A 72,089-nucleotide genomic window follows, 5' to 3' on the forward strand; every position below is an offset into this window, starting at 1 on the left:
CTTAGTGCCCTGCCCTCTCAGTTGTATGGTGTAGACTCTAGCTTAGGTTTGAGAAGAGTTAATTTTGAGTATGTCAATGAATGCAGTAGAAAACTTAGGTAACTATTTGATTTTTGAGATATACTCTAAAGAACTAAAATTTCCTATTTGGGGGAAAAAGTCTCCAGTTCTCTAGGGCATATCAAAATCCAGTCTGATTATCCTAAGGTATTTCTTGTGGTCTTCCTCAGCAGTCATGTTTAGAGTGTGCCTTTGAAGATGGGTAGATATTAAGAGAAAATGAAAAGATGCTTATCTTGAGGATGGTATCCTGTATCCCTTGGAAATATCTTCATGGTTGGTGACCACATAATATTTCTGGATTATCCCTTGACTCATAGATAGAACCAGATTAGAGAATTAGGAGCCATAGCCAGGATATTGGACCAGGTTTGGTGGTGCCTGTCTGTCCTGCTTGTGAAATTCAATCTGGAGTATGGAGTTTCCACGGCTGAGCCTTCTATCCTGCTTGGGTCTCTTTGGCTTTCTCTGGCTTTTGAGGGTATTTTCCTCATTAGCCGTATGTAGATGAGCTGCTTGTTAAGCTAAATGCAGTGGAACTCAAAGAAGGAATCAATGGAAAATGTCTTCTGGTGTTATGTTTATTTGGGTTTCAATGTCAAGTTTAAGCCTATAATTTGAGGATACAATCAGTTGGAACTCGTAGTTTCTTACCAGCTTGGGCAGAGCTAAATTCCTCCCTGAAAATGGAATCCAGGTTTTGTTACCTTATCTTTAACTGCTGTTGTTGATGGCAGTAAGGATAGTCTAAGGGAAAGCTCTCACATAAAGGGTTATGCAGAATTTGTGAGCTCTCCTTGACAATCCACCTGTGTATCCTACAGAGGACAGCGTATTTTCATTAGAGAAGATCAAGAGAAATTAACTTCGTTGGTGATTATCTGCTTGGCATGGAATCTGGCAAAGAGGGCAATTTAATAGTCAAAAAAAATCTCTTTCCAGCTGTTTTTCCCTGTCCTTTCTTATCCATCTTACTCCCTTTATCCAGTGATGGGCAGTGAAGCAAGGTAAATGTCACATCTTCATTAAAAGGTGAGGCTTCTCTAACGTGGGGGAGGTCAGGGTGGGAAAAGACATCCAACACCTACTCATCTTCTTGAACAATCGCTACAGGAACTGTCTGGTTCTTCCTCCACCTGCCTAGTTCATAGGTACCCCCATCCCACATGTGAAGCTCAAAGATAAAGAAGATCTGGGTGCCAGCTCTGTTAGCTTGCACATCACTTTGTGTTTTTATCCTCCCCCTTCTCATGTCCCCTTTCACTCAATCTGGCTTATTCAAACTGACACCTTCTCACATGGAACCTAAAGGAATTACTTTGGAATCATTTTCACTGGAAATTAGTGGATCCACATGTGCTCATAATTTTTTCATTTCCTATTTCAGAGGGAATAGATTTCTTATCTTTATGTAAGTACTCCTATGGCTTTTACTTAATTCTTTATTTCTTTGGTCTTGGGTTTCTAAACTCTTTTCCTTTATTAAAAACTTTTTTTTAATTAATTTTTTATTGGAATATAGTTGATTTACAATGTTCTGGTAGTTTCTGCTGTACAGCAAAGTGAATCAGTTATACACAGATACATGTCCACTCTTTTTTAGATTCTATTCCTATATAGGCCAGCACAGAGTATGACTAGAGTTCCCTGTGCTATACAGTGGGTTCTAATTAATTTCTATTTAGTAGCGTGTATATATCAGTCCCCGTCCCCCAGTTTACACCCCCATGTTCAGTTCTAATTTAACAGCCTGTATTTGATGTCTTTGTCTGCTGTTCATTAAAAACTGGGAGTGGGGGGATTTTTGACTTCTGCAATTAATTAAAAATTATGGGAATCTCTTTCAAAAAGAGGATCAGATCAAATCTTTTGTGCCATAGGGCTTGCTGAGGTTCAGAAATTTCATGTGGAGTCTGGGGCTGAGAATAAAGAATTCAGATTTCAAACTGATAGTCTAAAGATTCTGGATTCCATTTTATGGAGTACACCAAAGCAGGCTGGAAGAATCACGTGACTCACAACACAGGCAAAGATAACTAAAATTTTAAGATTCTAGCTGAGATTGTGAAGAGTGACCAACTTGGAAAACAGACCACTTTATATCTCTTAAGTATGTATTTAAACCTTCTATAAGGGTTGAGAATGATACATATATAATATCCAAACCCATGTAAGAAATAGTAAAGCCAGTAAGACTGGGAATCATGTTCATAGAGCACTTTCTGGTTTACTTGTTATTCCTTATGATAAAATATGTTTTCTCATTGAATCAGCACCACATCCTTGTGAAGAAGCCATCACCATTGTCTTACTTTATAGATGTAGTGGTGGAGGTCAGAAAGTTAGGTTAATTGCTCCAAAGTTACACACAGTGATTGAGACTATCCATGTTATCTGGTTTGGGATATCAGTTTCCTTCTGTACATATATTTAAGACTACATTTTGGCAGGCAAATGGAATAGGGACCAAAAAAATAAACATATCACATTTAGAACCTTTCCTTTCCCCTGCCTTCTGAAAGTAAGACATCTCAGGTGGGCAGGTACTTTTGCTCTGTGGAATCACATAAGAGGGGAGCAGAATTGGTAAGGGCAGGGAAGCGCTGGAGGGGAAGGGGTATTGTAAGGGACGGAAGTATCAAGGGGGATGAGAGCAAATGCAAGCTGAAATTTGAGAGGTAGTTTTTGGGCATTTGGGGAGTATGGACCATGAACTTGGTAGAACATCAGTTCTCTTTGAGAGAGTAGGAAGGGAATGAGGAGAGTCTTGAGAAGTTCTATTATTACTATGAACAGACTGCTTCCTTGGTGCCTTTAAGACATTTCAGCATAGATGGCAATTGCTTTTCAGATTTCTTTGAAAGGTGGCTTGTTCTTTTGGATTTAATGTCTCACTACAGATCAGCATTACGGGTGTTAGGTGAGCTAGAAAGTCAGGATGTTAGTCTAGGTTTTCACTCTCACGTTCAGTTAGGTAAGGAAAGAGAGGTCATCGGTGTGTTATGTCCAAGCTTGATGGTGCCAAAAGGAACTCAGTGATGCCAAAGAGAAAGCAGCAAAGGAAAGGTTTCTCCCTCAGCTTTGTTGGTAGAGGTCACAGCTAGACCTGAGCCAAAGAGTCTCAGATTAGAATTCTGAGTATCTGTACTTCTGAAGTCTCTCATTTCTCCTTAAAGCCAGGAAATTCTTCTTGGTGCTAATGTTATCTGTCTACAGTTGCACAAGGACCAATGATATTCTTTTATTTACAGGAAGAGAAATAGCACAGCTCTAAAGGGAGACTTTTTGGCAATTTCCCCTCATTTCATAGCTTGTGGCGAGCATGGTCTTGTGACTCGATTCCCCTGGTGCAATCGTCTGGGCAGCCATGTCCGTCATGGGTCAGGAACCAGGCACGGAGACTTGCTTCCTTAGCTGAAGGACCGACCTTGTCCCAGGAGAGAATCCAGTGAGCCTCAGCCCAGTCAGGGCTGGGAATAGGAGAATCTGAGGCCAAAGACAGACTCTGGCATACCTGGCATTGTCTGGCTGTTTCAGGTCTGATTTTGCTGAGAATCGGTATTTGACCTGCGGTTTCGAGGCTGTCAGTTCAGGGTGGGAAGCTGCTTACTCCTAGTGCACAGTGGGCTTCCCTGGAGCTGTGACAGTGCAGCAGTGTGTCTGACGGTCTGACTAGGAGTAGAAGCAAATACTTTCCTTTCCTGTCCCTTGGGGTACTTCCTTCTACAACATGGAACAACTATGCTTGCAAAATGATGTGCATTGTTCATTCCAAAATATTAGTCTGCTCTTGATTAATACTGTAATTTGGGAGATATTGTTTCATAGCCCCCTACCCCCACCCTTTGGTTGCAACTTTATTTCATTTACGATGACTATTTTAAAAGAAACTGCCCTCATTTGATGAATCAATTTTACCTGTAAGTTCATAAAAATTACCCACCATACTTCATTGTCTCACCTTGTGGGGTTCATTTTTGTATCAGATAAGACTCTCTGGGTTGCAAACAACATTTAAAAAGCCAAGTCAATCTAATTAAAGTTGGAATGTAATGCCTTATGTGACAAGAAAGACCATAGATTTGTTAGCAAGGCTTGGTTGTGTCTCCCAGGCCCACCTCTTTCCACCTGTCAGCTCCATCCTCCTCCTGGTTGGCTGCAATTTTGTCTATGCTGGTAAGACAGCTGCCAGTATAGACCTAAAGAGACACGAGTAACTGGAGTGGCTTAAGTAATTTGGAATCAGTCTGAGAAGTCTTATATCTGAGCCTTGGTTTCTTCGTCTGTAAAATGGGACTAATAATACTTCATCTACAGAGAATTAAGTAAATGAGCTTATGAAGGCGTGTGCCTCTATGTCTAAGAACATGGAGTTTAGAGTCACATCTGGCCTCTTCACTTATTAAGCTATTAATACTTGGATGCTATGAGAAGACTTATAGTACCTGAACTATAGGGTTGTTAAAATTTAAAATGATAGACAGTATATAAAATCTCTAAGAGGGTGCCTGGCACATGGAGCCACTCAATACATGGTAGCTATTATTTGAGCAGAATTTTGAAGTGACCATCAGTGGCTTGAAATGAAAAAACAAACTCAGGCATGGGAAATGGCCGGGAAAGGGCACGGATAGTGATTTATACAGGAGGCATTTGGGGTGGGGACCCTAGGGTAAGGTTGGATAGTGTCCCTGTATAGAGTGTGGCTCTTGCACTTTGTATTAGAATCATGATAGAAAGACAGATACGAAGGGATGGTCTTGGCTTCCCAGGTGGCGCTAGTGGTAAAGAGCCTGCCTGCCAATGCAGGAGACGTAAGAGACGCAGGTTCGATCCCTGGGTTGGGAAGATCCCCTGGAGGAGGGCATGGCAACCCATTCCAGTATCCTTGCGTGGAGAACCCCCCTGGACAGAGGAGCCTGGTGGGCTACAGTCCATGGGGTCACACACAGTCGGACATGACTAAAGTGCCTTAGCATGCAGCATGCAAGGGATGGTCTAGGGAAGAGCCTGGCAGTCAGCCAGGAGGGCAGCGCTCTGGCCATTTCTATCAGGGATGCTGTGGAGCTAGAGTGCTCTTCTGTAGAGTTACCACTGCCTGGCTTGGTGCCAGTGTTTGTTTCACTGACTGGAATTGCCTTCAGTTAGACACAGTTTCCTTAAACCCTCAATGGTGGCAAATCTTCCTTCTATAAGGGAGTAGATTTTAAATTTAGAGCCAAATCTAATGACTAGGGTTAAGGATCAAGCTGAGTAATTCTGATTCAGATTAAAAAATATCAAGTTAAACTAGTGTGATTCCCCCTGCTACCCCCTGGTTTTTAAAAACAACAGGATGAGTAAGTGTAGCATTCTAAAAAATCAATTTCATAATTTCATATTTTACATATAGAATATAATAACTCAAATTACGGAGTACTTGCCACATATTACGCATGATACTGGGGCTTCCCAGGTGGATCAATGGGTAAAGAATCTGCCTGCAATGCAGGAGACCCAGGTTCAATCCCTGGGTCGGGAAGATCCCCTGGAGGAGGGCATGGCAACCCACTCCAGTATTCTTGCCTAGAGAATCCCATGGACAGAGGAGCCTGGCAGGCTACAGTCCACAGGGTTGCAAAGAGTTGGACCCGATTGAAGTGAGTGAGCATGCACGCAGGCCTGATATTAAGCGTTGGAGTTTTAAAGATTAATAGTATTTCTTCTTTGAGAACCCAAAGAAGAAAGAGAACAGAAGATTAGTCATCATAATGGGGTGAGATCATGCTTGTGGAGTTTGTTTGGATTCTGTGAGCAGGCCTAGGGCAAGGGTGTGGGATTTGGGGAAGTTTCAATGGCACCCCACTCCAGTACTCTTGCCTGGAGAATCCCATGGACAGAGGAGCCTGGTAGGCTGCAGTCCATGGGGTCGCTAAGAGTCGGACACGACTGAGCGACTTCACTTTCACTTTCACTTTAATGTAGAGGTGATGTTTGAGAAGGATGTTGAAGGAAAAGTATGAATATACAAGAATAGAGTATGGGTGTGTGTGTCCGTGTGTGTGTGTGTGTGTGTGTGTGTGTGTGTGTGTATGTATCTCAGAGAGAAGTTTTATATGTGAAGGTTTTGGTGACCATGCATGTCAGGAGAATGTCCTGAGGAACTAGTAACCTGAAACAGATGAAACAATTAAGAGTAATTTCTCCCCCCCGCCCCACCTTAGTAGTGGCCAGGAAAGGCATTCAGTTTTTGATATCTAACTAAGGTTAGCATTTGAAGAATCCTTCTAGGATGTCCTATCTTAAAAGTCAGCAGGTAAAAGGCAGCCAAGAGAAGTATGTGAGTTTTGCAATTATCCCTCCCAACAATCTTGTGAGGATTTTACAGATGAGGAACCTGAAGCTCAGTGGGTTTAAGTAATTTGCCTAAAATCTGGAAGGCTAGGAAGAAGTGGAACTGGGATTTGAAATGGAATATACCTCCGAAGTCCATGCTCTACTCTGAATATACTTTCATCTCAATCTGATGACTCAGGACTTCGTCTCACCTCAGGACCACCATTCTGAAACAAGAGATTGTTCTGTGTGCTTTGGTAGCTGGAGCTGTAGCAGCGGGTGCAGGGGGCTGAGTGTGTGGACCAATCAGAGGCGAGGCCCAGACCAGTGGCTCTCAGATTTCAGAGTGTGTAAGGTTCCTCTGGGAGACCCGTGAGGGTTCTGATTCCCAGATACCACTTGTGAGGATCTGTCTGCTTGTGAAGCACATTGGGTGATTCTGACACAGATGGTATGCGATCCACACTTTGACGAACATCACCCCAAGTGAATTTCCCGTGTGAATGTCTTTGCTCTTCTTCCTTCCCTCCCTTCTTTCTTTCCTCCCTCTTTCTCCTCTGCCTTTTTCTCCTCCACTTCCTTTCTTTTTCCTATCCTCTTTGTCTTCAGTTTCCTTCTGCTTCTCTCCTCTCTCCCTTTCTCCCTCTCTCCTTCTTTCTTTTTTTTCTTTTCAGGTTTCTGTTGATTGGGTTCAGATGATTTGACGAGATTATATATAAGTACTATTCCTCGACTCTCCAACAAGACTGTGCATTCCTTGCAGGCAGGGATTGGGGACTTTGTGTCCCTTTCACTGACACTTACATAGGTATCTTCCCCTAATTAAAACATACTGGGTACCTATTACCTTTTGATTACAATCAGGCATTTTGAAAACTTTAATTCAGTCAAGGCAGGCATGCTCAGCCATTTGCTTTAACTTTTCATGTTGTCTGTGTGTTCTTTTTCCTCCTAGTCTATGTATGCCTCTCTGCTCTTCTGCCTTTCACATGATCCTGCAGGGTCCTAGATGGGTAGAACATAGACTAATGCTTAGCGATTCCTTTCCAATTTCGGTTCTCGGCATTTCTCCCAGCCTCTGGTGAAACATCACCCCTTAGAAATCTCCAGACCTGTGCTTCCCTAGTCATGCTCACCTATTCAGATGCTTTTCTCATCTTGGGCTCCTAAAGGAAGGAAATCCCATTTTTTCAAAAATTTATTTTTTAATTGAAGGATAATTGCTTTACAGAATTTTGTTGTTTTCTGTCAAACATTAACATGAATCAGCCGTAGGTATACATATGTCCCTTCCCTCTTGAACCTCCTGTTTTTGTTTGCTTTTTGTTCAATTCTCCTCATTGTAGCTGGCTTAGTGTCTGGGTTTCCCTCTTTTCGTTCATTGGATGCAAGGGCTGTGTGGGTGACCTGGACTCCTTGTGGTTAAGTTGTTTTCTCTTCTCAGCTTAGTGGGTTCCTTGCATAATATGACACGAGGTGGGATTCCTTTCTGTCTCCATCCCTTGGCGCAGGCACCTGGATTCTGAAGTTAAGTTGCATGGGTTCAAATCCTGCTTGCTGACTGAGCTTGGGAAAATGTTTTAACCTCTAATCCCCCATTTCCTCACCTGTAAAATGAGAACCATAAGGCAGTTGTGAGGTTTATATAAAATGATGCATGAATGAGAGTGCTGATTTATGATAAATGCTGTTGCCGTTATTGTTATTGGTAATTATTTTTACTTTTTTTCACTTCCCCAATTCAAATTCTGTCCATCTCCCAAGGCCAGCTGGAGCTCTTCTTCATCCACAAAGCTTTTTTTTTTTTTGTCTGCTCAAACCAGCAGGGAACTCTGTCCTAAATTCTCATGATCACTCATGTCTGAGGTGAATGCTTGATTGCCTTTAATATTTAATATTGTGTTAGTATTGCACTAGGTCCTAATTGGCTTTATTCTTGGTCCCTGGTGTCAAGAAAAGTCCTTGAATACTGATAATAAAGACTCTTTTTCTTTTAGCCTCTCTCCACCAGTTACATTAGTAGCATTAGCCCTTTTTTCAAGTGTCATGGTTAAGGATGTATAGATCAATACACTCAACATGAGCTCATTTGGGATAAACAGAGATGAACTGGCAACATCTGTACCACAAGTGACAGCATCCTGGGGCCCATTATTTAGCTGGCTCAATCCAGTTGCTGCTCTTACTAGATGTGAAGAAGGTGCTTATTCAGAGAGAAATGTATTTTAAGGTTTGAAAGAGTAACTAATGGAAAACCTTGTTTTGACACCCATCTCCTTCTGAACCTGGTGACTCTCAGCCCTGGATGAACAGCAGAATCGCTGGAGAGCTTTAAAAATACTAATGTTCAGGTCATATTCTTGGCCAGTTAAATACAAATCTCTTTGAGAGGCACACAGGTACAGTATTTTTAAAAAGCTTACCAGGTGGGGTTCTTTCTTTTGAGATTTTATGAGTTTATTCTGTTACCAATTCATATTACTTTGATAAAACAAAATATATTTTAATTGGCAGTTATAATACATTTAGGAACTTTCTTCTCCACTAATACATTTGAAAAGCTTACCAGGTGTTTTATGGTTTTATTATGCAGCCCAGGTTGAAAAGGTTACATGGCTCTAAAACCAGGTCCACAACCCCATGTGTGTGTGCTAACTTGCTTTAGTTGTGTTCGACTTTTTGGGACTCTGTGGACTGTACCCTGCCAGACTCCTCCGTCCATGGGATTCTCCAGACAGGAATACTGGTGTGGGTTGTCATGCTGTCCTCCAGGGATCTTCTGGATCCAGGGATTGAACCCACCTCTCTTAAGTCTCCTGCACCAGCAAGTAGATACTTTACCACTAGCCCCACCTGGAAGCCCTCCACAGCCCCTTATTTGGTAAATGGGCTTTCATTTAAATTTCATGCATTCATCCTGTCTTTCTGGAGTGGGCTGCAATTGGCTTGGGGGAATCGGCTTTTAAGAGAGCATGTGTCTTAAGGGTCCAAACCATGCCCTGAAAGAGACAGTTTATTATCTTGAGGCTGCCCACAGACAGTATGCCTAGAAATAGAATTTTCCTTGCCCTACGTCACTGATGCCATAGTGGAGAACTGACAGGGCTCCCTGAGGACCTAAAGTATTTATAACTCTTACAGTATTTCTGCAAGGTGAGCTTTGCTGCCAGAGGCCTGAATTGGGGAAGTTAAGAGTTACTGAGGTAGAGGAGTTGGGCACAGCTGCTCTGGGCTTCTGGGGAAACAACTCTTAGCACTTAGGCAGAGGGGCTCAGGTGTATTTCCTAGAGAAGAGAAAGGAGCAAGGCCAGGGAGCAGACTCCCCAAGGGTTCCTCCTTCACCTTGTCAGAGATATTTTGCAGAGGAAGCAATTAAGACTTTAAAAAACCCCAGATTTGTTCAAGTATAATTTACATAACATAAACGTCATCTGTTCAACGAGTTTTAGTAAGTTTACAGGGCTATGCAACATTACCACAATTCAGCTTTAGAATATTTTTATTACCCCTAAAAGATCTTTTGTGCCTGTTTACAGTCAGTTTCTACACCCATCCCAGAGGCAGGGAACCACAAATCTGCATCCATCTCTGTAGTTTTGCCTTTTCCGGACATTTCATGTAAATGGAGTCTACAACGTGTAGTTCTTTTGTGTCTTGCTTTTTTCACTTAGCAAATATCTCTGAGCTTCATCCACGTTGCAGCATGTATCATTGGTTCCTTTTTAATTGCTAAATAGTACTGCATTGAATGGATGTGCCACATTTTATTTACCCATTCATCTACTGATGGCCATTGGGCTTGTTTCCACTTCCTGTGATGGCTCATGCTACTGTGATCATTAGTCCATTTGTGTGGACATGCTGTCGTTGCTCTTGGGTAAACAGCTTGGAGTGGACTTCATAGATTACATGGCAAATTTATGTTTAGCTTTTTAAGAAACTGCAAACTGTGTTCCAAAGTGGTTGTACCATTTTATATTTCCACCCAAAATTCATGAAGGTTACAGTTTCTCCTCATCTTTACTAACGCTTGTTGGTATCAGTGTTTTTGATTTTAGTGTGCTGTGGTATCTCATTATGGTTTAGTTTGCATTTACCTAATGATTAAAGATGTTGAGCATCTTTTCAAGTACTTATTTGTCATTCATATATCTTCTTTGGCTACATGTCTCTTCAAATATTTTGCCCATTTTTAAGTTGGTTTGTTTGACTTAGTATTTAGTTGTAAGAGTTCTTTATATATTCTAGATACAAGTTCCTGATTGGAAATATGATTTATAAACATTTTCTCCAATTCTGTAGCTTGTCTTCTTACTTTCTTGATGGTGTGAAGCTCAGAAGTGTTTAATTTTGCTAAAATCCACTTTATCATTTTTTTTGTATTGTGCTTTTGGTGTCTTATCTAAGAAATTTTTGCATACTCAAGATCATGAAGTATTTCTCCTAGATTTTAGGAGATTTTAGGTTTTCTTCTAAAACTTTTATAGTTTTAGCTCTTTTTTGATTAATTTTGATTTAATTTGAGTTAAATCATTTGGCATTTGATTAATTTTGAATTAATTTCTAGGTATGGTGTGAGTAGGAATCTAAGCTAATCTTTTAGCATGAAAGTGTCCAATTACTCCATTACCATTTTAAAGAAGTTATTTTTTCCCCATTGAATTGCCTTGGTGCCTCTGTTGAAAATCAATTGACCATAAATATAAGGGGTTATTTCTGGACTTTCAGTTTCATTCCATTTATTTATGTTTATCTTTATGGTCAGTACCACACTGCCTTGATTATGGTAGCTTAAGGATAAAATTTGCGATTAGAAAGTGTAAGCCACCCAACTGTGTTCTTCTTTTTTCCAAGTTGTTTTGGCTATGCTGGGCTCTTTGTATTTCTGTGTAAATATTAGGGGTCAATTTCTGCAAAAAGCCTGTTGGGATTTCTGTGTGTGTGTGTGTTGTGGAACTTATTGATCAATTTGGAAGACAGTTGCCAATTGAACAATATTAAGTTTTCTAATCCATGAATACAGAATGTCTCACTGATTTAGATCTTTAACTTCTCTCAGTAATAATTTACAGCTTTTAGTGTGCAAGTCTTACAATCAATACTTTTTGACAGCAGTCCTGCTAGGCAAATTTGTTTGTGTTTTTTCCTCCCCAGAGATCTTGTAGAGAACAATGGAGAGAGGTGCATAGCTTAGCAGCCAAGAGCAGGAGGGTGATCAGTGGGAAAGAGACTAGCCTGGGAATCAGGAGGACCAACCCTCCTTTTAACCTCTCGGCTTATTGCTCTCTAAGATGAGTTATAATATAATTTATTTTGCTTCAAGGTTGTGAGGATTAGAGACAATGTGTGGAAAGGACTTGGAAAAACGCTGGAGTTAGTGGGTGTTCACTATTTGGTGCTTGACATCATTGGTGCCTGTGATAATGGTGATGGATATACAGCACTGTGTAACCCCTGTGCTTTTAAAGCGTTCTCATCCTGGCCACTGAGTCTGTTTGCAGTTCAAGGCAGAGGCCAGTGAATCACAGTGAAGAAGGGAACATTCCACCTCATTTGACCCTCAAACAACTTAAAAATTTTATTTAAAAAATTCTAAGGTTTTATACAATTTAAAAGGATATTTTCCATTTACAATTTTTTTTTTTTTTTTAAAAACTGGCTGTTTTGCCCATTTTGTACAATAGATCCTTGAGCCTATCTTACACCCAATAGTTTGTGCCTCCCATCCTCCCATCCCTATACTGGCCCCCTCCACCCTCCACTGGCAACCACAGTTTGTTCTCTGTATCTGTGAGTCTGCTTCTTTTTTGTTATATTCAATAGTTTGTGGTATTCTTTTAGATTCCACATGTAAGTGATATCAATTGGTGTTTGTCTTTCTCTGTTCAGACAACTTACTGAGTTAGTATTTTCATCCACACTTTGCACCTAGGAGACCGATGTTCAGGGAGATAAAGTCAAGTTCCCAAGGTTACAAGTGAGGAAGAGGTAGAGCAGGATGTAAACCCTGAAACTTAAACCCAGGCTTGTCTAACTTCAAACCCTCTGCCTTCCCTCTACACGTACCACCCCGTCTGCCCCCACCAAGTCTCATCAGGGGATCTACAAGGCAATGATAAATCCTGGGTGAGGCACATACCTCTTCAATGGAAAAATGGATACTGATAAGTGATTACTATATCTTGCTTGTCTTACTTAATATGTTAAAGATTTAATTCTGCCTCGAGATTCAGCAAGGATTAGATGAGAAAACCAAGATGAATTCATAAGGGGTGATCACAGGGAGATATTAAGAAACTCACCTGTTTTACATGGCTGTAGAGATGGAGATAAAAGGCAACTTTTATTTCCAATTTTCAGTGCAACCTGACTTGAGCACTAAATTCCACCTTACAGCTTTGATTTTCTCAACTACGATTGAGAAAGGTGAGAACTGGTGAGAGAAAGGTGGAGGTTGTGGCAATGTGATATTTCATATTTCAGATCCAGAGCTGCAAATGTCCTCTTGCTGCTTGCTCTGGGCTTATTCAACAGCAGTACAACTACCCATGTATATGAATGTAGCCTAAAGTTGACTCTGATCTGATGGTTCACCGGTTTTTTTCTTGTTTCCCATGTAGGAGATCTACATTTGATTTCTAGCAAAGCCTTTAATAGGAGAGTGCATAGGTTTTGGAATCAGTTAAATGAATTTTTGTTACATTTATACCATTTGCTAGTTTTGTGGTCCTGAGAAATATAATTGACTTACCTGAGTCTCAGTTTGCTCGCATAAAATGATGCAAATAATTGTCTCAAGGAGTAAAATGAGAGAATGTCTCTAAATGGTTTATTAGTGCCAGGAGTATAATTTGTTTTAGACAGAGTACCTTTGCTTCCTTCTACGGTAGGAAATAACCAGATTTAGTTTTGAAGAAATCTCTCTGTGGGCAGGTATATATTAGTCAGATTTTGCTGGAGTAACAAATAGCATGCAAAGCTCCGTGGTTAAAAATCACATACATTATTTCTTGCTCATGTCCCCTGAGGGCTGAATTAACTGTTGCTTTGCTGGGCTACACTGGTTTACATTGGAGGTTCTGCTCATTGTTTCTTTTCATTTCCGGATCCTGTTGAGGAAGCATGCTCTTATCATGGCAGGGGGCAGGAATTTAAAAAAGCTGGAGCCAAGTGATACAAGTGTATTTAAAGTTTCTGCTTAGACATTTATATCACATCTGCTCACATCCATTGTCATATGGCCAAACCCCAAATCAATTGGTGAGGAAGTATACTTTACCTAAAAGGAAACATGGTATGGGCTTTGTAAAAGAATAAAAAGCTACCTTAGCAAGTAAGAATTTTGATGGAAGCAATTCTTGGTAATTCAAGGAATAATGACTATGTAAATGGAATATTGGAGCTTCTTTGTTTTTATCTTTCCCTTTGGCTGTGGCAATTTGCCTGCTTTTACAGTTTTTCTTTTTAAAAGCAGAGCTGATAAAAGATAATTTGTCAGAAAATATTTTCCAAATTTTCTTCCCACCTCATTCTTTTCAGCCACTATACTTGTTCAAATGTTGGCTTTCTTAGACTCCATTGTCTTCTTCTCTGCTCTTTTCTCTGGGTGATCTTATACAGCACCAAGGCTTTAGTTGATTACTCTCTGAGGAATCTTTTTTCAACATTTCCAGCTCAGATGCCTTGGGGCCTCAGACCCATATTGCCAGCTGCCCACATGACATCCCTATTATAATGACATATAAATCTCAGTGTAACAGAGCCCAACCCTTGTGAGTCTATGTTATCCTCTAGGAGCAGCCCATCTAGCCATGTGTATACACGGAGCCCTAGAATGCATCCTTGCTACTTCCTCTTCCCTCCCTTGCTTATCCAATCCATTTGCAAGTTCCCTTGCCTTCACCTCTTAAGGGCCTCTCTGATTAGCCGCTTCCCTCCATCCCCCCCTTACCCCATCCCTGTCCCCACCAAACCATGATCTTCTGTCACATGGACTCTTGCAATAAACCCAACTGTCTTCCTGTATTGCTTCTTTCCCCTTCTATTAATAATTTGTTTTCAGCACTACAACTACAGCCAGAGTCATTAAAAAAAAAATTGAACTTGGCCATTTCTTTCACTTAAAACTCTTTAAGGACTTGCTATAGCTTTAAGGATAAAGCTATTCCCTTTCACGGCCCTTGGGGGCCTGCGTGATCTGGCTTTTTCTGTCTCTCCCATTCTATTTAGCCTTACTCGTCTCTTTGTCTATATTGAACACTGTAGTGTTCTCCACTTCCACAACCTTGAACGTGTCATGCCCTCCATACCTTGAGGACTTTGCACATGCTTCTCTCTGTGTGCAATGTTCTGGCCGTGACCCCTGTCCTTGAAATCCCAGCTGAGATGTCCTGTCGTTGCTGAAGCACTCCGCGGCCTCTCCAGGCCGAGAGTTGTTTTCTCTTTTATGATATAAAAATACTTGCTCATATTTTAATGTGCGTAGAATGCATCTTATGATGTTATTGTTTGCTTATGTGACTCTCTGTCTGGGATTCAAGGTCTGAGGGCATAGTTTTGTTTTATTCTCCAAACAATGGTTTAAAAAGTTCTTCTGAGCTTAAATAAAACTGTTCCAAAGAGAAACCAAAATTTTCTGCTTCTGGAATTCTTCTGGACTAAACCCCATTCATTTTTTCTCCTGGCACAATGTAGGCCTTAGAAAAATGGGAACGTCAGGGACAGAATGAACCACCGTGGCACCCATGTATGGGAACTTTCAGATGGGACTTGACGCCATCAAATGGGGTTAATGTTACTTGATGCTGATAGTACTTCTGAGAGGTAAGGGAGGAACCACCTGGAATACGACCTTAAATTAGTCCTTTCATCTCTTTAGGCTTCAATTTCTTCATTAATAAAAATAAAGGATGCGGACAAGAGCTCTAATATCTCTTCTACTGCTGTTTTTGTGTTTGTGATTTGGGATTTTAGGTCTCTTATGTAAAGAATCTCTGAGTTTTAGAGCCACAAATGGAGTTTAATGCCCATTTTAACTTGAGAGAAAATGAGAATGACAGGGATTATAATGGGTTCAAGGTTCATGTAGCTCATGAAGAAATATCCCTCTATGCAGGGATCATTATGGTGAATTTCTTTTTACTTGTTTGCTGGGTGCGGATGAGGGACTGCCAAGATCTGCCTGAATAGATTTTTACTGGAAACTGGTAATCCCCAAGGGGCTTCTTAGGAGGAGACTTGCAGGGTTCCAGTGCTTCAGTGTAAAGTCGTTGCACTGTGAGCTTCAGTGAGACCACGTCTCAGGGGCTTTATGGTGCTCCTGCCACGTGCATGTGCCCTGAGTCAGGAAGATCCCCTGCAGGAGGGCACGGCAGCCCACTCCAGTGTTCTCACCTGGAGAATCCCATGGACGGAGGAACCTGGTGGGCTACAGTCCATAGCGTTGCAAAGAGTCAGACAGGACTGAAGTGACTGAGAATGCACACGTGCATACCATGTGTTAAGTTCACTGAAGATAAAGGACTGTAAGCCATGGACTACTTCTGAGGGAGACCAGATCAAAGGATTAAACTGGTTTTTATCCACTTTTCTCTTTGGGAATGAGCTCAGTGCCACTTAAATGAGTCCATGGATACCAAAAAGACCCCAAGTCATGTATCAGACTGTATTGTTCTTAGACATTAATCTCTTGTCCTGAATAATTGGCCTGGTTAAGAAACCAATCAGCCCGCACCCTTTCCTAGTCCAACTGCACTTAGCGTTGCCTTCCCATAGATTGTCCCGTATTCTCAGTGGGTCCTTCCTTACCCCTCAGAAGTATCAGAACTATTATTGCCAGAGCTGGTGGCCTGTATACCATATCTGCCATCTGGCTGCTTGCAAGGAATGGATAATCCTTTTAAAGTCTTAGTAGTAATAGATGATCCATTTGGCCCTATTTTCTAACATTAGCTTTTAGATGGCCTGTATCCAATCCACAGGTTTTGTAATTTGAATCCTAGAGATGAAGAGTGGTTAGCAACAGGGAGAAGATGACAGTAAAATCATGAAAAATCAAACTGGAAAAATTAATTTTGTTAATTTCCCTGACATAGGAGTCTTCTTTGTACAGAGAAGGAGGCTAAGTTGGTAGAGAAAACACAACGCATGGCATTAGGAAGACAGACTGGCTGAAATCCCAGTGCTGCCAGGTGTTAAGCAGGTGAAATAGTACCAGAGGACCATGTTAACATTTTACATCTGATTTAATTAATTAAATTTTTGCCATTAACTCTTTTTTTTTACTTGCAGTATAGTTGATTTACAGTGTCATGTTAGTTTCAGGTGTATAGTACAGTGATTTAGTTATGTGTATATATAAATAATATGTATATGTATTCTTTTTCAGATTCTTTTCCCTTATAGGTTATTACAAAGTACTGAGTAGAGTTCCTTGTGCTATACTGTAGGTCTTTGTTGGATATCTGTTTTATATGCATGCATGCTCAGGCACTTTGGTCATGTCCAACTCTTTGCACCCTTATGGACTGTAGCCCCACCAGGCTCCTCTGTCCATGGGGTTCTCCATACAAAAATATAGGAGAGAATTGCTGTGCCCTTCCAGGGGATCTTCTCAACCCAGGGATCAAACCTGTGTCTCCTTCACTACAGGCAGATTCTTTACCACTGAGCCACTGGGGAAGCCCCATATAGAGTGGTGAGTGAGTGAGCGAGTGAAGTCACTCAGTTGTGTTTGACTCTTTGCGACCCCATGGACTGTAGCCTACCAGGCTCCTCCCTCCATGTGTTAATCCTAGACTCCTAATTTATCCCCGGCCCCCACACCTTTCCCCTTTGGTAACCATCAGTTTATTTTCTAAGTCTGTGAGTGTATTTCTCTTTTGTATAAAAGTTCATTTGTATCTTTTTTTTTTCAGATTCTTCATATAAGTGATATCATATGATATGTCTTTATCTGGCTTGCTTCACTTAGTGTGATAACCTCTAGGTATATCCATGTTGATACAAATGGCATTATTTCATTCTTTTTCTTTTTTTTTTAACTGAGACAACATATTAAAAAGCAAAGACATCACTTTACTGACAAAGATCTGTATAGTCAAAGCTATACAGTAGTCATGCATGGATGTGAGAGTTGGACCATAAAGAAGGTTGAGCACCAAAGAATTGATGTTTTCAAATTGTGGTCCTGGGAGAAGACTCTTGAGAGTCCCGTGGACTCCAAGGAGATCAAACCAGTCAATCTTCAGGAAATCAACCCTGAATATTCATTGGAAGCACTGATGCTGAAGCTGAAGCTCCAATCCTTTGGCCACCTGATGCGAAGAGCTGACTCATTAGAAAAGACACTGATGCTGGGAAAGACTGAGGCAAAAGGACAAGGGGGAGACAGATGATAAGAAGGTTAGATAGCATCACCGACTCAATGGACATGAGTCTGAGCAAACTCTGGGAGACAATGGAGGTCAGAGGAGAGAGTTGAGTCCTGGTGACCTACCATCCATGGGGTTGCAAAGAGTTGGAGACGACTGAATGACTGAGCAACAACATCAAGTATTCCATTGTATATATGTACTACATCTTCTTTATCCGTTTCTTTCAATGGACATTTGGGTTGCTTCCATGTTTTGGCTGCTGTAAAACATGGCTGTGAACATTGGGGTGCGTGTATCTTTCCGAACTACAGTTTTCTCCAGGCACATGCTCAGGAGTGGCATTGCTGGATCACATGGTAGCTCTATTTTTAATTTTTTGAGGAGCCTCCACACTGCTCTCCATAGCGGCTGCACCAATTTACATTCCCACCGACAGCATAGGAGGGTTCCTTTTTCTCCACACCCTCTTCAGCATTTATAATTTGTAGACTTTTTGTTGACCTTTTGGACCAAGTGCTAACCTCTTTCAATGTTAGTTTTCTTATTCATCCAACAGGGGACTAATTTCCTTCAAAGTTGTGGCAAGGCTTTGTGAGTTGGTTATTAGATGCTGCTCTGTGTCCAGACGTCTCCTGCTCAGGTGGGCCCTGTGTTTGAGGAAGTGTGAGGTGCTGGGTGGAGTCGTGTACACTGTTCCCAGAACGTGCCCTCAGCCCTGTTGTGGTCTTGACATCTCAGAGACAGCCGCTCTTGTAGATGAAGCAGAGGGTTCTTCCCACAGCTAGGGTTTGGTCTGCTCATTCTCAAAGACCTGGCAGGAAGAGGAACTCCAACAGGAGTGGGTGGGCACTGGGAGGGTGATGAGACACTGATCCACAGTTTTACCCCTTTGTAAATCTCAGGCACACAGGTTAAATCACTCATATCTCTCAATAAATTGAACCTCACCATCATTTTCCTGTTCTCAGCCCTTCTCCTTTTTTTTTTTTTTATTAAACATACTTTTTACCCTCAGTCTCAGGCTTCCCAGCAGTGCTAGTGGTAAAGAACCTTCTTGCCAATGCAGGAGACATAAGAGACTCAGGTTCAATCCCTGGGTTGGGAAGATTCCTTGGAGGAGAGTATGGCAACCCACTCCAGTATTCTTGCCTGGAAAATTCCATGGACAGAGGAGCCTGGCAGGCTACAGTTGCAAAGAGTTGGACATGAATGAAGTTACTTAGCATGCACACACCCTCATTCCCACTCACCTTTCATTTACTTATTCAAGAAAAGTTTAGAAGTGCCTCTTTTATGATAGGGTTTGTTCTAGGTCTTAAGAGATATCAGGAAAAGAAAGAAAAACAGGCAAGAGTTCCTGCCCTCACAGAACTCATGTTCTAGTGGTAAATAGAGGGGTGGAGTGACAGCATTTACTACCTTTAAGGTGACTATAAAGTTTACTTATCATTACATTTCAATAGAGTTGGGCAAGGGGGACCGTGTGTGTGTCTGTTGAGGATTCTGAAGGCTTGCAATTCTAGGCAAAAGAACAGCCATTGCAAAGGCTCTGCTGCAGCCTCAGTGCCTGGCATGTATTTATAGCAGGCAGCCAGTGAGGCTGGGGCAGAGTGAGTAGTGGGACAGTGGTAGAAGATGATGTCAGTGAGGAGAACAGAGAGATGGAGACAGGGAGCCAGATCATGTGGGGCTTTGTAGGACAGTGTAAGGACTTTAGAGAAGGCAATGGCACCCCACTCCAGTACTCTTGCCTGGAAAATCCCATGGATGGAGAAGCCTGGTAGGCTGCAGTCCATGGGGTTGCTAAGAGTCGGACACGACTGAGTGACTTCACTTTCACTTTTCACTTTCATGCATTGGAGAAGGAAATGGTAACCCACACCAGTGTTCTTTTTTTTTTTTTTTTCCACATTTTTAAAAAAATTTTATTTTATTTTTAAAGTTTACATAATTGTATTAGTTTTGCCAAATATCAAAATGAATCTGCCACAGGTATACATGTGTTCCCCATCCTGAACCCTCCTCCCTCCTCCCTCCCCATACCATCCCTCTGGGTCGTCCCAGTGCACTAGCCCCAAGCATCCAGTATCGTGCATCAAACCTGGACTGGCATCTCGTTTCATACATGATATTTTACATGTTTCAATGCCATTCTCCCAAATCTTCCCACCCTCTCCCTCTCCCATAGAGTCCATAAACCTGTTCTATATATCAGTGTCTCTTTTGCTGTCTCGTACACAGGGTTATTGTTACCATCTTTCTAAATTCCATATATATGCGTTATTATACTGTATTGGTGTTTTTCCTTCTGGCTTACTTCACTCTGTATAATAGGCTCCAGTTTCACCCACCTCATTAGAACTGATTCAAATGTTTTCTTTTTAATGGCTGAGTAATACTCCATTGTGTACACTCCAGTGTTCTTGCCTGGAGAATCCCAGGGACGGGGGAGCCTGGTGGGCTGCTGTCTGTGGGGTCGCAGAGTCGGACACAACTGAAGCGACTTAGCAACAGCAGTAAGGACTTTAGATTTTACTAGGGGGTTTCAGAATTTTGGGGAATCAGAAAAATTTCTCATTGTGTTTCTCCCGTTGTTCACTCAGCTTGTGTTTTTGAGATCTACTCATGTTGCCATATGTACACCTAGTTAGTTGCTTACAACCGTTCTATAGCGCTCTGTACATTTTACCTAGTCACTCTTCCAACTCTAAGATGTCTTCATGCGTGTTCTCTTGTAGGCTGAGTAATCATTTCTGCAGGAGATCTACCCAGGACTGAGTGGACCTGTTGGGTGGTAGGGTAAGCACACACTCAATTTGACTTAAGTGGTGCCGGATTGCTCTCCTGGCTGACTGTACCCATCTCTACTTCCTTCAGCAGTACACATCCCTGCCAACATGTGACAAGATCCAGCTTTCAATTTTTTTTTTTTTTACCCATCTAACAAGTATAAAGTAACATCTATTGTTTTAATTTGCATTTCTTTGAATACTAATGAATGTGAGCACTTCTTTGTATGCTGGTTAGCTTTCTTTTCCTCCTTTTATAAGTTGCCCATTCATATTCTCAGCCAGTATTTTTATTGGGGTTCTTTCTATTTTCCTTGTTGATTTGCAGGAGGTCCTTGAATATTCTGGATATTATCTTTAGTTGTTTTCAGATGTTTATATTTGAGATGGCCTTTGAGGTAATCTAGTCTAACCACCTCATTTTACATTTGGGGAAAATGAGACCCAAGCGAAGAAGCAGCTTTTTTTTTTTTTTTTGGTAAGCAACTTCTTAAGATCACACATGCAATGGAAAAGCTGAGCCTGGAAATTAGTACTTCTCCCAACATATCACTACAAGGATCCCTTTCAGTGAGGCAGGAATGGCAGTAAGTGGTGGGCAGGAGGAGCTGTTGAGTACTGCCTCCTGCTGCCAGCATCTGCATTTCTTTGTAGCCCAAAGAACCACTTACCCTGACATGATGACTGAGACCAGTTCGAGATCCAAGAGGCCCTTGCAGTCTATGAGGTCCTGGGTCTAGTGACCATTTCCTCCTTCCCATTCAAACAGTCACTACTTCAGGACTTTATTTCCTTGTGCTTGACTGATGTTTCTCAAATTTTAGGATGTATAGGATTCACGGAGAGAATATATTATCGTGTAGATTACTGCCTCACCCCTCCTGAGGATTTAGAAGCACTGAAGGATCCTTAGTCCCTGTTACAGGAGGTCCGTGGGCCTGATTTTGCGAAACAGTGCGCGAATTTCATTAGCTACCTGATTGATCCTGACTGACCTTCTGTTTCCATACTAGCACGCTTAGTTACTCAGTGGTGACCAACTCTTTGTGACCCCATGGACTGTAGTCCGCTAGGCTCCTTTGTCCATGAGATTTCCCAGGCAAGAATACTGGAGTGGGTTGCCATTTCCTTCTCCAGGGGATCTTCCCAACCCGGGATTGAACCCAGGTCTCCTGCATTGTGGGCAGATTCTTTACCATCTAAGCCAGCAGGGAAGCCCATCCTAGAGTTATTTCAACGTCGTCCAGGCTGCCAAAAAGAATTAAAATCATTCCCTGAACACATCTCTCTTTGTCATACCTCCATGCTTTCACCCATACCATTATCTGAAATGCCCCTTCCTCCATGAAATCCCATGACTTTTAAAGATCTAGGCTAAACAGGGCCTCCTGTAGAAAGCCCTCTCTGATTTTTCTGGGACTCAGTCTCAGGCGCACGTTGTGAATGGAGAAATCTGGCATGGAGTAGGGACATTCCCTTTGCAGGCACATTGCCCTTTTAAATCACATGGATACCACATGGATAGAAAAGGGGGCTAAGAGCCTCTTGAGATAGCAACACTTAGATGAGCTAGTATCTAAAGAAAAAACAACCATTTTAATCAAATATAGAAGCACATAGTTTATTTACAGTTGTAGCTCTACAAAATTTATGAAAAACAGCCATCTTCCATGATTTCTCCCATGCTCTCCCCCTCCCCAGACAGTTGAAACTCTTTTGACTGATTTTTTTGATATCTCTAAAGATTATGCTTAGATGGCTTCTATTTCATTTTTCAGTTTTAAGCACTATTGACTTTCCACTGAAGAGCCTAAGGACTTCACCTTCGATCTCCCTCCCTGCACCCCACCATGCCTTCACACGTGCCCTGTCCCATGCCCATGTCTTATTGCTTGGCCAGTTTTTACATCCAGGTCACCACCATGGTTCTTTCTGTCTCACTGACTGGTGCTACCAACCCCCTGGCTGTCTAGATCAGAAGTTTGGGCACCCTCCTTAACTCCTTCCACCCTCTCGGAATCCTCTGCCCACCCATTCTTTCCCTATATTCCCTGTCCAGTCATTCACAGAATTCTGTCAACTCTGTCTCTTATATAACTGAAATTCATCTACTTCTCTCTGTTTCCACTGTCGAAGCCCTTGCTTCCTCACCCTTGGGTCTCCCCTGGAGTTCTGCAGTATGCTATACTGTGTGTTCTTGTGCCTCCCTCTGGGCTGTTTCACCTTATAGCCAGAGTGAGCTTTCTAAAACACGGATTAGACTATGTGATTCTCATGCCAAAAACTCTTGAGTGGACCTTGGGGTCTCCAGGGAACAGTTCAAGCTCCTTATTGTGGTGAGCTAGACATAAACCTTTGGAGAAGGCAATGGCACCCCACTCCAGTACTCTTGCCTGGAAAATCCCATGGATGGAAGAGCCTGGTGGGCTGCAGTCCATGGGGTCACGAAGAGTCAGGTACGACTGAGTGACTTCACTTTCACTTTTCACTTTCATGCATTGGAGAAGGAAATGACAACCGACTCCAGTGTTCTTGCCTGGAGAATCCCAGGGATGGGGGAGCCTGGTGGGCTGCCATCTATGGGGTCGCACAGAGTCAGACACGACTGAAGCGACTTAGCTGCAGCAGCAGCAGACACAAACCTTTGTCTACCATCAGATTTTGCGTTCCTGGCACACAGACTGTATTTGCTTGTCATGAGGTTGGGGCCATAAGAGATGTGAGTTGAAAATGATCTGTCGTTTCCAGGTGTGGGCAGTTAAGAGCTACGTGCCTGTTTCATTTCTTCTCTTGAAGAGATGCTGTGGTGTGTACTCCAGGCCTGTGTTCTAGATGCTGGAGCTGAAGGGTGGAGGAGGGCTGCCCTTCCCATAGCAGACCTTACAGGAGTGAGAAGGGTCTTTGTTGTCCTAAGCTAAGGAAACTTTGGGTTTTATCTGATACTGCAGCAGAACCTACCATAACCCTGGGTAACAAAAGGTGGCATAAGGACTCCAGAGCCTGGCCTTGCATCTCTCTCTCCTGTGATCTCTCCTGTCTTCCTCCCCTCTTCTACTCTATATTCTAGCTACAATGATGTGCCAGGTTCTTTCCCATTTCTAGGTGTTTGCACACACAGTTCTTGTTACTTAGAATGTCCCCCTCGCCCACTTTGCATTCAGCCAAGTCTCACCTTAGATGTCTCTTCCTCAGGGAAGACTTTCAAGACTCCCTGGTGAGAGGTGCCCTTCCTCTGGGTCCCTTGGCCAGATTAAGAGTTAGTCACTAAGTCGTGCCTGACTCTTTGTGACCCAATGAACTGCAGCCCACCAGCCTCCTCCATCCTCAGTCCATGAGATTTTCCAGGCAAGGATACTGGAGTGGGTTGCCATTTCCTTCTCCAGGGGATCTTCCCAACCCAGGGATCGAACCCGGGTTTCCTGCACTGCAGGCAGACTCTTTACTGACTGAGCTACCCCGTGCTTACACTTCACTTACCACTCTGGCTGGAAATCACTTGCTTACTTGTGTTTCTGCCAAACTAGACTATAAGCTCCCTGAGAGTCTTGATTCTGTCTGTTCCCTGTGGAGTCCTCAGGGCCAGTCAGAGTAGATGCTGGGCCCATTTGTGTGTATGTGTGTGTGTCTGTGTAAAGATCCAGGGTCTCTTAGGGGAAGAACTACTGTGCAAATCTGCAATTCAGATTTCTTTTGCCAAGACATTCCTGGTAGTTTAAATTCTTGAGAGCTAGTGTTGATCAGTGGTTTGGAGAAAGCAGTCTATAGTCACACAGAGCTGGTTTGACTTCTGGTTTTACTTCATAATTTTGAGATAGTTAAGCCCCAATTTCCTTATCTAATGGGGATACAAATAATGATAATATCCACATCACAATGGTTATGTTGACAGTTAAATGAGTTGATATATTTAGTGTTTAATTAGAAACATGCAGATGAATTCTTGACATGTAGAAATGCCCAATAAATGTTAGATAAATTTTTGTTTTTAAGAATATCCTCAATGTAAATGTAGTGTCCTTGATTGGATCCTGGAACATTAAAAGGACACTGGGGAATACAAATAAGCTCTGAAGTTTAGTTAATAGCAGTATTACAATGTTGGTTTCTTGGAAGAGGAGAGTGGAAAAAGTTGGCTTAAAACTCAACATTCAGAAAACTAAGATCATGGCATCTGGTCCCAACACTTCATGGCAAATAGGTGGGAAAACAATGGAAACAGTGAGAGACTTTATTTTCTTGGGCTCCAAAATCACTGCAGATGGTGACTGCAGCCATGAAATTAAAAGACACTTGCTCCTTGGAAGAAAAGCTGTGACCAATCTAGACAGCATATTAAAATGTAGAGACATTACTTTGCTGACAAAGGTCCGTCTAGTCAAAGCTATGGTTTTTCCAGTAGTCATGTATGGATGTGAGAGTTGGACTATATAGAAGGCTGAGAGCCAAAGAATTGATGATTTTGAGCTATGGTGTTGGAGAAGGCTCTTGAAGATTCCCTTGAATGGCAAGGAGATCCAACCAGTCCATCCTGAAGGAGATCAGTCCTGAATATTCATTGGAAGGACTGATGCTGAAGCTGAAGCTCCAATACTTTGGCCAGTTGATGCGAAGGGACAACTCATTGGAAAAGACTCTGATCTTGGGAAAGATTGAGGGAAGGAGGAAAAGGAAGTGACAGAGGATGAGATGGTTGGATGGCATCATTGATGCAATGGATGTGAGTTTGAGCAAACTCAGGGAGTTAGTGAAGGACAGGGAAGCCTTGCACGCTTCAGTTCATGGGGTTGCAAAGAGTCGGACACAGCTTAGAAACTGAACAACAACAACAACAGTTTGGGGGGCATGACACCAAGAAAAGTCAAGGGAATCACATGAATTTGCAGAGTAAGTGTAGAGGTAAAGGTGAGTCTTGTTGGGGGCTTAGGGACAGGTAGCTCCATGGGTGGGGCTTTGATCTGAGTCTTAATTCGGTCTGGGAAGGGAGAAAGGGAAATCATGAGTGTTTGGGTTGAGCCACCCCCGACTTCTGCGCTTTTCTAAGCAGCGCCTAGAGCAGGGCCAGGTGGGTGCACACTTGGCTGTTTTGTCACTTCATCAGGGTCAGGTGGCCACAGTGCACAGAGCACGGGCTTTGGGCCAGGCGGTCTGGGCTCAGCAGCTGTGCTGTTTCTTGTCATCTTGTGAGCTGGTTACTTAGCCTCTCTGAGCATCACGAAAATGAGGTACCAATGGCCAACCGACTGAGTTGCTATGAGGATTCCTCCCATTAGATGTGTCATGATGCTCGGCACACGGTAAGGCCTCAGGAGCGGTGGCTGCCTCTGTGCCTCTCTCCTTCACTGTGACAATGCTGCTAAACATTTCTTGGAAAGGCAGCTTCTCTTAAAGGAAAAAATGTAGCTTTGGGAGTCTGTGCTGCTGACCATTTGGGTAAACTGGTGTCACTGTAAAGTGTAGGACTGTAGTGATATTACAAGGTGAAGTGTGAGCGTAGCCCATAGACATATCCCATTCCTGTTAGTTCTTGTCATTTTGTCTTGCATTTCTCTCCATTTGATTCACTTTAATGTTGACTACTCCTCTGAACCAGCTTGTCGCTCTTCCAGGACAAATCTTTTAAATCTTCTATTTCCCAGATGCCTCCCCCCAGCACTTAATTTAGGGGCAGAGTAGGTGCTCATCAAACACATATGGCCCCCTTTCAGGGTGGGCTTCCTCAACCTTTAGATCCTACAGCAGCTGCACTAGCCTTGGTTGTACCCCATTCTTCTGAGCTTGAGAAATCGTGCTTGGGTTGGTTGAGCAGAAGAAGACCAACCTATGAAATGACCACCAAACATTTTATTTATTTTACCTTAATAGTACTTTACCATAATAGTAGGCTTTCATTTCTAAGACAGCTCTGAGGAATGAGAAGCGGAAGGCAAGACGGAAGGCGGGAGCCTGGGAAAGTTGCATCAGACAGCAGCTTCAGCCTCTGCAACTAAATCAGCTGAGGGAACCCATCATGGCCCGAGTCCACCCTGCTATGAAAAATCCGCCTGCTGACTTCCACCCTCTGCTCGTCCTCGTTCTCCGCCTCCTCCTCCTCCACCTCGTCCTCGCTCGACTTGCGGCAGGCGTTCTGGTAGAGCACGGCACACACGCCGGTCAGCCAGGCGGCCACGGTGCCCGCGCAGAAGATGCAGAAGCTGATGAGCAGCAGGAAGATGTAGTCCTGGAGATCTAGGTTCGTGATGCACATATACCGGAGAGGGTTCCCCACCTTCGTGATGGGCCATCCTGCCAGCTCTGTGGGCTCCACGCAAGTGGCATTTTGTTCATCTAAGAGGAAACACACAGCAGGCAGAGTGCTGAAACAGAACTCCTAGGCTTGTGAGGCCAACGGGGACCTGGAGTGATGGCATGGACACCGGCTACTCAAAGTGTGGTCTGAGGGCCAGCAGTACCGGCATGACAGGGACCCCATGAGAAATGTGGAATCTCAGGCAGCACGCCCAGGCCTCCTTGACTCAGAATCTGCATCTTAACAAGATCTCCAGGTGATCTCTGGGCATAGTAAGGTTTGAGACTGCACATGGACTGCTTTTTGCCCCAGGCTTAGCTGCATTCAGGCAACTCACTCCAGTACTCTTGCCTGGAAAATTCCATGGACGGAGGAGCCTGGTAGGCTACAGTCCATGGGATCGCAAAGAGTCGGACATGACTGAGCAACTTCACTTCTAGCTGTGTTCACATCACGTCCTAAAAATGACGTTTGCTTTTTAAGGCTCTTCAAGGAATGGGAGAGCACAGAAGGAGCTGGGATTTTGGAAACTTAAGCAAGATGGTCATGGAGTATTGACACTCCACAGAGCTCCATCAGTGTTTGGCATCTCTTACTCCCCTTCCTCGTCTTACCCCCACCTTCCCCTCCACCTTGTCCCTTTCCCTTCTCCTGTGCCTGAGCCCAGCCAGGGATCACTAAGGCCACTCAAGGTCATCACAGCCCACTTAGGAGGGACAGGATTCTCTGGAAATGCCTACTGTGTGTTCTCTACACCCTCAACCTGGAGAAATCAGGGACAAGCTCAGGGCAAAGGGACAGCCAATACGGGAAGCAGTTCTGCTTCTGTGATGCTGTTGGCATCACTCATGATTTACATGAGTCTCAGTCCTTTATAGCGGCTGACTCAGCTGCCTGGATCCTTCTCTGAGCACCTCCCCACACCAAGCACTGTGGACTTCAGTATATAATAGAAGGAAAAGTGGGTCATGGAGCCAGACAGACTAGAATTCAAACCCGCTGTCACTAATTTTGGAAACTTCAGCAGGATGTCTGATACTGTCTTGGAATCCCATTGCCTCATCCTATAAAGAATAACTGTATCCATGAAATTAAAAGACGCTTGCTCCTTGGAAGAAAAGTTATGACCAACCTAGACAGCACATTGAAAAGCAGAAACATTACTTTGCATACAAAGGTCCTTCTAGTCAAAGCTATGGTTTTTCCAGTAGTCGTGTATGGATGTGAGAGTTGGACTCTAAAGAAAGCTGAGCGCTGAAGAACTGATGCTTTTGAGCTATGGTGTTGGAGAAGACTCTTGAAGATTCCCTTGGACGGCAGGGAGATCCAACCAGTCAATCCTAAAGGAGATCAGTCCTGAATATTCATTGGAAGGACTGATGCTAAAGCTGAAACTCCAATCCTTTGACCACCTGATGTGAAGAGCTGACTCATTAGAAAAGACCCTGATGCTGGGAAAGATTGAAGGCTGGAGGAGACAGAGAATGAGATGGTTGGATGGGATCACTGACACAATGGACATGAGTTTGAGTAAGCTCCAGGAGTTGGTAATGAACAGGGAAGCCTGGAGTGCTGCAGTCCATGGGGTCACAAAGAGTTGGACACGACTGAGCAACTGAACTGAACTGATAAAGAAGAACATCTATTCTCAGGGTAATAAAGAGGATTTAACCGGCACAGGTGAGCAGGTGAGCTACTGTACACAGCAGTGCACACAGTACACTGTACACAAGAGCTGCACAGACTGCTCAGAGCTCTGTTGTCAGCCCTGCATTTCTCTAGCTCCATATATTTTGCCATGCTGATGCTGAGGTGCCTGTGTGCAGTGTCCAGGTGAAAATATCCAGCAAGCATTAGATAAATGAGTTTCCACTCAGGGCTGAGATTAGGGCTTAAGACAATTATGATCAGAGTCATAGTAGCAGCTGATATTTACCAAGTTCTGTCTACATGCTAAGTGATATGTAAATGCTATCTCATTTAATTCTTGCAAGAATGTTGACACATTTTCATCCTTGTTTTTCACATCAGGAAACTGAGACTCAGAAAAGTTTCCTAACCTGAAGGTTCTGGATAAACTGCAGGATCTCAGCAGGGGACAGGAGACAGAAAACCTGGACTGAGCCATCTGAGCTTGTTTTGCAGAAGTAGGAGTCAGAGAGAGACTAATGCGGGGAGAAGCTTCCCCTACAACAGGGTAGGAACTCCAGGCTATGTAGTGGTAGTAGTGAAAGTTGCTCAGTTGTACCCGACTTTTTGGGACCCCATGGACTATATAGTCCATGGAATTCTCCAGGCCAGAATACTGGAGTGGGTAGCCTTTCTCTTCTCCAGGGGATCTTCCCAACTCAGGGATCAAACCCAGGTCTCCTGCATTGCAGGCAGATTCTTTACCAGCTGAGCCACAAGGGAAGCCCAGGCTATGTAAAGGCACTGATTTCTTTGGTGACCAAGAAAATGAGGGAAATCAGTTTGGACTAGAGCTAGAAGCAGGAGAAATAGGGAAAGGAATACAGAGGTGAGCTTACTGGGAGGCAGCTGGTTCTGGGTGACTGGAATGAGCTGTCCAGGCTGACCATTAAGTCCTCTCCAAACTGGACACCATTGCCTGCACCCTGGTTCCTGGTCAGTGCACCTACAGTGAACTTGTTGGTTACTTTCAGGAAGATGGCCTGATGTTTGTAATGCTACTGAGGACTCGCTCTTGGTTGAGGTTTTAGTCACAGGAGGAGGAAGCCAGCATGGGGCTGCCACATTGACTGTTTGCAAAGATTACAGAGGAAAGGAGAGGAAGAAGCCCCTCTCTAGAACGAGTGTGAGACAGAGGCCCTGTGGGTGACCCAGGCCAACTGGAGAGGAAAGGGCCCTTGGGCTTCCATCTCAGTATGTCTCAAGACCTCTCTCTAGTCAGCCTGGTTCAAGGACCTCTGGTGCTTTTCCAGGAGGCCCAAGCAGAGGCTGGTGAGGTGAGGGAAGACTCCGGCAATCTTCAGGAATTCTAGCAAGACAGGGCTTAGATCACCTGCCTAAGCTGCCAGAGACACCATGTGGGAATATACAAAGAAAGATGTATATGAGAAAGGAGAACATGGGACTCTGAGGGTCTGGAGTGTGCCCAATGGTGGGTGCAGAGGGGTTTATCTCATTCTATTTTTAAAAAGATTAGGCTTTCAAATCAGGGCTTGGGCGGCAGATATGAGACTAAACATTAAATGCGTTATTTCCCCATTTTGGAGCATTACCTTGAAAGGAGCAATTAGGCAGCGATTTTAATGCATTGTTAGGCTGCTTTTAAGTGAGGGATGTGGGTGGCTCTGTGGAGAGGGTTTTTCTACTGCTGCATTCTCTCTCCCCTCTTCATTACCTGTCACCGCCAAGGTGTGAGCTCTCCTCACCTCCCAGCACGTCTGTCTCCACCATAGCCAGCTCCCCAGCTCTGGACCGCTGCACACACTCCTGCCAGATTTCCCCTTCTGCAAGCTTGGCTCTTGCCAGTCACACTCTGGTTCAAAACCCCTGTCTGACTCCCCCCAGGGCTCAGGATAACATCAAGACCGCCTGGTGTTCAGAGCCCTCAGCGTTGCCCCGTTCTACCATTCCCACCTTACTTCTCAGTTCTCCCCGTAACTCACCCTTTATTCTAGTCAAATTAAACTCTCTTTGCTCCTTGGTTACCTCTCCCCCTTACCTACAGCTAGCTTTGTTACACTGCCCTTTTCGCATCAAATATCTCTTCCTCCAATTTTTGCATCATCAAGTCCTTCCTGTCCTTCAAGGTCTAATGTAAATGCATCTACTTCCAGGAACCCTTCCCCAGCCACTTCATCCTCCCAGTTCAGAGGATATATTGTGATTGTTCCCACTGCGGGCTCATCTGTTGCATTTCTTAGCATCATTCTTACTGCACCTATCACGTTCTGTCTTACTTGGTGGTTATTTGCTAGAAAAGCAAAGCATCAAAAAAAAAATTTGAAAAAGCATATTTTTAAACAGATTTTTTTTGGTGTGACCACTTTTAAAGTCTTTATTGAACTTGTCACAGTATTGCTTCTGCTTCATGCTTTGGATTTTTGGCCACAGGAATGTGGGATCTTAGCTCCCTGACCAGGGACCAAAACTATAACCCCTGCAAGTGAAGTCTTAACCACTGGACCACTATGAAGGTCCTGCAAAAAGCATCTTTTCTCTCCTACAAGACAGACTTTTAGCTCCTGAAGGCATAATCCATGTCTGATCATTATCATTCTTGTTAATAAGAGCTATTATTCCTTGAATTACTTGATTTTTAATATTTGGGGATTTTCTAGCACTGCTTTCATTATTCAATTCTAGTTCAGTTCTACTGTAGTCAGAGGCATATTTCTGTGATTTCAGTCCTTTGAAGTTTATTAAGAATTTTCTTTATAATAGAGTCAGTTTTAGTAATTTTTGCATGTGCACTGAAAAAATGTATTGTCTTTGTTGAATACATTGTTCTATGTATGCCAATGAGTGTGCTTTTATACAGATTGTCTACGTCTTTATTGACTTTTCATCTTTTTTGGCTTTTTGTTAACTTTATTGTCTCAGCTACTATTAGCCTACTTGTTGTCTGCTAGTTACTGGGATGGAGAAGGTGACGGCACCCCACTCCAGTACTCTTGCCTGGGAAATCCCATGGACGGAGGAGCCTGGTAGGCTGCAGTCTATGGTGTCGCTAGGAGTCCGACACGACTAAGCGACTTCACTTTCACTTTCATGCATTGGAGAAGGAAATGGCAGCCCACTCCAGTGTTCTTGCCTGGAGAATCCCAGGGACAGAGGAGCCTGGTGGGCTGCCCTCTATGGGGTCACACAGAGTTGGACACGACTGAAGCAACTTAGCAGCAGCAGCAGCAGTTACTGGGAAGTATGTTAAAATCACCAGTTATGGTTGTGCACTTGTCTACTTCTGCAAATAGTTCTGTTAAGTTTTGCTTACATATTTTGAAGCAATGTTCTTAAATACATATATAACTGTTAGTTCTTTCTGGTAGATTTACCCTTTTCTTTTGGTTAGTGTTTGTATTGCATATCTTTTCCCATCATTTTACTTTTAATCTTTCTGTGTTCCTATATTTAAGGTACGTTTAGTAAGCCAGATGCAGTTGGGCTTTGTTTTTCATTCAGTCTAGTAAACTGTATTTTAATCAGCCCATTAACATTTAATGTTAGACTGATATATTTGGATTAACTATTGTTTTCCATTTTTTCCACTTTTTAAATGATCCTAGCTCTCTATTATTTCATCTCTCTCTTTTTAAAAAATTTTTTCACTTTGTATTGGGGGATAGCCAATTAACAACATTGTGACAATTTCAGGTGAACAGCAAAGGGACTCAGCCAGACATACACATGTATCCATTCTCCCCCAAACTCCCCTCTCATTCAGGCTGTTAGGTAACATCAGGGTAAGTTCCATATGCTACACAATAGGTCCTTATTGGTTCATCTCTTCTTTAGCTTGTTAGTCATGCATTCTTCTAGTCTAGTATGATGACTTTAGGGTTTATGGACCTATCTGCTCATCTTGGAGTGTCTTATATGTTCTAGGCATCATATAAGGTGCTTCACGAAATTAAACTCTACTCTTGAGCACCCTACTGGGTGTGTGTGTTAGTTGCTCAGTCGTGTCTGACTTTTTGCGACTTTATGGATTGTACCCTCCCAGGCTCCTCTGTCCATGAAATTCTGCAGGCAAGAATACTGGAATGCGTTGCCATTCCCTTCTCCAGGGGATCTTCCCAATCCAGGGATCAAGCTTGGGTCTCCCACATTGCAGGCAGATTCTTTACCTTTTGAGACACCAGGAAAGTGCTCCACTAAGTAGTTTTAATTATTCCCAAGCTACAGGAAGAATAAGTTGTTCATCAATTACTCCTTCTCTGGCTTTCTTGATCTCCTTGCCTCTGAGAAAAGGCTGCCAAGGCACTGTTGTATATGTTGTGCACTGCACAATCCCAGGGCTTTCATTCATATTACAAACAGGCAGTTAAGCCCCATATTATCCCTTTCTCAGCTCCACTTCATAGGTGCAGAGCATTTGCCCCAGGTACAGTGCCTAGGTACAATTACAGGTATCATTAATGTTTAAATTCTCCCTGCAGATAGTTCCTAAGGAAACATAAACCACACACTTCTTTAGTTCCTCATGTGGCATATTGCTCACAAGTGGAAAACCTGTCTGCCAAAATCAACGCATGAAGGGAAAAGTTTCAGGGACCCAGAACCACACCTGGTAGCATAGCAACTGAGGAAGCCTTCCTTCAGAAAACCAGCTTGAACCTGGTGGCTTTATGAGGAACTGCTCTTTTTCTTAATCCACAAAAGTGACCACAGTTCTGCAGTCTGCATGGCTCTCCAGATGAGCAGGCTGCTTTGAGTTCCCTGGACAGTCTTACTCAGGAACTGCCTGGGCTAAGGGGAGGAGGCCAGCCTCCAGCTGACGGCCATGTAATGGGAGAGGATACAATTTGCAGACTTCAGTTACACTGCAACTACCCCTTGGAGAACAAATGCCAGTTTCTATCAGTCTAAGCACTTTGTGGTAAAAATTTCCACCTGGAACCTAGAGAAAGGCCCAGTTCCCCCATTTCTCCTTATTAGGCCCTAGCTTGCCTGAATATCATTGGATGTTCAGTACTTTGTCTTTTTTTTTTTTTTTGTCCAGCTAAATTATGTATTTATTGAGGAAGTGGATATCTGTCTGCTTCTGTCTGCTAGATTATGAACTCCATGAAGACATGGATTTGTGTTCACTATTGTGTCCCCAACATCTAGAGTACTGCTTAACACACACCAGAGCTCAAAGTATGTTTGTTGAGTGGATTAAATATTTTTTGTTATTAATGTCCCTTGGGGGCAGTGTTATTGACATAAGGCTTAATGGGAGGAAAGAGACCTTGGGGTGATAGAAGGCCATAGATGGGCAGCTAACCTCGTACCATCTCGGACTATTCTACATTAGGCTAATACCAATCCCTGCTTACCTTGTGAGAGTTTAGGGAGAATTCAGTGAGCTAAGGGATGTGAAGTCTTGGAGGAGGCAGGAACAGATGGTCTCCAGGACAAAATGAAGGGTAAGCCTTGAACTGTCTTCTGAGAGTGGAGAAGGAGATGAGGGTAAGTGCAGATGGAGATGGGGGGTGAGGATACAAGGGCTGCAGGCATGATATCAAAAGGTAGCTATTGTTTCAATCACTGCTTGAGAATTGTTTGAGAGCAGAGATCCTATTTGTTCACCTGTATATCCCTAGTGCAATGGCACCCCACTCCAGCACTCTTGCCTGGAAAATCCCATGGATGGAGGAGCCTGGTAGGCTGCAGTCCATGGGGTCTCGAAGAGTCAGACATGACCGAGCGACTTCACTTTCACTTTTCACTTTTATGCACTGGAGAAGGAAATGGCAATCCACTCCAGTGTTCTTGCCTGGAGAATCCCAGGGACGGGGCAGCCTGGTAGGCTGCCGTTTATGGGGTCGCACAGAGTTGGACACGACTGAAGGGACTTAGCAGCAGCAGCACACAATAGAGCCTTGATAAATATCTGTTGAATACATATAGGAGAAAATGTGTGGATTATTGGCCTAATCTCATACAGTTCAGTTCAGTTGCTCAGTTGTGTCTGACTCTTTGTGATCCCATGGACTGCAGCATGCCAGGCTGCCCTGTTCATCACCAACTCCTGGAGCTTGCTCAAACTCATGTCCATCAACTCAAGATTCCATCCACCCATCTCATCCTCTGTCGTCCCCTTCTTTTCCTGCCTTCAACTTTTCCCAATATCAGGGTCTTTTCCAATGAATCAGTTTTTCATATCAGGCAGCCAAAGTACTAGAGCTTCAACTTTAGCATCAGTCCTTCCAGTGAATATTCAGGACTGATTTCCCTTAGGATTGACTGGTTTGATCTCCTTGCAGTCCAAGGGACTCTCAAGAGTCTTCTTCAACATCACAGTTCAAAAACATCAATTATTCAGGACTCAGCTTTCCTTATGGTCTAACTCTCACGTCCATACATCCATCCATATGGGAAAAACCATCTTTTTGACTATACAGATCTTTGCCTGTAAAGTAATGCCTCTGCTTTTTAATACACTGTTGCAAAGAGTCGGACATGACTGAGCGACTGAACTGAACTGAACTAGGTTTGTCATAGCTTTTCTTCCAAGGAACAAGCGTCTTTTAATTTCATAGCTGCAATCACCATCCCAGTGATTTTGGAGCCCAAGAAAATAAAGTCTGTCACTGTTTCCATTGTTTACCCATTTATACACCATGAAGTGATGGGACCAGATACCATGATCTTCGTTTTTCAAAGCTGAGTTTTAAGCTGGCTTTTTCACTCTCCTCTTTCACTTTCATCAGGGGGCTCTCTAGTTCCTCTTCACTTTCTGCCATAAGGGTGGTGTCATCTAAATATCTGAGGTTATTGATATTTCTCCCTGCAATCTTGATTTCAGCTCGTGCTTCAACCAGTCCAGCATTTTGCATGATGTACTCTGCATGTAAGTTAAATAAGCAAGGTGACAATATACAGCCTTGACGTACTCCTCTCCCAGTTTGGAACCAGTCCATTGTTCCATGTCCAGTTCTAACTGTTGCTTCTTGACCTGCATACAGATTTCTTAGGAGGCAGGTAAGATGGTCTGGTATTCCCATCTCTTGAAGAATTTTCCACAGTTTGTTGTGATCCACACAATTCAAAGGCTTTAGCATAGTCAATGAAGCACAGGTGGATGCTTTTCTGGAACTCTCTTGCTTTTTCTATGATCCAGCAGATGTTGGCAATTTGATCTCTGATTCCTCTTCCTTTTCTAAATCCAGCTTGAACATCTGGAAGTTCTCAGTTCACACACTGTTGAAGCCTAGCTTGGAGAATTTTGAGCATTACGTTGCTAGCATCTGAAATGAGTGCAATTGTGCAGTAGTTTGAGCATTCTTTGGCATTGCCTTCTTTGGGATTGGAATAAAAAGTGACCTTTTCTAGTCCTGTGGCCACTGCTGAGTTTTCCAAATTTGCTGGCATATTGAGTGGAACACTTTAACAGCATCATCTTTAAGGATTTGAAATAGCTCAGCTGGATTCTCATACAGCAGTTCTTTAAAACTCATGTTTTTGGCTTTGCTGTGCAGGACTTGTTTCTGATGGAATTTGAAGGGAACACTATTATATTCTGCTGTACTATGAATGGGGCTTTCCCTGGTGGCTCAGCAGTAAAGAATCTGTGTGCAATGCAGGAGACCTGGGTTTGATCCCTGAGTCTGGAAGATCCCCAGGAAGAGGGCGTGGCAACCCATTCTAGTACTCTTGCTTGGAGAATCCATGGACAGAGGAGCCTGGCAGGTGGCAGTCCACAGAGCTGCACGGAGTTGGACATGACTGAAGTGATTAAGCAGCAGCAGCATACTATGAATGGCTCAGAGAAGATTCCCTAGAGGGGAACCTGGATTGCACCATATGCAGCCCAGCACAACCAAAGCCAACTGGCCAACAGGGCCCCTTCTTAGACCCTCATGCATGGTCCTGTGAGTATTTCTAGTCCTGACATTGGCTCCTACTTTTGCCTCCCTAGAGCTCCTTTCTCTCCTCACCCAAATGTCTTCCCTTGATGGAAGCCAGGCTTTAGCAAACTATAATCTGTGGGCCAAATCCATCCTGTGGCATGTTTTTGTATTGATAAATAAAGTTTTATTGGAACACAGCCATGACCATTCATTAATGTAGTTTCTATGGCTGCTTTTATGCTACAGAGACAGAGTAGTCACAACAAAGACCCACAAAGCTTAAAATATTTACTTGTCCTTTTTTTTAAATTTTTTTAATTGAAGGGTAATTGCTTTACGGAATTTTGTTGTTTTCTGTCAATCAACAGGAATCAGCCATAGGTAGAAAGTGTGTGCTGACTCCTGGTCTAAAGCATCCTTGGCTTTGGATGATTTGGGCTTGGGCAATACAGTTCTTATAACAATTTTTCCCCTTGCATGAAGAGTTCATATTTTGGTAAGGTTTAAGCCTGATTCATAGACCATTGGAACACTACAGGAACAAACCTTGAAGTCTATCAAGTTCAGCCTGATTATTCCTGTGCTTTAAAGTTGCTTAGACTACAGAACTGGTCTTTTGTATGAGCAGTTGTAGATGAGCACAGTTTACAGGTAGAAAGACCCCTTTTCTTCATGACATTTCTCAGATGCTTCTCAGTGCCCAGAATTCTGTCAGCAGGAGCTTCACTTCACTGATAAAATAAGGCTTAAAGTGTAAAGTCCTCTGGAAAAGAAGCCAAAGACTTAAGCCCTCCCATGCGGAATGCCTGCTACTGACTTTCTGTAGCAGGTTATGATGAGGGGAGAGGAGCCAACTGCATATCAGATCTGGGGATGGTACCAGGCAGTTCTGGGAAGCTAATTTGTAAACCAAACAAAGTTGGCTCTCAGTTTGGCCTAGAGCTGGACCTTGTGAATAACTACCCATCTTCTTGGAAAAACTCAGATAGTGGACAGTTATTGTCCTCATGGGTAAGAGGCAATTTAGAAAAGCTCAGTGGTGGAAGGGCAACACCATTCACCAGTTGCCCAGGCAGAGACTTGGGAGTCCTTGCTGCCTCTCTCACATCCCATAATTCAAGCCATGAGCCAGCCCTGTTAGTCTGACCTTCACAGTATACCCCGATTCTAACCTTCTCTGGACCATTACCTGGGGCCAAGCCACTGTTCCCTGCTGCCTGAAAACTGAGGCAGCCTCTTAACTCAGGTCCCCGCTTTCCCAGCTCTCCATCTAGCACCGGGAGGCAGCTGTACATCATAGATCGTGTCTCTTCTCCACTTAAAACCCTTTCATAACTTCCTGTCACATTTGGAATAAAATCGAAAGCTTCTCCATGACCTCCAGGTCCTATGTGATCTGGCCTTTGATTTTTAACCTCATCTCTTACCTTGGCTCCACTCCTCTTCAGCCATACTCACCTTCTACTACATTGAACTTATTCCACCCTAGGGTCTTTGCACTTGCTCTGGCCTTTGTTTAGAAAGCCCACGCCACTCTGTCATGTTTCCTTTGCCGATCCCCTCACTTTATTCAGTTTTCTGCACTTCTTAATTTATCCTTTGATATGTTCAGTTCAGTTCGGTCGCTCAGTCGTGTCCGACTCTCTGCGATCCCATGAATCGCAGCACGCCAGGCCTCCCTGTCCATCACCAACTCCCGGAGTTCACTCAGACTCACGTCCATTGAGTCAGTGATGCCATCCAGCCATCTCATCCTCTGTCGTCCCCTTCTCCTCCTGCCCCCAATCCCTCCCAGCATCAGAGTCTTTTCCAATGAGTCAACTCTTTGCATGAGGTGGCCAAAGTAGGAGTTTCAGCTTCAGCATCATTCCCTCCAAAGAAATCCCAGGGCTGATCTCCTTCAGAATGGACTGGTTGGATCTCCTTGCAGTCCCTGTGATCCTCTCATGCTAAGCATCATTTGTTTGGTTTTCATGATCACCAGTGAGCTGATGATTTACAAACATATATTTTATCTTCTATTCTGAATTTCAGGTCAAAACATCCAAAAGCCTCCTGTCTCACAAAGAGCTCCCGCTCAACACATTCAAGACAGGACTTGGCTTCTCCCCAAGCCCCTTTACTACTTTCTTCTCTCAGTGGAGCCCCCACAGCTGTCCAAGCCAAAGCCTTGGGAATTACACTTGATTTTTCCTTTCCTTTATGTTCCACATCTCGTTGACTTTTTTATTCACTCAAATATTTTTTGAGAACTTTCTCTGTGTCTGAAGATTCAGACCTGCTCTTGGATCTTGTAGACCTTCCTGTCTATCAGAGAATACAAATGTTAAAGAACACAGACCTGTTAATTACTTAGAATTGTGCCCGGAGTCACAAAGGGAGTGCAGGGGACTCTGAGAAGGTCTAGTTCAGTCCCAGGTCCTGTTGTGTCTGCCTTCTGAACAGTTTCTTCTGGCCTATCTGTACCTCTTCAATTCATGCCTCTGCTGTAGACTGCCAGCCTCTCTTGTCTGAATGCCCACAGAAGCCTCCTAGCTCTGTATTCATCTTTCCTGCCTTCCAAAACTTCTCAGGATACATTGCATGTTCCCTAGAAAATCATTCAAAGGCCCTAGATGGCCAACCGCCCGTTTCTCTTTTCTAGCCGCATCCACACTTTGTTGGATTTCTTTCAGGTTGGGGAATTCTTCATTTCTAGAGGTGAAGAAACTGAGGTTGGCTGCTTTGGCGGCCTTACACTGCCTCCTTCCAGGGGCCTGAATGGTATTGGGTGACCAGAGGGGCCATGCATAGCGGTCTGGCATTTCTGAGTTTGAGGGGGCTTTAGATCACCTACTCTCAGGGATTCCAACTGGGCTGAGTTAGAGAGTGTATGAGAATCACACAAGGTCCTTCCCAAACTGAACAAGCTTGCCCCCTCCATCCCTTCTCAAGTTTTCTGGATCGTTTGGGGATCACTGCCCCAGTTGCAGCCCTCTCAGCGGCTTCATTGCCCTCGGGAGGCTGCTTCTCTGGCTCTCAGCAGAAGGGAGCCACAGGGCCAGGGTGAGGTGGGAGAGACACGCTAGCAGAGCAGTTGACAGCCTTGGCAATGTCTGCTGCCCAGCTGTTCCCGCTTTTGGTGTCTGGTCTTTATTGCAATCTCCCTGATGGAGGAGATGGGTTAGCATTAATAGTGGAAGGGTGTGAAGACCTGAATTCATTCTGGAAATCTAAGTTTTGGCACAGTTGTAGATGACTTTGTACTTGGTGGGTTGAAATGGGGCCATTATCTTATTACAGCAGCCTGGAATACAGGATAAAATAGCCTCAGAATGAAACTAAGATGTTCTCTGTTCAAAATGCCCTCTAAATGGCTTAGACCTGAAGCAGTGCATGACCCAGCCCATCTGCTTCCTGCAGATGTCCCCAGGTGGCTTTATCCCCCTGCCTTGGTGGCACTCCTGCCTAGAGTCCTTTTTTTGACTTGTGGACCCCACCATTGGACTAAGCAGAATGGTCCAAGGACTGTAATTTAAGGGCTGACTCAGACAGACCTTCTGTCCTGAAACTACCCCCATGTCTATGCTAGTAGCCTGTCCCTTTCTGTGTTCTCTCTGGTTCGTTTGTTCCCTGTCACATTGCAAATGCCCTTTGAGGGAGACATATCAAAACATTATTAGCCACCAGCATCACATCCAGTGTGTTAGTCGCCCAGTCATGTGTGACTCTTTATGACCCCATTGACTGTAGCCCCCCAGGCTCCTCATCCATGGGATTTTCCAGGCAAGAATACTGCAGTGGGTTGCCATTTACTTCTCCACGGGATCTTCCCAATCCAGGGATTGAACCTGGGTCTTCTGCATTGCAGGCAGACTCTTTATTATCTGAGCCATCAGGGAAGCCCCCAACATCTCAGTGTAAATCAATTTATTCACTAGTTGAAGCAGCCACTGTAGAGCTAGAATCCAGGTCATTGTCATTGGGCTTCTCATAGACCCTGCCCCAAGCTAACTGGGTCATCATCTCTGGACAGGGAGCCTGGGCTTCTTGTGCTCATTGGAATTTGAGAACTGCTGGTTGAGCAGGCCAGGCCTGGGAGGAAAATTCAAGGCACTGAGTCCCTGGAGGGTGGAGGCATTGTTCTAGCCAGCAGAGGGTGTTTAAGACAGGAGGTGAGAGAATGCAGAAGTTACAGGTTGCATTTCCTAATTGTGTGACCACAGTACTCATCTAGGAACATCTGTACCTCAACACTAACCCATTGTGTACTTGCCCATTTGGGACCCTGTCTGCTGACCACTGCTCTCCTCTTCCTCCATCTAAGTGCATCTTTTATTTCTATTTAGGTCCAACTAGAAGGAGTCTTATAGAATGTCTACTCCTGTTTCCTTATTTCAGAGACAAGTGAGACTCAGAGAGAAAATGACTTGCCACCCAAATCATACATTGACATGATTGAGATCAGAACTCCTGGCTTTCAACTGCATTTTCCCTCTCTTGTATCCCTAGATTTGTCTTATTAAAGACAGGATTTATGACTTCTTTCCCTGTGATAAAGCACCCCAACATCAAAAAAAAAAAAAGAATGTTAAGCATATAATAAACACACAATATCTGTTTCAGAGTTGAATGGACAGTGATGTACCTGATAGTAAGGAAATATCATGGCATGGGGGAAACACTTAACTTGGATGTTAGAAGATCTCCATCCTGGACTGGACTCTATAACCACTTACCTGCTGCTGCTGCTAAGTCGCTTCAGTCGCGTCCGACTCTGTGCTACCCAAGAGACGGCAGCCCACCAGGCTCCCCTGTCCCTGGGATTCTCCAGGCAAGAACACTGGAGTGGGTTGCCATTTCCTTCTCCAATGCATGAAAGTGAAAAGTGAAAGTGAAGCCGCTCAGTCGTGTCCGACTCTTAGCAACCCCATGGATTGCAGCCTACCAGGCTCCTCCGTCCATGGTATTTTCCAGGCAGAGTACTGGAGTGGGGTGCCATTGCCTTCTCCAGCCACTTACCTGAGAGGGGGCTAAATTATAAAGTTCCAGCTTAAGTATCTTATATTAAAGGCTTCCCTGACCAGTCATAAATATGGCTATTTAAATGAATTGAAATGACATAAAATTAAAAATTTGGTCCTCAGTTCCACTAACCCTATTTCAAGAGTTTAATTGCCACATGTGGCTAGTGGATACTGTGTTGGACAGCACAGATTTAGACCATTTCTGCTGCTGCAAAAGGTTTTGTTGGACAGCGCTAGACCAGTGTGGAGGCAGGGTGCAGGGATGTTGGAAGCCAGACTTGTTCTGTCCAGGAGCTTAGAGCTGCATTAGTTTTTGAGAGCATCTTCAGAGGCATTCAACTCTGTCCTGCTGGGGAGCGCTATCCTGGGAAGAGCTCAATTTCCACGCTCACCTTCAAATAGCATTAATGACTGGAAAATTACAGTTCTGGCCAGGAATTAGTCTTCCTATTTGCTGACTTGAGCCAAAAAGAAAATGCAATCTGTGAATCTGTTTTAACTCTGTATTGACCAGAGCATCCGAGGAACAAGCACACTTCAACTCACTTCTATTTCTGCTATGATTTTTGTCTTTGGAAACTGAATACATGAACTCTTTGAGAACTGGACAGTTTCCAGTGCATCTGGTGAGTCTATCATTGAGGGTTTCCTTTAATGAAGACTTTTGGTAACAGCACCAAATCTCTGGTCAGTAAGGGAAAGTTTTGATGCTCCTATTAGCTGTAGCCTTGTGATGAAGCAAGGTGAATAAAACATTCAACCTCCTCTACAGTTCCTCTGAGGGGGCAAGCAGCAGTATGACATAGGGGGAGAACACGTTATTACCCTCATGTCTTTTAAGACCACTCCATGTCTTTTTTGGATCTTGGCTTCCTTCAGGGTTCCCCACTGTTTCAGAGTTAATCTTAGTTAATTGTATTTCCTATGAAATCACTCTTTCCTCTGATATGAAAGTTGATAAAAGATTGTTCAGTCGTCCAGTTGTGTCTGACTCTTTGTGACCACATGAACTGCAACACGCCAGGCCTCCCTGTCCTTTACCATCTCCTGGAGTTTGCCCAAGTTCATGTTCATTGCATCTGTGATGCCATCCAGCCATGTCATCCTCTGATGCCCTCTTTTCCTTCTGCCCTTGATCTTTCCCAGCATCAAGGACTTTTCCAATGAGTTGTCTATTCACATGTGAGTGAGTGAGTGAGTGAAGTCACTCAGTCGTGTCCGACTCTTTGCGACCCCATGGACTGTAGCCCCCCAGGCTCCTCCATCCGTGGGATTCTCCAGGTAAGAATGCTGGAGTGGGTGAGTTGACCAAAATACTGGAGTTTCATCTTTAGCATCAGTCCTTCCAGTGAATGTTCAGGGTTGATCTCCCTTAAGATTGACTTGTTTGATCTCCTTGATGTCCAAGGGACTTTCAGGAGTCTTCTCCAGCACCACAGTTCAAAGGCATCAAGGGGTACTTATATTATTTGCCCAGGAGTTTATGTATCTTTCACAACCCTCTTCAAGATTGGGGCACTTTGGGAGATCCATAAGGATACATCTCTAATGGCTAATGGTAGCCTGATGGTAGGCTGTGGATAGGGAGAGCCTGGGACAAAACTTCTATTCAGTACTCTTCAGATGACAAAATTACACCATGAAGGTGACTTCTTTCTCCCAGGGCCATGTCTACCCATTGGAGGTTGGAACTGACCTCGACTCCATCCCTCGAAAGATGCCTGCATGTCCATATGTGTTCCTGGAAGTTGGCTTGTCTTTAAGGTAGAACTTCAGTTCTAGACTCAGATGACTCAGGGAGAATCCCCTTACTGATGTTGGTCCAGCCCTGAGTCTCATGATCCAGTTGAGACCATGCCTTTATTTGAGATTTTTTTCCCCCCAGGGTCTGAATTCCTATATTCATAATTCATCCAATATCCAACTCCCTCCAGGATTCCCTCCCTTCTATTTTCTCAGGGATGAGTGTCCTGAGACCTGCTGCCCACCTTCTCATAGCCTATTTATATGCCCACATGCATCTGTACAGGCGTGTCTCCTGGACAAGGCACACTGTCCTCCAATACCACCGAGCCTTGCTGAAGTCCACTGCTTGCCCCATTGGCCACCTGACTGATAACTGGTGCTCTCTCCATTCCTTGCGCCTTTCCTACATCTGCCTACCATTCATTTATTGAATGTTTACTGCCTACCATTCATTTACTGAATGTTTATGCTGTGCCAGTCTTAATGCTAAATGGAAGTTCATAAATGTTCTAATTTCATCCTTGCACCATCCCTGGGCAGTTGGGTCTATTATTAGACCTGTCTGAAAGATGAGGAAATTGAAGTGCAGAGAGGTTAAATGAATTATCTGATCTCCTACAGATACTAAGTGGCAGGGCTAGGAATATGATTCAGGTCTGTTTTGCTCCAGAACCTGAGCTCTTAACACTGGGCTTTCCTGCCTGCATGGTGGCCATCCTTCACCACCCACAGCTGAGACTTTCCCAAGTGCTTGTTCTACCCCAAAAGGCACATGCTGCCTTCTTTGTCCTGCTCTGTCCGGTGAGTTTAGTTCTGGTGTCCCATTGCACCGTGGGACACATATGTGCAGGTGACTCATAGTCACATGAGTCTCTGTACATACTCCCAGGCTTCTTGGCTAGTTGTCTCCATGAGCACTTGTTTGGGACATAATAAATATTTAAATGAGTGAAAGGATGAGCTGAGTGGTGGCATGGAAGATCCCTACTTCACTGCCATGCTCTTCAAACGCTCTACATACTATAATTCTGCTGTCATACTGACCTCAATACAGCACTGCAGGCAAAATCTCCAGGAGTACGGTTTGGTATTCTCCCTGGGTCTAAAATGAAACCCATCTTTAAGTTTGATTCTCCTTTATAAACAACCAGGTTATTCAGCTCATTTCATAGAAATTTTCCTATATCCTGAAACTTGGGCACATGGGAAAGAGATGTGATACCATTCAAGAACATGTCAAAGATTACCGTTTTGATAGAAAATGTAGTGTAATAGGTGGGCTGAAAGTTGAGAGTTCAACTAGAGTGTTTGTAAATAGCAAAGATATTTTCACCTAACAGAGGAATGAGTCATCATATGAGAGTCACCTAAAATAAATGTCTCCGTTATGTTGAGGTCTGGCTAAAGGACAAGTGGAGCATTCCGTGAATTCTACTGCGTGTGTTTTCAACTTTGTGTCTGTGTGTGTTTGTTCATGTGTTGGTGTGTATCTGTGCATTTTTACACATGTATGTGTGTCATGCATATGTAATACGTGGTCGAGAGTGTGAGTATGTATATATATGTATGTATGTTTGTGTAGATATAGTTTTGTGTTTGTATATGTGCATGTGTGTATGTGTTCGCACATGTGTTTGTGTGTGTGTGTGTGTGTGTGTATGCATGGGAAGGGAGAACCAGACTGAATAAGGTGCAAAGGAGAGCAAACACTGAAGTTGGGTTTATTCTTTTAGAGTTTGGGTAGATTGGGGTGAAACCTTGGATTGGAAGGGAAGTGCAGGCATATTATAGTGAGTCTATGATGGCTCGGGCTTATTATCCAATGAAAGTGATCTTGTGTGAGTTCCAAATGTAGACAAGACATAAAGGTGAAATATAGGTGCTGTGGCCCTATGCTTATGACATGACTTATATTTATTACTAAAGTGACTTATTGGATCATAGTTATATAATTTGAGGACTTAAGAGATAGCAGTCATATAGAAAAAGACTTGAATTTGAAATCAGGAAGTTCAAACCACTTTCCTGCCATTTAGTTGCTGTGTGACTTTGGGTGAACCAATCCATCTTATTAACCATAGGATAGGGTCAAAAATACCTATTCTAGCCTCTTTCCATAGTCTTAGGGCACAAAATCTAAGAGCTGGTATGAAACTCAAAGTAGAGAAAATGAAACTGCACATGTGAAAAACTTCAGTAGCTGCAAAACCTGATACAAAGCTAAATTGTTCTATGCCTGGCTTGGGGTTCACTGATACCTTTAAGAGATAATAATAGTGAATTGGGGCAATGGGACTATATTTCTGCATGAAGTGATCTAACCAAACAGCAGAGGGAGATGAGCAGATTTGTAGTTTCGTGCGTGTGTGTGTGTGTGTGTGTGTATGTGTTGGGTGGGGGACTTCCACTGGACAATGGATGAAAAGATTTGTCTACCTCAAAAGACAGACTCTTCATTCATGAGAAGCTTATGAGCTTGACAAGATAGACACCAGCTTCTGATGTTTTTGAAAACATGTAGTGAAACAGATTCAGTTTATAATCCTGTCCAATCCTGGATGGAATTCAGTCAAAGAGTCCAAAGTAGTTAGTCTGAAAATTCTGAGAAGATACAACTTTAAAAGCTAAAATTCGGATTAAGGGAGATTACCTGGGAGGTGAAGTGAAAGGCTCTGCGACTGGGGAAGGAGCCAAGCTCCTTCACACTTTTCAGCAGGGGGTCCTCCTGGCAAATTGGCAATTTCTGCTCAAGAAAAATGTGTATGAATGGTGGGGAGGGAGCAAGAGAAGATGATGCTGGTCCACAGGCTAGTTACACAAACATTGACAGGGAGAATCCCATCTGGGAACCACATTTAATGTATGAGAATGATTAATATTAACCTTCTTTTAGAGAGCTTTCTAGAAACCACCACAGCACCAGTCTTGAGAAAAGCAGAAGACACCATCTCTGGAGAGGCAAGGCAAGCGACCCAAGAAACTGCTCCTGTATTCTTTTATGATTAGTACTGTTAAGAAAATGGTCTGACGAAGTTTGTTCCTTTCGATTGATTCTAACTTGAGTTGGCTTAGATGGTAAAGGGTCTGCCTGCAATGCAGGAAACCTGGGGTCAGGAGGATCCTCTGGAGAAGGAAATGGAACCCACTCCAGTATTCTTGCCTGGAGAATCCCATGGACGGAGGAGCCTGGCAGGCTACACCCCATGGGGTTGCAGAGTTGGACATGACTGAGTGACACACACAATTCGAGTTGAAGTACCTGGCAGCAGGGCCAGGTGCCACAGGCACAAAATTTAAGGAGATACTTTCTCTTGGTGCCACCTTCAATTTTGTATCCTGGGAGCCCCAATTTTGCATCACTTGCCCCATCATAGTACAGCCCCTGCCTGGAAGACATTTAACGACAGACCCACTTAGAAAGCTAGGAGGCTTTTTTTACTTGCTGTCATCACCCAGTTCCTTCTCTCCCAGTGCCCCTTAAAAGCCTGGCATTTTGGTCAGGAATCTTTCTAGAATATTGCCACTTGGACTTAAGGGTGGAAACTTCAGCAGGACATTTGTGAAGCTGGTATATGAAATTATTTTCAAAAACACACACCCAGGGAAGGCAGAGAAGACATGGTTCTGACCGAGTTTAATTACATCAGTGGCTCCAAGCTTTCTGTGAGGGGCTCGTTATTTCACACTTATCCAAAGCTCTGCCTTCCCTGGGTCAATGTGATATTGGTAGCGTGGGGGAATTGAAGGATGAGAATGGAACAGTAAAGTCACTGAAAAGAAGAAGGGATGAGGCACCAGAGTGCCCTAGGGACCATGGCAGAGCCGTGGGGACAGTGGACAGAGTGGCAGCAACTGGCTTGGAACTCTACCAGGTAAGACTTGAGCGTCTGCCTGTGAGTTCGGAATCTCTCTGCTTGACACACTGGGCATTGGTGGCCCATTCTGCACTCATTCGTGCTGTTCTCACCTTCCGTGCATGTTAGCATCTGAACACAAAGGAGATATCCAAGCCTTCTCTTCTCCTCCCCCTCTCACTCATGTCTCAGTGGCTCGACTGTGCCTCCTCCATCTCTATTGATCTTTCCTTTCTATGCATCATACCATTGGATTTTCTCCTGGTTAGGAATGACTGAATTTACTTTTAGATCCTAGAAAAGTCAGTCACCAAATTAAACAGATTAAAATAATTTACCAAGGGAATTCAGTGTCCTTGTATTACTTTGTCATTTTGCAGTTATAGTACATTATCATTTCCACTCATATCATTTCACATTGAAAGGACACTCTCTATGTTTGGTAATATTATTGTCCCCACTTTATGGATCAAGAAACTGAGGCTCAGAGAAATCGAGACTTCCCCAACAGCAGCTGAGTAGTAAGGGCTGAGTATGGGAGCAGAACTCAGCTCTTTGGATAATTATTCTAGAACATTTTCTATTGATCCTTATTGCCTCTCCAGTCAACCCAAGGATGGATCCTGCAGAGCAATAAGAATGCTTTCAATCAGTTTTACCCAGATTTCTCTCCCACACTAACCACCTTTTGACTTCACCTTTTCCGGAACCAGTTCCTCCTATGCCATCATATCCTCATCCCCACACGCAATCAAGCCCTCACCTGGATAGTTCAGATGGGACACTATTAAGTAGATGGTGAAGTCCAGGAAAAAGCAGTTGCATTTCCAGGGGTTTCCACTCAGATACAGGGTCTGGAGTGTTATGAGGTTTTGGAAGGCAGCTTCATCCAAGGTCTGCAAGCCAGTATTTCTGAGGTCCAGGTATCTCAAAGAGCTGGTGTTGGCAAAGGTGTACTTGTTAAGTGATAACAGATGAGGGTTGTTGGAGATATTCAGCTGCAGCAGGTTGCTGAGCATGGAGAAACTATACGGGGAGATGAAGGTTAGATTGTTGAAGCTGAGGTCAAGGTAGATGAGTCTGAAGACCCCGACAAAGGTATAATCCATCACCTCCTGAATCCTGTTCTTCTGGCAGTCCAAGTAAACAAGGTCACTGAGGAGTCCTAGATTCATCGCTGGCAAGAAACGGATCTTGTTATCATTCAGGTACAGCCTCCGGGTGTTCAGGGGTATATCAGAGGGGTATTCAGTTAACTGGATCCCTGTGCAGATCACTTCTTGGTCTTGACATTGACAATTATTTGGACACTTTGACCCCGATACCAGTACCATTCCGAAGGAAAAGAGTAACCACCCCGGCCTAGGGCCTGAAGCGAGGGACATAGTAAGTCGCGGCGACTACCCTCCTTCCACTTTCCAGCGGGCGCTATCCCTCTGATCAGAAGGCTGCGAGGGGCGGGGTGGGGCGGGGGAAGGGCGCTGGAAAGAACTGTAACACTCTAGCTTTGTGCAAAGCAATTTTCCATTACAGAAGAACTGAACAGAAGTTGAAGCGCCAAGCCGGGTGCCCCACCACCCGGCTTGGTGGCTCTGCTGGTTGCTCACTCCCAGACTGCTGCTGGAAGCCTGCCTGCTTGCCTGCGTTTGCAAGTGAAGGGGAGCCAGGGGAGAGCCACATGACAATGAGGTTGCCAGTTGACACCTTTGTGATGTCAGCAGCTTCCGGAGACTGCCCGGGGGAGGGAGGGAGAGTCCTGACTCTCCTTCTGGGTTGTGTGGGGGTGTTTTGTGTAACTTGGTAAGCTGGCTGTCCTTGGGGGAGTGGGGGCCTGAAGCATAGGAGTAGGGGGGAAGCTCCTTATCAGCTCCCCATGGAGGTGCAGTGGATTAGACTAGATTGAACCCCCTAATCTGCAGGCCATAGCGGGATCACAGAAATCTCCAATGCAACTCCCTTTTTTACTGATGTGAAAAGTGACCTGTTTGAGGTCAGTTCTCACCATGGGTCTCTTCCGTGGGTATTGAGTTTGGCTAGGTGCCATTTTGGGGGGTGTTGTCAGAAAATGGGAAAGGGGCAGAAAGCAGGTGGGCTTCTCTGAAATGAGGCAAGGGAAGTTCCCTGATAAGGTTGTATTCCCAGTTTACTTACATACAACTCTGTCTGCATTTGGAATATATATGTGTACTAGAATTAAAAGCCTTTTGAGCAAGTATAAATAATCCCCCTGAAACAAAACCCAAATGTATAAAAAAAATCTGAATGCAATGATACGAACTTTTCTTACCATTTATATTTATATTCTAAAATAGGGTGTCACTAATGCTCTAGTATGAGTTTATATCCATTAGTTACTTGAGGGGTGATGGTAGGGGCTCTTTAAAAGGGAGGGATGGAGAGCCTGAAGTTTAAGAGTTAAGATGTATCATCCACTCTACAGAAGAAGGCATACTGGGCAGAAACAAAGAAAGCATCTCAGGAATTAAAATTTTTATTTTGGAGAAGAAGGAATCTCATTCTTTAAAACATTCATATATAACATAGCTTGAATATTAATAAAGCAATGAAATCTATATTTAGCTTAGAACAGTGCCTGGCACCTGGTATGTAATAAATATTTATTGAATGAATGATGCGTGAATGGCTCTGATGGTCTGCTTCCTTTTCTTGTTTCTCTGCCAAGAGAGAAATTAATAAACTCCAGTGGATCTGTGGCTGGTTAGCTAATGCTTGATTGTGTTTACTTACTCAGCATTTCCGGGGTGACTGGCCATGAATTAAGATGATGACTTTGGTGTGTTTACTGAATTGAAAGTGACCTTATTTAAGCAGAAATTTCAAACACTTAAAATAATGACCCAGATGATAATTGTACTAATTGAGGCAGGAGTTTATTGATAGAAGCATCACCCTCTCCTTATAATTAAAAAAATAAATTCCTGGCTAGATTTTACATGATTGCCTAGGAGAGGAATTTGGTACATGAAGTCTACGGAGAAGAACTAATTTCCAAAGTGGTTGTTTCTTTTGGGGGCTGGGGCAAAGGTGTAGCTTGATGGTGGTGTGTGGTGGGGGTGCTTTCTTCAGCTGGGGCTGTGTGTGTTGTGTTTCCTTTTAATGGGAGATGATCGCTGAGTGGCCTACCAAGGCTCATTGAGTGGAGTGTTTTTATTGATGTTCCACCTATTCTTTCTTTCTTTTAAAAAATCTTCTCAGTGCTTTTATTTTTTATTTAAAACTTTTTATTGGAGTAAAGTTGATTTACAATTTTGTGTTAGTTTCTGCTGTGCTGCACAGTGAATTAGTTATAGTATATTCACTGTTTTTAGATTCTTTCCCCCTATATGTCGTGACAGTGTACTGAGTAGAGTTCCCTGTGCCATATAGTAGGTCCTTATTAGTTATCTGTTTTACATACAGTAGTGTGTATATGTCAATCTCAGTTTCCCAAGCTACCATCAGATCCAGCGATTCCACTCCTGGGTATATATCCAGAGAAAACCATAATTCGAAAGCCATGCCGCCCAGTGTTCACGGCAGCACTGTTTACCACAGCCAGTTCACGGAAGCAACTTAGTGTCCATCGACAAGGGAACGGATAAAGAAGAAGTGGCACACATGTACAGCAGAATGTTACTCAGTCATAAAAAAGAACGAAATGCCATTTGCAGCAACATGAATGGATCCAAAGACTGACATACTGAGGGACGTCCACCTCTTCTTCAGTGACTTTCTCTTTCTGAGACTCCTTTTCCTCAGGGAAGAGTGTCTCCAGGTTGCCCTACTGAATTTCAACCCCTCATGTAGATGAACTTTCTCTAGACAGTAGCCTCTGGCCCAGGCTGACCCGTTTGGCCATATGATTCAAGTGCTGTCTCTTAGAAAAGCCTTAGGCAAATAAAACAGTTTATTGACCAACACCAACAGCTGTGTCTCTCTTTGGAATATTACCATTTTAACAAAGTTTTATGAGTGGTTAACCTCAAGGAATAGTCTTTTGGCTTGAGCTAGTTGTGTGTTTTTTGTTCCTGAAGTCTAACTATCCACAGGCTAGTTTCAGCATTGCCAGCTTAGATCAGATCCCTAAAATGTTTTCTTTGTTTTGAGACTGAGTAAATAAGCGTTAAATAGAGGATGCCCGAATGAGACAAAGGAGTTGAGAGTGTAGTCTTTCCAAGACTACCTGATCTCAGAAACTTAAAGATTCTTTTTTCAAGGAACATTCTTGTTAAACTACTTTTTCAGGGATCCTGCAAGAGATTCTGGACGAGGCTGTTTGCCTTAGGTAGAACTGTTTAAAGTCTCTGAGGCTTTATTTTTCTCATCTATATATTCAGAAAGGTGGACAAGGTAATTTCCATATTCCCTTAGGACTTCCGAACTCCTTCATAATGGAAAGGTTCCAGGCACCATTCAGTGAACCAGTAGGGAAGAATTTCGGGGCTAAGATAAAAGACTTCCTATTCCTTCTAATCACACCATGTAGTCCGACCTGTCAAGAGGCTGCAAAGACAGAATTTGATCTTCCCAGTGAGCTACTCTAGCAGCTGCAGCTGCAGCTAAGTTGTCCTTTGTATGAACAGCTATTTTATGAGACCTCCTCTGCCCCCTAGGTGGCCGGCGTGGCCATCCTTCTGGTAGCACAGGTGGAATATCAGGTGGCCACACTGAGAAGCCCTGGTATCAGTACAGTCTCTCTCACTGCAGCTGGTCTTGGTCAGGCTCCTATTTTTAGCTGTATCTGTTACAGACACTGACTTCTCAGCTTAACGACTGTGTTCAGGTACCCATGCATCTCCAAACAGCTCTCTCAAGATTCAAAAGGCCCCTGGAATTATAAAAGGAAAGAACAGGGTGACATAGAGAAACGTGGACTCAACCGAGGCACTTGGATTTCTCTCACTGTGAAGCAGTATGACTTTGTGACTTCCAGGACCTTGATCTCCTTTCTGTGAAATAAGATAGGATGGTTTCTTAAGGGCCCTTCCAAATGTGAAATTCTATAAAGACCAAGCCTGTGCAGGGATAGGACAGATGCTTAAAAGTTCTAAGACCCACACACTAGGGACAGAGGTTCAAGCAACTGCCCAGTGCTCAGCACAGTGTGAGAAAGTCTGTCCAGGAAATACTCCATCTGGAGGCATGGGTACAAGTGCAAAACTTTGACATAAATTAATTTACTCAGGAGAAAAATAGCAGAAAATAATACATATGTCATTAAGGTAAAAATGCTCATGTGTTCAATTTTGTACTTCCATGGGATTAGGATCTAGGGGCACACAAGTTAGTATTTTGCCCTGCTTCCTGGGCAGGAAATTTAGTGAGATGAGGTCTAAAGGATGTCAAAATTCCAACGACATTTCTGTAGGACCTGCTATGGTATTCAATTCACTCCAGACTTAGGACATCATCTGAGCCCTTTTCAGCAAGGTCATCTCAGTGGGTATGAGGCTTGGGGCAAGTCCTATGGAAAGCAGATAAAAATTAATGAGTCAGACTGGAAGAAAAAAAAAAAAACTCCTAAGATAAGCTGGGAAGCCTGGGTCAAATATCTATCTACCTACCTACCTACCTATAATGAGCCTTGGGTCTGTTTTTAGTATCAGCTGGTATGAACTATTTTTGTCTTTTCCCTTCAGGCTGCCTGAGTTCCCACTCAGGAGATTGGACCCTTATAGAGTCCAGGCCAGAGAAAATCACTCCAGTTGCTGTGTTCCCCAGGGATGCCTTTGTTTTTAGGCTTTCTCCACATTACACGCTTCTGCAGCATTCATTATCTAGAGGAATCCAAGGGGAAGCCTCAGAATTGCATTCTGTTTTGGAGGGATAGGATCACATTTTCAACTTGTAACAAATCTATACACTGTTGCCCAAGGCTAGTCTTCTGTAAGAGTCATTATGCCTGAAACTCACATTGTGATTTGCCTGAGCCCATTGATATGGGAGGAAAATATGGCATCTTTTTGTAGATTTCAGCATGGGAGAGACAACTGTATGCAGTACAGTGTGAGTTCTGAGATGAGAAGACTTCATTGAATGACTTTATACAAATACCTTAGTTTCTAGGGATATTAGTTTCCTTTTTGATAAAATAGGGATGACAAATATTGCTTTTCTGGGGTTCTTAGAAAGATTGCATGTGATTTAATATAACACAGTATCTACCATTCACTATCCCCTTGTGTCAGAAGATATTAAGAATAAGTGGCAAGAATACATAGAAGAACTATATAAAAAAGATCTTCATGACCCAGATAATCACGATGGTGTGATCACTGACCTAGAGCCAGACATCCTGGAATGTGAAGTCAAATGGGCCTTAGAAAGCATCACTACGAACAAAGCTAGTGGAGGTGATGGAATTCCAGTTGAGCTATTTCAAGTCCTGAAAGATGATGCTGTGAAAGTGCTGCACTCAATATGCCAGCACATTTGGAAAACTCAGCAGTGGCCACAGGACTGGAAAAGGTCCATTTTCATTCCAATCCCAAAGAAAGGCAATGCCAAAGAACGCTCAAACTACCGCACAATTGCACTCATCTCACATGCTAGTAAAGTAATGCTCAAAATTCTCCAAGCCAGGCTTCAGCAATACGTGAACTGTGAACTTCCTGATGTTCAAGCTGGATTTAGAAAAGGCAGAGGAACCAGAGATCAAATTGCCAACATCCGCTGGATCATGGAAAAAGCAAGAGAGTTCCAGAAAAACATCTATTTCTGCTTTATTGACTATGACAAAGCCTTTGACTGTGTGGATCACAATAAACTGTGGAAAATTCTGAAAGAGATGGGAATACCAGACAACCTGACCTGCCTCTTGAGAAATCTGTATGCAGGTCAGGAAGCAACAGTTAGAACTGGACATGGAACAACAGACTGGTTCCAAATAGGAAAAGGAGTATGTCAAGGCTGTATATTGTCACCCTGCTTATTTAACTTATATGCAGAGTACATCATGAGAAATGCTGGGCTGGAAGAAGCACAAGCTGGAATCAAGATTGATGGGAGAAATATCAATAACCTCAGATACGCAGATGACACCACCCTTATGGCAGAAAGTGAAGAGGAACTAAAGAACCTCTTGATGAAAGTGGAAGAGGAGAGTGAAAAAGTTGGCTTAAAGCTCAACATTCAGACAACAAAGATCATGGTATCTGGTCCCATCACTTCATGGAAAATAGATGAGGAAACAGTGGAAACAGTGTCAGACTTTGTTTTTTGGGGCTCCAAAATCACTGCAGATGGTGATTGCAGCCATGAAATTAAAAGATGCTTACTCCTTGAAAGGAAAGTTATGACCAACCTAGATAGCATATTGAAAAGCAGAGACATTACTTTGCCAACAAAGGTCCGTCTAGCCAAGGCTATGGTTTTTTCAGTAGTCATGTATGGATGTGAGAGTTGGACTGTGAAGAAAGCTGAGCACCAAAGAATTGATGCTTTTGAACTGTGGTGTTGGAGAAGACTCTTGAGAGTCTCTTGGACTACAAGGAGATCCAACCAGTCCATTCTAAAGGAGATCAGTCCTGGGTGTTCTTTGGAAGGAATGATGCTAAAGCTGAAACTCCAATACTTTGGCCACCTCATGTGAAGAGTTGACTCAATGGAAAAGATTCTGATGCTGGGGGGGATTGGGGGGCAGGAGGAGAAGGAGACGACAGAAGGTGAGATGGCTGGATGGCATCACTGACTCGATGGACGTGAGTTTGAGTGAACTCCGGGAGTTGGTGATGGACAGGGAGGCCTCGTGTGTTGCAAATCATGGGGTTGCAAAGAGTTGGCCATGACTGAGCGACTGAACTGAACTGAACTGATCCCCTTGTATCAAGCACGTGATCTTCCCAGCAACCCAGTGAATCACATAGCATGACCTGCATCTTACAGATGAAGACAAAGAAGCTCTCTCTTTCTCTGCTCAGTCGTGCCCGACTCTTTGCGACCCCATGGACAGTAGCCTGCACCAAACTCCTCCTTCCATGGGGTTTTCTAGGCAAGAGTACTGGAGTGGGTTGCCATTTCCTTCTCCAGAAAGAAGCTCTAGGAGGTGCCATTTGTCTAAGGTTACAGAGGTGGTGAGTGATGGAGGTGGAATTTGTTTCAGAAAGTTTTACTTCTGAGTGCAAGCCCTTAATTACTAAACTTACAGTTACATCATGAACAAATGCCTCAAAATATTCATGATTGTTTTTACTGACACCATGGAATCAATCGTCACCTCCTAGCACCAAATGGTATCTTGACTTCAGACAATATCAAAACCACTATTGCCATAGGATTTATATATGCTTTGGGGTTTCTTGTCTTTCAGAAGGCTATGACTTTTCACTTTAAATTCTTATAAGAAAGATTGAGATTGTTTGTATACATTTTTTTTCTCAGGCAAATAAGCTAAAAGGGGAAAAAAACTTGCCTAGGCTTACTCAAAAAATGAGTGACAAAGCCTGAAGCAGCTGACTCATTAAATCCTGAGGTGAATTGAATTCCCCATATAGCTATTCTCATAAGAAGGAATTTCTTTGAATATAATGTGGAACATGCTACAAACCACTGGGCAATGAATACTTATCAAAGCCCCTGATAGTACAAAACCATTCTAGTTGAAATCTATCTCTTCATAATCAAGTGTGGCTAGCCCTACCTCCTTGCCTGCTCTTTTAGTATTTTATACTGAAATTCTAATGGGCTTTCCTGGTGGCTTAGAAGTAAAGAATCCACCTGCCAATGTAGGAGACTTGGGTTTGATCCCTGGGTTGGGAAGATTCCGTGGAGAAGGAAATAGCAACTCACTTCAGTATTCTTGCCTGGGAAATCTCATGGACAGAAGAACCTGGCAGGCTACATTCCATGGGGTTGCAGAAGAGTCAGACACAGCTTAGTGACTTGACAACAACAACAACACTGAAATTCGAATACAGTGAAAGCCTTTGGTGGCTTCTTAATCTACACTTCCCATAGGCTCATGGGAAGTCAGGAGGAGGACTGAAGGAAACGGAGTCCTATTTCTTTTTCAGCATTCCTTGTGGACAGATTTTCAAGAAAATATGTAATATGGGAGGTAAACACTCTGAGCACAACTGCTACTGACTTTTCTACCTGACGTTGTGTAGGGTGGTCAAACTGGTATTTGGCCTGGAAATTGAAAAGCATGGCACTCAACCTGAGTGAGGCTGGCGAGAATGTCTCTAAGTCTCAAAGCTTTCCTAGTGTTTTTCAAAGGCTATAAGTTCTTGTCAGAGCTAAGTGGAATGTCATGAGTATCTCATCGTGCTGTTTCTGCAAGGGCAGATGATAAAGGGGAGGGGGAGAAGCAGGGAGCTCATAGGAAGAAAGCCGAGGGTACTGTGAGCCTTGCAAGGAGCCTTAGTACTTCCTTTTGGAGCTCACAGACCCACTCCCATGGGCAGGGTCCTCCTAGCACTTCACTTCCTGGACAGACTGAAAAAATGACCTTTAAGGCCTGGCCATAGTCCCGGTGATACCAATTCATAGGAAGTAAATAGCTGGGCAGCAGGTTAACTTTGTGATAAATGCTTTTGCCTCCATTGCCAGGCCTGAGCTCTTTTCCATGAGAGCTTTTGTTGATGCCAAAAGCTTGGCCTCTGTGCACTGGTGTCAAAGTGAACCTCAGAGAGAGAGTGTTGGGTGAAGTAGCAAAGAAGAGCTTTATTGCTTTGCCAGTCAAAGGGGCACACAGTGGGCTCCTGCCCTAAAAGCTGTGTGTCCCAACCCGGGAGGATGTGGTGAGGAGTTTTATAGTCATAGGTCAAGGGCAGGTTTTCTGATAAGATTAGGATGTGTGCAGGGCCTGTCCTCCTTTTAATCTGGCCTCAGGAGGTCTTCTCCGGCATGAAGAATGCTGACGTCTTTCATTTATTGGGGGGTTTTAGTTCTATAAAGAGCTCAGAAGACACTGTTATGGGTGTCCCTTGAGGGGGAACCAGGACCCTGCCCCAAGGCTGTACTGTTTCTTCGCTACGTCTCTCTTGTCTTTGCAGCTCCTCCCTTTCCTTATTGGCAACTGTTTGAATCTGCCCTTTGGAGTCAGGGAAGGTCATGGAGCCTGAAGTCCGTCCCCTACGAACAGGGAATGGGGGACACAGAAAGGCTTCTATGAGCAGGAGCCCCACAGGATCCTGCTCAGCTTCACCAAAAGAGCAGATGCAGGCAAGGCATTGCCCTCCCTTTTGTGGTGGGGATTAATCTAAGTTTCAGGAGCAGAGTCTCTAGTCTGTCATTGGGCTTAAATAGCCTCTGCTTCATGACCTTGCTATCTTCCTTCCTGGAGAGCTTGCTTCACATGTTTCTTCCCACCTGTAGAGGATGAAAGGTCAGGAAAATGCCTGTGAGAAGATCCTAGTCCATACATCCTGCTGTGTCATCAGACCACTAGCCTTCACCTCTGTTTTCCCAGCTTATAGCTGCCACACTCCTGTGCAGAAACAGTCCACGCTGGGTTCCTTCTGAGATAGATTCTTTTGCTGTTGCCCTAGTAACAGAATTATTAAACCATGTTCTAGCCTCGAGAGTATTTATGCTGGTGAGGTAATGTCTGTCGCATCCAGGCTTTCTTTTCATTTCCACTCCCACCCCCTCACTTCAGGCCCCATGTACCTCACACATAATGTACTCTTCTCCTCCCTGGCCTCAGTGCCCTGCCCACCCTTTGCACTGGGGCTGCTTCTGGCTCAGCAACACCCTTTCTCAGGCTCAGAGACTCAGCATTGGTCAATGTCTCCATCAGCTGGCATTTAAAGATTCCCATGCCTCCATTCCTAAAACCCACAGCACTACCTGGGCCTCAGCAGAGCACACTGTGGCTGTAGGGCCGTGTCAAGAAATAGATCCAAGAGGAACTAAACAAGGAGAATCCATGGGGCTTATCTAGGGACTGGCTGGGTGGGAGGCAATACAGTTCAGTTCAGTCCCTCAGTCCTGTCTGACTCTTTGCAACCCCATGGACGCAGCATGCCAGGCCTCCCTGTCCATCACCAGCTCCCGGAGTTTACCCAAATTCATGTCCACTGAGTCGATGATGCCATCCAGCCATCTCAACATCAGGATCTTTTCAAATGAGTCAGCTCTTCGCATCAGGTGGCCAAAATAGAGTTTCAGCTTCAACATCAGTCCTTCCAATGAACACTCAGGACTGAGCTCCTTTAGGATGGACTGGTCGGATCTCCTTGCAGTCCAAGGGACTAGCAAGAATCTTCTCCAACACCCCAGTTCAAAAGCATCAATTCTTTGGTGCTCAGCTTTCTTTATAGTCCAACTCTCACATCCATACATGACCACTGGAAAAACCATAGCCTTGACTAGACAGACCTTTGTTGGCAAAGTAATGTCTCTGCTTTTCAATATGCTATCTAGGTTGGTCATAACTTTCCTTCCAAGGAGTAAGCGTCTTTTAATTTCATGGCTGCAATCACAATCTTCAGTGATTTTTGAGCCCAGAAAAATAAAATCAGCCACTGATTCCCCATCTATTTTACATGAAGTGATGGGACCAGATACCATGATCTTAGTTTTCTGAATATTGAGCTTTAAGCCAACTTTTTCACTCTCCTCTTTTACTTTCATCAAGAGGCTCTTTAATTGCTCTTTGCTTTCTGCTATAAGGGTGGTGTCATCTGCATATCTGAGGTTATTGATACTTCTCCCAGCAATCTTGATTCCAGCTTATGCTTCATACAGCCCAGCAATTCTCATGATGTACTCTGCATATAAGTTAAATAAGCAGGGTGACAGTATACAGCCTTGACATACTCCTTTTCCTATTTGGAACCAGTCTGTTGTTCCATGTCCAGTTCTAACTGTTGCTTCCTGACCTGCATACAGATTTCTCAAGAGGCAGGTCAGGTGGTCTGATATTCCCATCTCTTTCAGAATTTTCCACAGTTTATTGTGATCCACACAGTCAAAGGCTTTGTCATAGTCAATAAAGCAGAAATAGATGTTTTTCTGGAACTCTCTTGCTTTTTCCATGATTCAGCAGATGTTGGCAATTTGATCTCTGGTTCCTCTGCCTTTTCTAAATCTAGCTTGAACATCTGGAAGTTCACGGTTCACATATTGATGAAGCCTGGCTTGGAGAATTTTGAGCATTACTTTACTAGCATGTGAGATGAGTGCAATTGTGCAGTAGTTTGAGCATTCTTTGGCATTGTCTTTCTTTGGGATTGGAATGAAAACTGACCTTTTCCAATCCTGTGGCCACTGCTGAGTTTTCCAAATGTGCTGGCATATTGAGTGCAGCACTTTCACAGCATCATCTTTCAGGACTTGAAATAGCTCAACTGGAATTCCATCACCTCCACTAGCTTTGTTCATAGTGTTGCTTCCTAAGGCCCTCTTGACTTCACATTCCAGGATGTCTGGCTCTAGGTGAGTGATCACACCATCGTGATTATCTGGGTCGTGAAGATTTTTTGTATAGTTCTTCTGTGTATTCTTGCCACCTTTTCTTAATATCTTCTGCTTCTGTTAGGTCCATACAATTTCTGTCCTTTATCGAGCCTATCTTTGCATGAAATGTTCCCTTGGCATCTCTAATTTTCTTGAAGAGATCTCGAGTCTTTCCCATTCTACTGTTTTCCTCTATTTCTTTGCACTGATCACTGAGGAAGGCTTTCTTATCTCTCCTTGCTATTCTTTGGAACTCTGCATTCAAATGGGTATATCCTTCCTTTTCTCCTTTGCTTTTTGCTTCTATTATTTTCACAGCTATTTGTAAGGCCTCCTCAGACAGGCATTTTGCTTTTTTTACATTTCCTTTTCTTGGGGATGGTCTTGATTTCTGTCTCCTGTACAATGTCATGAACCTCTGTCCATAGTTCATCGGGCACTCTGTCTATCAGATCTAGTCCCTTAAATCTATTTCTCACTTCCATTGTGTAGTCATAAAGGATTTGATTTAGGTCATACCTGAATGGTCTAGTTGTTTTCCCTAATTTCTTCAGTTTAAGTCTGAATTTGGCAATAAGGAGTTCGTGATTTGAGCCACAGTCAGCTCCCAATCTTGTTTTTGCTGACTGTATAGAGCTTCTCCAACTTCGACTGCAAAGAATATAAACAATCTGATTTCAATGTTGGCCATCTGGTAATGTTCATGTGTAGAGTCTTCTCTTGTGTTGTTGGAAGAAGGTGTTTTCTATGACCAGTGCATTCTCTTGGCAAAACTCTATTAGCCTTTGCCCTGCTTCATTCTGTATTCAGGGCCAAATTTGCCTGTTACTCCAGGTGTTTCTTGACTTCCTACTTTTGCATTCCAGTCCCCTATAATGAAAAAGACATCTTTTTTGGGTGTTAGTTCTAAAAGGTCTTGTAGGTTTTCATAGAACCGTTCAACTTCAGCTTCTTCAGCGTTACTGGTTGGAGCATAGACTTGGATTACCGTAATATTGAATGGTTTTCCTTGGAAATGAACAGAGGTCATTCTGTCATTTTTGAGATTGCATCCAAGTACTGCATTTCAGACTCTTTTGTTGACTGTGATGACTACTCCATTTCTTCTAAGGGATTCCTGCCCGCAGTAGTAGATACAATGGTCATCTGAGTTAAATTCACCCATTCCAGTCCATTTTAGTTCACTGATTCCTAGAATGTCGATGTTCACTCTTGCCATCTCCTGTTTGAACACTTCCAATTTGCCTTGATTCATGGACCTAACGTTCCAGGTTCCTATGCAATATTGCTCTTTACAGTGTTGGACCTTGCTTCAATCACCAGTCACGTCCACAACTGGGTGTTGTTTTTGCTTTGACTCATTCCCTTCCTTCTTTCTGGAGTTATTTCTCCACTGATCTCCAGTGGCAAACCTGGGGAGTTAGTCTTTTAGTGTCCTATCTTTTTGCCTTTTCATATTGTTCATGGGGTTCTCAAGGCAAGAATACTGAGGTGGTTTGCCATTCCCTTCTCCAGTGGACCACATTCTGTCAGACCTCTCCACCATGACCCGTCCGTCTTGGGTGGCCCGACAGGGTATGGCTTAGTTTCATTGAGTTAGACAAGGCTGTGGTCTGTTTGATCAGATTAGTTAGTTTTCTGTGATTGTGGTTTCAGTCTGTCTGCCCTCTGATGCCCTCTCTCAGTGCCTACTGTCTTGCTGGGGTTTCTCTTACCTTGGACGTTGGGTATCTCCTCACGGCTGCTACTGACCTTGGACATGGGGTAGCTCCTCTCGGCCGCTTGCCACTCCAGCACCACGCAGCCACTGCTCACCGCTCCAGAGATTAAGGGAGGGGAATTTTAGTAGTCTTTTCAGATAGTTGTGGACATTCATTTTGCATACAACAGAAGGAATGGAATGCCCACAACCAGTACAAAGCAGACAGATTCAGGTCCTCGAGCTGCCTCGGAGAAGTATGGGTGAATCTTTACTAAGCAAGGTTGTTTTAAGGCTTGCACAGGTCCCCGGGAGCACATGGCCTGAACAGTAAGATGTTTGCCTGAGATGTTTTTCCCAGAACCTGGAATCTGCTGTATCTGGTTCCAGCAATACAGTGCAATGTTTAAGCATATGGGTTTTGAAATTAGTCTAATGGAGCTAGCTGAATGACCATGGACAAGTTTGTTAACCTGTCTCAATTTCCCCAAATGCAAAATGGACATAATGATAGTACCTTCCTCAAAAGGGATTCTCTGCTTAGTTAAAGATTTTTCTATGGCACTTAGCATCACAGAAATATGAACATATTCACTGAACATAGAAATTCATTGAACATGCTAGCTGTGTTGATGAAGATGGTGGAGAAAGGGGAAAGTTATGAGAAATGGAATTGAGAATGGCTCCTGATTTTGGTGAATCCAGGTGCAGAAGGAACTGGTTTGTGAAAACAACCAATGATTTCATTTTTGGGCTTGTTGAATTTGAAGTGGCCTAACTCATTTCACTTTCACTTTTCACTTTCATGCATTGGAGAAGGAAATGGCAAGCCACTCCAGTGTTCTTGCCTGGAGAATCCCAGGGATGGTGGAGCCCGGTGGGCTGCCGTCTATGGGGTCGCACAGAGTCGGACATGACTGAAGCGACTTAGCAGCAGCAGCAGCAGCAACTCACTTTTACTGATTCTCACTGAGTGCCAGGAACTATATGAAGCACAGGAAATGCATTATTTCATGTAATTCTCACAAGTCCTTGAGATAAGTACTGTTAACACATGGCAAGATTAAGTAACCTACTTGCAGTTATTAGGCAGTAGAGCTGGGATTTGAACCTAGCTCATTATGTTTCCAGAGGCTGCTACATAGTTTACCACTATACCCACTGACTCCTAAACCTCTTTGCTGCAGCTAAGAAGTCAATCCATTTCAATTTATCTGCATATCTGTTTGCCTGTCTATCTGTCTGTCTGTCTATCACCTATCTCATCTATACAAGCTTTTAGTGTGAAGTTGGTCTTTGGGGAACATAATGGTTTGTGTGGCTTCTTGCTTAGCCAGTGCTCTTCCCCCTCATCTGGGGTCCTTGTGTGCAAATGTGGCCCCTAGCCTGGGAGCTTCTTTTGTGACTTGTGTTCTCCTTACATTGTGCTCAGACTTAGTGGCTCAGTGTGCAGCTTTCACTTTGGTCTTTTGCCTTGTTTCCGCCACCCCTGCCTTCCACTCCCAAGCTGGGATCCTTCATCTTGAAGTGCATTGGCATCTCTGAGCCTCAGCTTCCCTCCTCTGAATGCTTAAGCCATTACGGAATTGCAGTAGGCATCAAAAGAGATAGACAGCTGTCCCTCTTAGCATTCCCAGTGCCTGGGCCAGGGCTGGGCAGGTGCCGCGTGTGCTCTGATTCCTGAATGAATTGACGACAATCCAGTTGCACATCCTGCTATACATGATGCGATGCTCAGCTGCGTCCTCCTTTTTGCAATCCCATGAACTAGAGCCCACCAGGTTTCTCTGTCCATGGACTTTTCCAGGCAAGAATACTGGAATGGGTTGTCATTTCCTCCTCCAGGGGATCTTCCCCCTATCTCCTGTGTCTCCTGGATTGGCAGGCAGGCTCTTTACCACAGAGCCACCTGGGGTGCAGGGTCCACTCCTTTTGCTAGACTCCACTGAGATTTCTTCCTCTTCCACCTGTCTGCTGTCCTGGATGATTACCACAATTTATTTTGCTTTGGGGTGACTTTAAACTTTTGGATTCAGCCAAATCACAGTGGTGGATGGGATTATAACACGTGTTGGGTGTATGCCCCTGTATGTGGTGGGGGAGAAGGGGTGAGTGGGAGCAGGTGTGGAGAGACCGGCAGGTAGAGGTTGGATCATATTTCCTTCACAGATTTTCTTTCTAGTGGGGAAAGATGCTCTAAGATCCCAAAGGACATGAATTTACCTGTAGCAAATGCAATCCAGGTGCTATGGTTAAAGCCTAAAGACCAATGTGATGATGATAGGAGGCAGGGTCTTTGGAAGGCGATTAGGTAATGTGGGTGGAGCCCTCATGAATGGAATTAATACCTTATAAAAGAGGGCCCTTCCACCAAGTATGCATGTAAGAAGCTTGAAGCCTGGAAGAGGGCCCTTGTTCAAATATTCTAGCATCTTGATCTTGGACTTCCAGCCTTTAGAACGTGAGCAATAAATCCCTATTGTAAGACACTCGGTCTGTAGCAATTTTTTTTATAGCGACGTGAACAGATTAAGACACCAGGGTACAATGAATTGGTTTTTAAGGAGAGTTTTCTGTTCTTTTAATAATAATGTTTCAATGTGGCAACTTTTAAATATTTTCCCCTTTATTGTTTCCAGGTACTTTCACTTTCAGTAACCTGCATATGAATTTCAATGCTATTTAATTAAATCCTAAACCTATAGAAATGGATATTTAATACTCAGAGTAAACCCTTGGTTTGTTCTCTCTGAAGATAAACAGGTGAGATATCTTCCTGACCTAGGAGTTCTGAGATAACTAAGATTAGTTGCCATAGAGAGAGAGAGAGAGAGAGAGAAAAACACATTAAAATGTATCATACTTTTTGTGTTTAGGAAATTCATTTAATTAAATATTCAGGACCATCAAATCTACTCAGACCCAGATACCTATTAATCTGTTGGCCACAAAGCCTCCAGAGTGATCTTTCTTTGTCAGGACACTGTTCTAATTGCTCTGCTCCTCTGCTCAGGAACTTTGAATGGCTCACCATTGTCCTGTGGACAGATGACGGTCAATCTTCCTAACACGTGTGAGTCCAGACCTTTTAGGATCTGAGCCAACCTCCTTCCCAAACTCATTTGTTACCGATAGACCCTTAGGTGCTTGCTGGCAATTGCTGACACAGTGTTCCCTGGTCTCTTTACATTATTAACTCTTTGGATTCTTTTTCTTGTATGCTCTTGGCTTTGCAAGTTCCTGTTCACTCTTCAAAACCCAGTTCAAATTTCCTCCTTCTAGCGTACATGCTAGACGTCTTTGGATTCCTCCAGATGGAATTACCCTAGAGTTCCTTGAATTTTGCACTTTATGATAATTCTCATCATAATGCACCATAATTATGCATTTCTCCACTAGACTGTGAGCTCCTTGGGACCCAGGGACCTATTCATTATGTAAATGTTTGTATATTCTTGTAATGCCCAACACTTGTTGAAGGAACTTAAGTTCATGGCACTGCACTGCCAGTTAATAGCATTATGATGTCATAAAGATTTTTAAAAATCTTTTTTAAATATAAATTTATTTTAATTGGAGGCTAATTACTTTACAATATTGTATTGGTTTTGCCATACATCAACATGAATCCTCCACGGATGTACACGTGTTCCCACTCCTGAACCCCCCTCCCGCCTCCCTCCCCATACCATCCCTCTGGGTCATCCCAGTGCACCAGCCCCAAGCATCCTGTATCATGCATCGAACCTGGATTGGCAATTCATTTCACATGATAATATACATGTTTCAATGCCATTCTCTCAAATCATCCCACCCTCGCCCTCTCCCACAGAATCCAAAAGACTGTTCTATACATCTGTGTCTCTTTTGCTGTCTTGCATACAGGGTTATCGTTACTATCTTTCTAAATTCCATATATACGCGTTAGTATACTATGTTGGTGTTTTTCTTTCTGGCTTATTTCACTTTGTATAGTAGGCTCCAGTTTCATCCACCTCATTAGAACTGATTCAAATGCATTCTTTTTAATGGCTGAGTAATACTCCATTGTGTATATGTACCACAGCTTTCTTATCCATTCATCTGCTGATGGACATCTAGGTTGCTTCCATGTCCTGGCTATTATAAACAGTGCTGCAATGGGGTACATGTGTCTCTTTCAATTCTGGTTTCCTTGGTGTGTATGCCCAGCAGTGGGATTGCTTGGTCGTATGGCAGTTCTATTTCCAGTTTTTTAAGGAATCTCCACACTCTTTTCCATAGTGGCTGTACTAGTTTGCATTCCCACCAACAGTGTAAGAGGGTTCCCTTTTCTCCACACCCTCTCCAGCATTTATTGCTTGTAGACTTTTGGATAGCAGCCCCATTTTGACTGGCATGAAATGGTACCTCATTGTGGTTTTGATTTGCATTTCTCTGATAATGAGTGATGTGGAGCATCTTTTCATGTGTTTGTTAGCCATCTGTATGTATTCTTTGGAGAAATGTCTGTTTAGTTCTTTGGCCCACTTTTTGATTGGGTCATTTATTTTTCTGAAATTGAGCTGCACGAGTTGCTTATATATTTTTGAGATTAATTCTTTGTCAGTTGCTTCATTTGCTATTATTTTCTCCCATTCTGAAGGCTGGCTTTTCACCTTGCTTATAGTTTCCTTTGTTGTGCAGAAGCTTTTAATTTTAATTAGGTCCCATTTGTTTATTTTTGCTTTTATTTCCAACATTCTGGGAGGTGGGTCATAGAGGATCCTGCTGTGAGCATCTTGTCATGAAACAGGTAAAATTATCCTGTTAACAAAATCTTACAGACTGGGTCAAAACATTCAACTAGAAGCTGGTAATCTGAGACCCACCAGAAATGAGTGGCATCAAACGATTTATGACAAAGGTACATCATGAACATGTAAGTTTAGGAAGCAAGTGTGTCTCCCTATTAACATCAGGATTTAAGGTATAAGGCAAAACTCATCATTATGTTCATGGTGAGGGGTGTCAGTGCTAACTGCCCACAAACTGTGACTCAACTGCTTTTCCCTCAGCTTTTGCATGAGTTGTCTCATCTCTTCCCCAATCCTTTCTATATTCTCTTCTCTCATCCTCACCTGTGGCTTTCCAAGTCTCTGAGTCATGTCCCATCTATAATGTAGGCTGCCTAACATGGAACCGTCTGCAATTTCCTCTAGGTACACAATATTCTCCAGCTCCCAAAGAGAGGGCCAAAGGCTCTCCTTTATTAGCATCTTGTTCTTTTCATCCTTTTTTTCATTTTCTTCGTTGGCATTTTACATGGTGAGATTTTTCAGCACTTGTTCCTCTTTGGGCATCATTGCTCCTGAGCCTATCCTTGCTGTCTCCTCCTCCTCCCGATTCCTGCTGCAAAGTGAGTTGCTGCAACACTTGACATGTAGACCGACAGACCTGCTCTGCTTGCCCGATGCCAGCCTGCCGAGCTCAGGGCAGCGGGGAGCTGGTCCATAAAGATTTTTGAAGTGACTGTGACCCTGGTCTTTTCTGCATTGCTGTATATGATAGTTCCACAACGTCCTGTGGAAGGAAATCATCTTTGCATACGGGCAGCAGTAGCAGGAAGCTAAAACTACAGTTCACTGATACTCCTTTGGTTAATGGGTAGAAAGGTCAAACTTAGAGGTCACCAAAGAATCACTTGCTCTATGATGCTAACTAATAGTGTCTTATAAACGCTTAGTAATGGGAGGTCGTATAACGTGGTGGTTAAAACATGAAATTTGGAGTCAAGCAGATACAACTTATCTGTGTGATTGGCAGCTCACTGAACTGCTTGCCAGTTTTGTTTTCTGTACAATGGGCATAATTATACTTTATCCATTCCTACAGCCCTTTTGAGGTATTCAGCCATGTAATTAATAGGGCACCTGACATATAGGACAGCGTTCAGAAAAGGTAGTAGCTGTTATTTTTGTTTGACTTTAGAACTATTATTAGTTATTGATAAATTGTACTATAGCAATACAGAATAATACAATAATGTAAGTTCCCCCAAAGAAATAGCAATTGCAGTAATAATTACTAGTTTGCTGGTACATTAGAATTTAGTTTGTTATTAGTAGCTGTTTAACACTTAGAGGTTAGACCCAGTCTCAAAAGAATTCCAAAAGAACTGCTCGGCTAAGGCCATCCCACAGAAAGAAGATGCTCAGATAATCTGTGGTTCTGAGTACCGCAAGATTAGCAGACAAGGCTAGGGGACCCAATAAGCAGGCCAAGTGTGTGTTAGGAGGCTGGGTGGCTACAGACTTTCAGCACAGCCTCACAGAGCAGACAAAATGCAGGTGATCTCTTTGCACACGACCCTGGATTGTTTGAGATCACCACCCCCCACACTGGATGGGAAACTCCTGACAGTTAAGTTTCTTGGGAGCATTACATGAAGGCTACACCTGAAGCTGCTTCTTGACTCTTTCCCTAGCAGACCTGCAACCCCCAAAGCTTATCGCTTATTTTGACCATGAGAGCATGTGTGAGTATGTAATCTCTGATGGATAAATCCATTACAAATGGAATCCCATGTCTTTGGTGTTTTCTTAAACATTCTTCTTTGATTAGGCATTACCAGGAGAAAGAGTAGTTTTGTTTAACACCCTCTGCTTTTGCAATACTTTAATTTCTTTCTCTCTTTAGAGGTAAGAGGTTTCTGCAGTCAACTTAAAGTATACCTGATTTTGGAGACTGAAAGGGATATTACTTGTGTATTGTGGTCTGTGAGGAGGCTGAGGTCAGAGGAAATTACTATCATGTCCCTAGAAGTCCTAAGTGTGTTCAGGAGCTGGTCCCCAGCCCTGGTAAAATCCATGAGAGGCCAGTGCTCCTTCAGAGCCTCCTGGAGCTGCTCTGGCTGAGACCATGCTCTCCTCCCTCCCCATCTTTTAATTCCCCTAAAAGCCAAGTGTGGAGCTGAGGGGTGGTCTAATTGGGATCCGCCCTGATGGCAATCCTGTTGGAAAGAGCCTAGAACTGGGAATTTGGGACCTGAATTTAGTCCTGGTGCTTCATTAACTCACCATGCAATCTTCGGCAAGTGCCACACTCTAGGCTTTGGTTTGATCACCTGAGAAATACAGGAGCTATGGCCTTGGCTCTCAGGTTCTGTGGACCTAGGCCGGGGACAAGCATCAGGGCAGGAAACAGTCCCTTCCCTTCCCACTGAAAGACACATCCCAGCTGTCCTTTACAAGTAGTGTTGTCCAAGCTGACAACGTGTGTTTCTGAGATTGGTGCAATCTAGAGTTGGCAGTCTGGAGGTGTGGAACAGCCAGGAGTCACTGGGAGAGCAGGGGATAGGTAACTTGGACACAGCAAAGCTCTGAGATTCCCTGGGAGGAGAGTGGAACCTGTCAGAATAGTGTAGGTATGTGAAATCAAATTCTGGTCTCTGGTCTTGTGGCAGGGAACCTCCCCCTGCAAAACAAAACTAAACTAAAACAAAACTTGGAGGATGTGGTGGTCCATTTGGAGAAATCAAGGTGAACTGGAGGTGTTTGAGGACCCTGGTAGGACAACAAGGGAGGCTGTGGTGTCCTATCAAAAAATGTGTCCAGTTAGAGCAATAAGTGGCCAGACACAAGGGGATTTTCCTTTTTTCCACTGAGAAGGTAGTTCATGTACATGGAAATAATTCAGACAGTCCAATAGTTATCACTGAAAAATGCATTTCCTTTCTACTCTTGACCTTCGGTCTTCATTCACAGAGACGACCATCTTTTACGATTTGTGTGTCCTTCTAGACGTACTCTGGGTGTTATCCTCACTTGGCTTTATCTAACACACATGTTAGAGATTGTCCTGTCACAGCATGTGCGTGCTTAGTCGCTCAGTCATGTCTGCCTCTTGCAACCTTTTGGACTGTAGCCTGGCACACATACATTCATTAATTATTTAGACATAACTTTGAGTGTCTTCTGAGGTGCAGACTGTTCTAGGCCCTGAATATATAGCAGTAGAAAAGCATGACAAGATCTCCACCCTCCTTGACATTCTATTGACAATATCAGGAGATGCACAAGTAAACAGTAATTACGTAATATGAGGTCAGGTAAGGAGAAGTGCTGTGAAGGAAAATAAAAGCAGTATAAGGATAGACATGCTAGGGTCTCTTAGATAAGAAGGCCAGTCTGGGGAGATGACATAAAAGAGAGGCATAACCATGCCAAGTTTGCCAGGTGGGCAGAAATATATGAAGGAAGAGGATGAACATGTGTCTAGCATGTTAGGGGGACAGGAGGAGGCTGCTGTGGCTGGGAAAGAATGAGATGGGGGTGTGAGGGCCAAAGAGGTCACTGAGGCAGTCAGGGGACGCAGCCCACGAGGTCCTAAGGGATATATAAATCCACGGGTGGTTTGGTTGGGGGTGCGGATAATAGCTGGCCTGTTTTAAAAAGATCCTCTGCCTGCTGTGTGGTGAACAGACTATCAAGGGGCAGGAGTGGAAGTGATGAGGACCAGGTGGCTGTTGCTATAATCAGGAAGCAGGTGACAGTGGCTTGGGCCAGGGTGGTAACAGTAGATTTATATGTTGAGAGTAGAGCCTGCAGAATATGGGGTGCGAGAGAAAGCAATCAAAGTGACCCGAGTGACTGGGTGAAGGTTCTCCACTTACTAAAATGGGGGAAATGGGGGTGAAGGGGCCAGTAAGGTGGGGACTGCCATTTTCTGGCTTAGGAGGGCTACACTTGGGGTGGCTGTTTCCTGTCCCAGTAGGATGTATGAGTCTGGGGGCACAGCTTAGGTTAGGGCTGGAGATAGAAATTTGGGTGTCATTAGATATTTTAAACTTTGGGCCCAGATAGCCATCAGGGATTGAATTCAGAGAATGTAAAGAGAAAGCTGAAACTGATTCTTGGGTTGCTCTAATATTGAGAGGTTGGGAAGAGGGGAGACCAGCTACACCAGCTACAGAGACTGAAATGGGATGACCAGGGAGGAAGGAGAAAAAACGTGAGTGTGGCATTTTGGAAGCCCAGCATAGAAAGTGCTAGATAACTCCGCCAATTCTTTTTCATATTTGCATTGCATTCTACTGTATGGCTACAACATCACTTAACTAGTCCTCTGTCCATTGGCGTCTGGATTGTTACTATGCTTTTGCTGGCGTGTGGTGGACTTTTCGGCAGTTTTTGGTGAGACACTCACAGGGAACTGTTTCAAGCCCTCTGTTTTCCCTGCAGCACAATGAGTGGTCTTGGCTTGCTGACACACCTCTCACACATATATAAATGAATATTAAGGGAGCCAGAGGTGAAGAACAGGAAAGCCTTCTTGAAACTACTATTTCCAACTACTCTTTCTATGGGCAAGAAGATAAATTTGTCCAAAGTCATCTGGCACCTTGGTCATGGTCATTCTTAGAAGGCAATCATCCCTTGACTCTCAGCCCGCTCTCAACAGAATTCCAAATTGCCTGCCAAGGCATTTCCAATGCTCAGCTCCCCCAGATTTGCTGAGCTGCAGGATATAGATATACCTTGATTGAAGGGAGTTGAGGTGTAGATGAATGAGCAAAGATTTGGGGCCAGACCTGGAGTGAATCCCATCTTCAGCTCTCACTAGACGTGCGGCAATAGACTTGACTCTGAACCTTGTTTTTTGTGGAGTGGTAATGGTACAATTTACCCCAGATACGCGGTGCTAGTGCTGGAAACCCCTGCCCCAGCCCTGCATACAGCAGACTGTAATTGTGAACTCCTTTGCCCCTCAACTCCAAGTTCTTTATCTTCCTCCCAATGCAGTTGTTTCAAGAGAGAAATTGGAACTTCATATAAACCTTGAAGGAAACAAAGACCTCAGAGAGTGAGCCAAGTGCTATGTGTATACGTGTGTAATTTAAAGCTTGGTCTTGTCCTGACACAAATGTCTCCAGGCAAACTATGGATATATTAGACTATTACCTTCAAACGATGTGTGGCGATAAGAACAAGAGATTAAGGAAAACAAAAATCCCTTGATAATCCTCATTTTAAAATAAAAAGGCCTATTTTCCTGAATATAACACCTTTTCTTCCCCGATTATTGTTTTTTTTTTGCCAAATTATGGAAAATATGGAAAAGATAAAGAAGAAAACAAAAATAATTTATAATTCCATAACTACTGTCAACATTTTAGTGCATTTCGAGTCTTTTCTCTGTGTAGATGTGCTATTCACATCTCCCTTCATGAGAGACCTGGCGTCCAGCTATTAACTCCTTTGGAACTGGCCTCAGCATTTGTGTCAACATTCTTGTGTTCTTTTTTTAAAAAAAATTAGTTAAATTTTTTACTGTGCTGGATCTCCACTGCTCCAGAGCCTTTGTCTAGTTGTGGAGAGCTGGGGCTCCCCTCTGGTTGTAGTGTGCAGGCTTCTCATTGTGGAGCCTTCTTTTTCGTGGAGCACAGGCTCTAGGGTACACGGATTTCAGTAGTTGCAGCATGTGGGCTCACTAGTTGTGGTTTTGGGCTTAGTTTGGGCTCTTCCTGGACCAGGGATCGAACTCATGTCCCCTGCTTTGGCAGGCAGATTCTTAAGCACTGGGCCACCAGGAAGTCCCTCCTGGACTTTGAGGTGGCTCCAGCTGAGACTGAGCAAGGCTATGCCACAATAGCCTGACCATTTCCCCTCAGAATGTTGCTTGTTTTTTTATTTGATTTTTTGACAAGTAAAAGTTTTACATTTTTATGTAGACTGATCTATTAAATTTTCTCCTTTTGCCATCTCTTCCAGTGTTTTTATGCCTGAAAACTCTTTATTCATCCAGAGATTAGGCAAATCTTCAACTACATTTTCTCTTTTTGTTAATAGTTTTACTTTTTTATGTTTAATTCTTTAATCCATCTGAGATTTATTTTGCTTTATGGTGTCAGGTGAAGGGCCTAGATGATGTTAGTCCCAAATAGTTTTCCTAGAACCATTTACTACTTGATCAAAGGCAAACAACTTAACCTCTTTTTTTTCTTTTTTTTTAAACCTCTTTTTTCTTCTTAACCTCTTTTAACTTCCATTCCTTATTAGGAGATGATAAGATAC

General features: G+C 43.5%; 1 protein-coding gene and 1 pseudogene across 1 annotated transcript; both read right to left on the reverse strand.

Annotated features, from left to right (window-relative positions):
• Positions 1–26,365: 26,365 nt before the first annotated feature.
• LRRC52 (leucine rich repeat containing 52) lies at positions 26,366–48,607 on the reverse strand. Its single transcript, XM_061399799.1, has 2 exons — positions 47,719–48,607; positions 26,366–26,863 (listed from the first exon to the last, which is right to left on the reverse strand). The coding sequence occupies exons 1-2, from the start codon at positions 48,338–48,340 to the stop codon at positions 26,523–26,525; spliced, it is 963 nt and encodes a 320-aa protein (XP_061255783.1). The 5' UTR covers positions 48,341–48,607; the 3' UTR covers positions 26,366–26,522.
• A 16,909-nt stretch (positions 48,608–65,516) lies between these two features.
• On the reverse strand, positions 65,517–66,471 carry LOC133245244 (protein BEX2-like; annotated as a pseudogene).
• Positions 66,472–72,089: the final 5,618 nt, after the last annotated feature.

This window comes from Bos javanicus, chromosome 3 (genome assembly GCF_032452875.1).
Source record: "Bos javanicus breed banteng chromosome 3, ARS-OSU_banteng_1.0, whole genome shotgun sequence".
Taxonomy (NCBI): Eukaryota; Metazoa; Chordata; class Mammalia; order Artiodactyla; family Bovidae; genus Bos; species Bos javanicus.

Bases quoted from the DNA above. Each gene is read 5' to 3' on its own strand.
- LRRC52 (XM_061399799.1), bottom strand. From the start codon at position 48,340: ATGTCCCTCGCTTCAGGCCCTAGGCCGGGGTGGTTACTCTTTTCCTTC. The intron at 26,864-47,718 runs GTGAGGGCTTGA...GTTTCCTCTTAG, and splicing joins GTCCCATCTGAACTATCCAG to ATGAACAAAATGCCACTTGC.